Below are 72089 nucleotides of genomic sequence, written 5' to 3'. Positions count from 1 at the left end.
CTGAGTGAAGAAATTTCTCCTCATCTCGGTTCTAAATGGCATACCCGTATCCTGAGACCGTGACCCCTGATTCTGGACTCCCCAGCCATCAGGAACATCCTCCCTGCATCTAGCCTGCCTAGTCCTGTTAGAATTTTATAGGTTTCTATGAGATTCCCTCTCATTATTCTAAACTCTAGTGAATATAGGCCTAGTCAACCCAATCTCTCCTCAATGTCAATCCTGCCATCCCAGGAATCAGCCTGGTAAATCTTATTTGCACTCCCTCCATGGCAAGAACATCCTTCCTCAGATAAGGAGACCAAAACTGCACACAATACTCCAGATGTGCTCTCACCAAAGCCCTGTATAACTGTAGGAAGACTTCCTTGCTCCTGTACTCAAATCCACTTGCAATGAAGGCCAACATACCATTTGCCTTCCTAACTGCTTGCTGCACCTGAATATTTGCTTTCAGCGACTGGTGTACAAGGACACCCAGGTCTCTTTGTACCTCCCCCTTTCCCAATCTGTCACCATTCATATAATAATCTGCCTTTCTGTTTTTACAACCGAAGTGAATAACCTCACATTAATCCACGTTATACTGCATCTGCCATGCATTTGCCCACTCACCCAACTTGTCCAAATCACATTGGAGCCTCTTTGCATACTCCTCACAACTCAGCTTCCTCCCCAGCTTTGTGTCGTCTGCAAACCTGGAAATGTTCCCTCACCCAAGTCATCAATATATATTGTGAATAGCTGGGGCCCAGGCATTGATCCCTGTAGTACGCCACTTGTCACTGCCTGCCACCTGGCAAAAGGCCCGTTTATTCCTCCTCTCTGTTTCCTGTTTGTCAACCAATTATCAATCAATGCCAGTATATTACCCCCAATTCCATCTGCTTTAATTTTGCACACGAACCTCTTATGTGGGACCTTATCAAAAGCCTTCTTAAAATCCAGCAACAACACATCCCCTGGTTCTCCTTTATCTATTCTACTAGTTCCATCCTCAAAAACGCCAGTAGATTTGTTAAGCAAGATTTCCCTTTCGTTAACCCATGCTGTCTTTGTCCAAACCCGTTTATGCTTTCCAGGTGTTCTGCTACCACATCCTTTATAATAGACTCTCGCACTTTCCCCACTACTGATGTAAGGCTAACTGGTCCGTAATTCCCTGTTTTTTCTCTCTCTCCTTTTTTAAATAGTGAGGTTACATTTGCCACCCTCCAAGCTGTGGAACATTTAGAAAATTATAATACAATCATGCAGAGTCAACATGGATTTATGAAAAGGAAATCAAGTTTGCCAACATTATTAGCGTTCTTTGAGGATGTAAGAAGCACGGTAACTGAAGGGGAACCAGTAGATGTAATGTATTTGCATTTTGAAAAGGCATTCGCTAAAGTGCCATGCAAAATGTTGTTACACAAGCTAAGCGCTTGTGGTGTTAACGAGTACTATATTATTTATTTTATTTATTTAGAGATACAGTACTGAAACAGGCCCTTCAGCCACCGAGTCTGTGCTGACCATCAACCACCCATTTGTACTAATCCTACATTAATCCCATTACCCTCTCACATCCCCAACTTCCCTCAATTTCCCTACCACCTACCTATACTAGGGGCAATTTATAATGGCCAATTTACCTATCAACCTGCAAGTCTTTGGCTGTGGGAGGAAACCGGAGCACCCAGCGAAAACCCACGCGGTCACAGGGAGAACTTGCAAACTCTGCACAGGTAGTACCCAGAATCGAACCCAGGTCGCTGGTACATGCTAACTAACAAGAAACAGAGAATTAGGATAAATGTGTCATTTTCAGGTTTGCAAACTGGAACTCGTGGAGTGCCACAGGGATCAGTGCTGGGGCCTCAACTACTTACAGCCTAGATTAATGATTTGGATGAAAGGATCGAGTGTATTGTAACTAAATTTGCTGTTGATACAAAGAAAGGTGTGAAAGCAAGTTGTGCGGAGGACACAATGAGTCTGCAAAGAGATAAAGACAGGTTAAGTGTGTGGGAAAAATTTGGCATATTAAGTATAATGTGGGAAAATGTGAGGTTATCCACTTTGGTATGATGTAGAGAAAAGAAGAATATTAAATAGGGAGAGACTGCAGAATGCTGTGGTATAGAGGGATCTGGGTGTCCTCTTATATGAATCACAAAAAGTTAGCATGGAAGTACAGCAAGTAATTAGGAAGGCTATTGGAATTTTGGCCTTTATTGCAATGGGGTTGGAGTAGAAAAGTAGGGAAGTCTTGCTACCACTGTACAGCGTGTTGGTGAGACCACAGCTTGAGTGTGTATACAGTTTTGGTCTCCCTATTTAAGGAGGAAAATAGTTGCATTGGAGGTAGTTCAGGCAAACATCACTAGGTTGATTCCAGGGATGAAGATGTTGTCTTATGAGGAACGTTTGACCTGGTTGTGCTACACTCATTGGAGTTTAGAAGAATGAGAGGTGATCTTATGAAACATATAAGATACTGAAGGGGCTTGACAGGGTATTTACTGAGATGATGTTTCCCCTCATGAGGGAATCAAGAACTAGGGGGGACAGTTTCAACATAAGGGGGCTCCCATTTTCGATGGAATTGAAGAGGAATTTCTTCTCTCAAAGGGTTGTTGTTCTTTAGAATTCTCTACCCAAGAGGATGGTGGAGGCTGGTCATTGAATATATTCAAGGCTGAGTTAGACTGACTTTTGATTTACAAGGGAGTGAAGTGTTATTGGGACACGCAGGACAGTGGAGTTGAGACTTTGATCAGATCTGCCATGATCTTATTGAATGGTGGAACAGACTGAGTGGCGGAATGGCCTAATCCTGCTCCTAGTTATTATGTTCTTGCATTATAATGCCAGGTGGAATTAAAAACTTGACTTGTGCAAATATCCCTGCTCCAGCAGGTATTCTCATTCATGGAGCAGTGCAGATGTTGGGTTGTTCCTGGATGTCACTAAATTGTTATAAAACTACCAAAGAAAACCTGATCAGCAGAAGCTGAGTGCTGCAGTGGAATCAGACACTGACACTCTTTGTATTACTGATCATCCTGTGTGGTTGGTCATAATGATTATTAATTGAAATATTACATTCATGTCTTTTCTAGTTTCTACCTCAATTGATCTTGAGTTACAAGAGATATTTTTCTTTCTTTCTGTCAGGAAATACTTGAAGGAACCAGAAGGATTGTGATGATTCCCCAGCACAAGGATATGTACAGTCCACTCCTTCTAACACAGAGTAGGTACATTATCACTCCCAGAGCTCAGAGACACAGACAGGCCATGAGTTCCACAGTCACAGAGAGCAGAAGCAGTCAGACTCACACTGATCCCAAGTTCCAGAGACACATTTTCAATCCAGCAGACAATCAAACAAAGCAGGAGAGGCAGAAGTTGTTTCCAATTCACCCCAACTCAGTACTGCTGAAAGGTAGGTCCATCAATCTCAGTTCAAAATCACACCCACTATCAGATTGAAAGGCACCGGATCAATCCCACAAGAGTGCACCCTAAGCTACAAATTAAATATGAGGTAGAGCAGCTGATGGAAACGTGCAGAATGAATCCTAATAATGTAGCCCAGACTGCAGACTGAGTGACAGATTACAATGTAGTACAAACATCTGATACAGTATCAAAAGGAAAGTTACAGTATTATGTCAATTAGTGCACACTGCACTGCACATTACATACCAATCCAATAATCTCTGTAAGAGCTGTACTGAATGATATCGTATCAAATGAATGATTCTGATTATACTGAGCATGCCATGTGTGAGTTTGAAATATATGTTGTCATTCACAAATGTGTTCATACAGTTGCAGACTAAATACTAGTCCAAAAAGCACAGACCACAACTGAGTAAAACACACAGTTAAAATGTGCAGTGGTTTATATTTTAAAATACCAGTGAGACAAGAAAATAGTGATACATTATGGTGTCCAACAAATAGTTCTCAATAGCATCCCGTAGATACATATTAAGTACAGGTACAGAAGAATTCCACACTCATACAGCACCAGCGTCACATAGATACAGAATGTATCACGTTTGCAGACAATACCAGTAGCTGAGAGATACAAAATGAATCCTACTGTAATGGACTGTGCTAGAGATAGACACATAAAAAATAAATTGTAACACACATTCAGTACCAGAGACTGCCAAATGCAAAATGAGCACTGGATATGCACACACAGACTGTACCAGAAACTGACTGATACAGAATGAGACCCACACTCATACGTAGTACCAGAGGCGAACATGTAAAGAATAAATACAATATTCACTTCCAGTACCAGAAAATAATATATGCATAACAGATATCACTCACATACACGAGCAGAGATTGACAGACAACAGAATGAATCCCACAATCTCATTCAGTACCAGATACTGACAGGTACAGAATGAATCCCATACACACTGTACTAGGCACTGAAAGACATAGGAAGAATTGCACAGTCACATACAATAGAAAACACTGACAGATACTGTAGGAGTCACATGCTCACAATCATTACCAGATACTGTTGAAAAGAGAGTTAATCCCACACTTGCATTCATTGCGAGAGACTGAGATACATAAAAGATATCCACACTCACATAGAGTAACAGAGACTGACATGCAGAACTTGAACCACACATATGCATAGTAGCAAAGTCTGAAAGGTATTGAGTCAATCCCACAATCAGATACAGTGTCAAAGACTGATAGGCATATTTGAGTTCACTTCCATAGAATAACAGAGATTTTCATGTACAGAATGAACCTTATTTCACATTCAGTCTGGATACTGATAGATACACAATGAATCCTACAATCATGTTCAATACCAAGTTCAGACAGACACCATATATACCCCCCACTTATTCACAGTATCATAGACTGACAGACACAGAGTGAATCACAGAAAGAACCAGAGATTGACATATATACATTGATACCCAAGCTCACATAAAATGTCAGACACATAATTAAAACCATGGCATATATAGTACTTTAGACTGACACATAGAGAATGAATCACACAGTCACATTCTGACTGTGAAGAGTGGTGCATACAGAATGAATCTCACACTCACATTTAGTTCCAGACACTGACAGATACAGAATGATATCCACATTCAGCCACAGTAGCAGATAGATACAGAAGCTGCCACGCATACAATACTCATGATTGACATACAGAATGAATCACACAATCACATTTAGTTTCATAGACTGATACTCAAATAATCTCACACTCAGACACAGTACCACAGACAGATAGATGTAGAATTAAACTCGCAGTCACATAATGTACCAGAAAGTGTCAAAATTAATCTCATGAAGTACAAAAGATGGATGGAATTTGTCTCGCACTCAATGTAATCACCTGCACTGAGCACGCCAAGCGCAAGACGGTCACTGCCATGGATGTGGTGTACGCTCTGAAACGGCAGGGCCGCACTCTCCGGATTCGGCGGCTGAACAATTTGACCCTTTTCAGCAAACACACAACAAAGGCTCTTCGAAGAGCCACCCACTGCCTCACAGAGCGAGCAGTGACCTAGAAATGGGAGCTGGGATAGGCTGTTTAGAACAGTTCAATCAATCTGAAATATTTCAGATTTCCAGCTTTCGCAGTATTTTGCTTTCACTTCTTTGTTCAATCAATCTGCTGTGTTCGGGATGAAAAAAAATGGAATCCCCGAATTTGACATTTCATTTGCAGCAAGGATGTGCAGTGGATTTGATTTTCTAAACGGGCTGTGTAAACAGTGCCCGAGACTCTACAGTTAGTTATTTCCCCAGTCGACACATGCCCTCAGTGAAAAGCCACATCACTCCTCCAGAATCACTCATTGTTTTCATAGAATTTCAAAATGATTTCGCTGCAATGAGGGAATCCGGGAGTTTAGCAGCAGCCGTTGAATCGGTCACTGGAACCAAACCCACTTGTGATGTTATTTCCCCCGAGACGGTGTTTCCTGCACTGAAACTGACAGGGTTTGTGAAACTGATCAGTTTCAGCTCAATCATTCAGGGACCTGGAATTCCCGCAGTTTGAGCCCGCGCTATCCCGAGCCCACTTCTGATTGGTCACCCTCTTCTCATTCACATGTCTTAACCAATCGCAGAGCTTCGAATTAGGAAATACAACAATCACTGGCTTAAATTGGCAGACAGTTTGAATTCGAAAAAGCCGCCAATTTCAGTGTCGGAAAGAAGCGAATTGATGGAAAATCTGGCGTTAGTTTTCAGCTGTTCGTAAAATCGCGCCAGGACTTTGTGCTGATAAAAGCGGAATTAAAAAAGTTTTTGATGGGTTATATATATTACGTAGTTCTAATCTAATTTTTTGTCTTCTTATCTGTATCTGGCGGGAAAAGACTCTATTCAGCAATCTGTAACGGGACAAATAACTCAAACTTGGTGTCAAAGTAATAAATTAGACAGGCTTTGAGGGGAGTGAGAAATCACTGAAACAGATGCTTAAACATTTGAAATAGTTCTCATTCGGTCCTGTTACTGACATTTTGGAATCAGACAGGAACCAGCCCTTTCACAGAGACTGTGGGTGGCTCTGAAAAGAGCCTTTGGTTTATTAGATGACATTTTGGCCGCTTTACTTTTTCTGGGAGCTCTGAGCGCTGGTTTTCTTGGGCAGCAGCACGGCCTGGATATTAGGCAGCACCCCGCCCTGAGCGATAGTCACCCCTCCCAGCAGCTTGTTGAGCTCCTCGTCATTGCGGACGGCCAGCTGCAGGTGTCTGGGGATGATGCGGGTCTTTTTGTTGTCCCGGGCCTCGTTACCAGCCAGCTCGAGGATTTCAGTGGTCAGATACTCGAGCACAGCAGCCAGATAGACCGGGGCTCCGGCACCCACACGCTCAGCATAGTTACCCTTTCTTAGGTGCCTGTGAACACGGCCCACCGGGAACTGCAGTCCAGCTCGGGAGGAGCGAGACTTGGCCTTGGCCCGAGCTGTGCCGCTGGTCTTTCCTCTTCCAGACATTTCCACAATCTCACAAAGACTTTCACAAAGGATGGATATTTTCTGCAGCATTTACTTTACTTATAGACTGAAAACTCTCCCCATTGGTCGCTACAAAATTCACCTCATTTGCCTATATTCTTCACCAATCAAGTCACTGACAAACAGAAGTGGGCGGGATTTTCCCGCCACAACATCAGAAGCAGAAAATGTGTCAATTTCAAAAAGCCCGCCAATTTCATTGTCAGAAAGGAGCGGATCAAAATAAATGTCATCCTTAGTCAAATATTTAAAATCCCTTCTCTTTATTTTGTTCTATTCAACTCTTTCCGTCACCAATTACAGACGCGGGTTTAAAATGTTGTTTAAATTGTGGATCTTTCTCCAATCGCTTTCAAACTGTCCCGGGACTAAATCCCTGTTCACAGCATTTCCCTGAAGCGAAACGTTCAGTTTATCTTCAATCAGAGCCCAGTGTCCTTCTCTGAAAAGAGGGAGCCGGATCGAGTCCTCAAACTTCCCTTAGTCTGCTGTGTAATAATCCCATTCCGGGCTGTTCCAGTGCGGAGAGTTGCTGTTAATAAAATGATGAATTAGTTCACATTTCAGTAATAGAGTGAAGGGACTGAGGTCTGACCCTTACCGCTGAAAGCAGCTGTTAATGCGGTCATTCAGGGGCTGTGCAAAACCACATTAACAGCTTTATGCAAAAAAGGAAAGGCGGATGAGCGGATTATGGGTTTGAGTTCGGTTTATGGGACAGCAGTCAAAAACACAAGAGTGGGACATTTATTATGTTACACATTGTCTTAAAATGATTTCATAGAGATGTTCGGATGCAGCTATTTCAGAGAGATTGTGGGTGGCTCTTAAAAGAGCCGTTGTGTTTGGGATGTTTTTCAGTCCATTGTGCAGTTTTACTTGGAGCTGGTGTACTTGGTCACCGCCTTTGTCCCTTCCGACACGGCGTGCTTGGCCAGCTCCCCGGGCAGCAGCAGGCGCACGGCGGTCTGGATCTCCCGGGAGCTGATGGTGCTGCGCTTGTTGTAATGGGCCAGGCGGGAAGCCTCACCCGCGATGCGCTCGAAAATATCATTCACAAACGAGTTCATGATGCTCATGGCCTTGGAGGAGATGCCGGTGTTGGGGTGAACCTGCTTCATCACTTTGTAGATGTAGATGGAGTAACTCTCCTTCCTCGACTTTCTCCGCTTCTTGCCACCCTTTGCTGACTGTTTACTCACAGTTTTCTTGGCGCCCTTCTTAGCAGCTGCTTTCTTCTTCTCCTCAACCATCTTCAGATTCAATTTCAGACACAGAAATAAACCAAACCCCTTCCGAGTGCGGATTAAATAGACAATCCCACAGCTCTATGCTAATGAGGGATGGGGGAAAGTAAAGATTGTGATTGGGTGATTGGGAGTGATGTCACAATGGTTTTTTATTGTAATTCTGTCAGTGGTCTCTTTCGCCATCCAATCAGATTAAATATTTGCAACCAATCACAAACACCCTGACTGCAATCAGGAAGTATATTGCACAAAGACTCTCCCCAGCCCCAGTTTATATTGAAAGAGCTGCTCACTGTGTCGCGCTTCCTCGAAATGTCCTGGCTGTTGTTGGGAGGACACTTATTGACTGATTCTGTGTCGTTGTGTCTCTGCTATTGCATGTGAGTGTGCAATTAATTTCCTTTTTAGTCTCGGCTACTGTGTTCGAGTGTTTTATGTAATTTGGTAACTCTCAGTCTCTGGTCCTGTATGGATTCATTCTGTCTCTGTCAGGTACTGTGTTTGAGTGTGAGGAGATGAGGTGGAGTGTTGCAGCAAGGAAGATGGAAAAGAGCATTGGTGCCGATGACAGCCTTACTTGACGTCGTTTGCACTCGGATTGGGTCAGTGATAGATCCGTTGGCAAGGATTACAGCTTGCATGTCGTAGTGCAGTATGTTTGAGGAGGACATTCCATAATCCCTCTCGGCTGGTAGAGTCGAAGGCCTTTGTCAGGTCAGAGAAGGCCATGTATAAATGTTGCTGCTGCTCCCTACATTTTCTTGAAGTTGTCTTGCTGTGAAGATTATGTTCAATGTGCCTGTTGATGGACACAATCCACATTGTGTTTCCAGTAGGAGCTCTTCAGCCACGGGGAGGAGGCAGTTGAGAAGGGCTCTTGTGATGACCTTCCCTGTGGTGGACAGCAGGGATACCCCTCTATAGTTAACACAGTCGGTTGTGTCAACTTTTTTTAAAGATGATCACAATTACCGCATCACGGTGATCCCCTGACATGCTCTCCTCCTTCCAGATGAGGGAAATGAGACATGTATTTGTGTCGAGTGTTTCTCTGCCATATTTTAGAATTTTGATGTGAATTCTATCTATTCTGGCAGCCTTATTGTTTTTTTGGCGATCCATCTCTAGTGTCATGTGTGAATGTGGGATTCATTCTGTACCTGTCACTCACTGGTACTTTGTGAAAGTGTGAGTTACATTCTGTATTTGTCAGTCTTCAGTATTGCATGTGAGTGTGGAATACATTCTGTCAGTGGCACAGTATGTGAGTATTTGATTCATTCTGTTAGTCTCTGGAATGTTATGTAATTTGGGACTTTGTCTGAATCTGTCAGTTGTTCTGTATATGTGGAATTCAAGCTATATCTGTCAGTAGCTCAGTGTGTGTGTGAGTTCATTCTTTATCTGTCAGTCTCTGGTGATTTATGTGAGTTTGGCAGTCACTGAATCTGCCAGCTACTGTAGTAGTATTTGAGAATGATTTTGTATGTGTCAGTCTTTGCTACTACATAGGAGTGTGGGATTAATTCTGTATCTGTCAGCCTTTGGTAGTGTGTGTGATTGTGGGATGAATTAATTAGCAGTCATTGGTGCCCAGTATGAATGTGGAAATCATTCTGTAACTCAGTCTGATATTGTTATGTGAGGGTAGGAATCAGATGTATCTTTCAATCCCGGGTGCTGACTGTGAGCATGGGATTCATTCTGTACCTGTCGGTGGTACCGTATCTATCTGTGGGATTCATTCTGTACCTTTCAGTCACTGGTATTGTGTATGAAAGTGGGATTAATTCTAGATCCGCCACACATTGGTTGTGTGTGTGTGTGTGTGTGTGTGTGCATAAGAACATAAGAAGATACGAAATAGGACAGGAGTAGACCATTTGGCCCATCAAGCCTGCTCCGCCACTCAATAAGATCGTGGCTGTTCTGATTGTGGCCTTAACTTCACTTTCCTGCCTGCCCCCATAACCATTGACTCTGTTGTAGATCAAAAATCTGTCTATTGCTGCGTTGAATATATTCAATGACACAGCCTCCACAGTCCTCTGGAGAGCAGAATTCCAAAGATTAACAACCCTCTCAGAGAAGAAATTCCTCCTCATCTCCTTCTTGAAAGAGAGACTGCTTATCTGAAACTCTGGCCCCTAATTCTACAATCCCGTACAAGGAGAAACGTCCTCTCAGCATCTACCTGTCCAGCCCACTGAGAATCTTGCAGGTTTCAATAAGATCACCTCTCAATCTTCTAAACTCCAGTGAGTATAGACCCAGCCTGCTCATCCTTTTCTCTTAAGACAATCAAACATCCCAGCAATCAGCCGAGTGAACCTTCTTTGAAGTGATTCCAATGCAAGTATATTCCTCCTTATGTAAGGAGACCAAAACTGTATGGGGTTGGGATGTCACTAATGCCCTGTAAAGTTATGGCAAAACTTCCTTACTTTTATACTCCATTCCCCTTGCTAAAAATGCCAATTACTTGCTATACCTTCATGCTAACATTTTTGTAGTTCATGTACCTGGACACCCAGATTCCTTGGTACAGCAGCATTCTGCAGTCTCTCTCCATATAAATAACATTCTGTTTTTCTATTCCACCTGCCAAAGTAGACAATCTCACATTTCCCCATATTATACTCCATCTGCCAAATGTTTTCCCACTGACTTAACCTTTCTATATCTCTTCACAGACACATTGTGTCCTCCTCACAACTTGCTTTCCTACCTATCTTTGTACCATCTACAAATTTGGCAACAATATACTTGGTCCCTTCATGCAAGTTATTAATATAGACCATAAATAGTTGAGGCCCCAGCACTGTACCTGTGGCACTCCATTAGTTACAGTTTGCCAATCTGAATATGCTCCATTTATCCCCACTCTCTTTTCTGTGAGTTAGCCAATCCTATATCCATGTGCGTGTAGTTTTCAGTTTGTATCTGTCAGTGTCTGGTACTCTATGTGAGTTTTGGACTCTTTCTCAATCTCTCAGTGCTACTATTTGTGTGTTAGGTTGCTTTAGATGACTCGGGCTGAGGTACTGTGAGTGAGTGCAATAATCAACCTATACTTTTCAGCATCTGGCACTGAGCATGTGTTTCAGCATCACTTTATCTGTCAGTATCTGGTACTCTGTGTGAGTGGGGGATTCATTATATAACCTTCCGTCCCTGGGACTGTTTGCAAGTCTGGATTCATTCTGCATAAAATGTCAGCACAGCAACAGGCCACAGATGTGGTCGGTTTTAAGCAGACAATATGTTTGAAGTTTTGCCAAGTATTAAATATCTGTCACTGTGAACATAATAGTGAAAGATAATGTATCTTTCAATCTGATACAGGATTGATGTGCAAGTGTAACTCAGGCTGTACTAATCAATTTGATCAATGCCATTCAGTCTGACTCTGAGGGAGAATCTTGGACTTGTGTGTAAAATGAGCTCAGTCTGGAATTGTACAGTATCTTCCATCTGACACTATGAGGTTTTAGGACTGGTATGTAATTTATAGCTCAGACTATACTCATCAAATTTATAATGTATCTTTTAGTTTCACAATCCGGATGAGTTTTAAACTGGAATCTGAGTTTGTATCTCAGGTTATACGATATTTCAGAATCTCTCAATCTGATTATGCATTTTAGTTTGGACTTGTATCTAATAGATATGTCTGGACACATTATGGGAATTAATACTGATAATAAACTGATAACATGTGTAAATCTTGGGCTGGTATTTAACTTGAATCTCAGATTATATTAGTTTAGTTTAGAGATACAGCACTAAAACAGGCCCTTCGGCCCACCGAGTCTGTGCCAACCATCAACCACCCATTTATACTAATCCGACAATAATTCCATATTCCTACCACATCCCCACCTGTCCCTATATTTCCCTACCACCTACCTATACTAGGGGCAATTTATCATGGCCAATTTACCTATCAACCTGTAAATCTTTTGGTCATGTGGGAGGAAACCAGAGCACCAGGAGGAAACCCACGCAGACACAGGGAGACCTTGCAAACTCCACACAGGCAGTACCCAGAATTGAACCCGGGTCGCTGGAGATGTGAGGCTGCGGTGCTAACCACTGCGCCGCCCTTAATTCTGTAACTTTGAAAAGGGAACCATGTGTCAGTTCTTTGTGTATTTAATTTGTAGCTGAGGTTGCACTATTGTGGGATTGACACACTGATAATTTGATAGTGGGTGAGAATTTGGGCTGGGATTTATGTATCTACCTGTCAGTGGTACTGAGTTGGGGTGACATGGAATCAACGTCTGTCTCTCCTGTTCTGTTGGATAGATGGATTGAAAATGTGTCTCTGGAACTATTTCTGCTGTCTGAGACTGTGGAACTGATGACCTGTCTGTGTCTCTGCGCTGTGTGAATGATAATGTCCGGACTGTGTGTGAGAAGGAGCTGGTGACACTCTTCCTTGTAACTTGGGTGGAGGAAACATCACATTTATTCTGGTTCATTCAATTATTTGTCTGTTTGGACAAAAGTATGTTTATAACTAAAATACAGGTGAGATAGAAGATACAGGATTTTAATGAATTTAATCTCTCGAATAATAATGAGCCCCCACAAAGGAAGCCCAGTCATACAAATATTATCATTGTTTGACTGCACTGCAGTAACAGGTTCTTCCCATTCTGTCTCCTTTCCCTGTCGACACACAGCCTGAGAATGGCCTCTCCCTTCCCCCACTCACTCCATGTTCCGGGACCAGTTGATTCTCCATTCCACCTCTTACAAACAGCCCCCGCCTGCCCCTGAACTTGCCCTGGACTCGATAGTGATCTCTGAGTCAGTCTGCGGACACGCTCCCAAAGCGATGTGCTGCTGGAAGGAGGCTGCTGTTTGCTCCCTTCCCCCGGGACCGGGATCTCTCCATTCGCGGCTGTTTTACACCATCTTCTTCCGCTCACAGGCAGTGCTGGGGGAGGGGAGCGCAGGCGCAGATTCCGGCAACAATTCAGCAAACAGAAACATGGAAAATTTCCGGCGCAGAATGAGGCCATTCGGCCCATCATGTCCGTGCCAGCGCAAAGAGAGCGATCCAGCCTGTTCCCACAGTTTCTTGTTATTGGACAGTGAAGTGTGGAAACAGAAGCGGACAGTCAGGATGTGGAGATTTACACAAAGAGAATCTATTATAGGCACCAGGTGAGAAGTGTGAAGGACACATTTTGAACAGCAGCTGTTTGGTTTCGACTAAACGGTTAGACCATGGGAGCGGGAACTGGAAATCTGACCTGTGTAAAAGTCCCTGTTCCGTCGGTCAGTCCCATTCATGGCCCAGCGGATTATGTCTGGATGTCATTTAATTGTTGTAAAACGGCCAAAGCCCCTGGTATGCAGTAGCTGGGGGCTGAAGGACTGCAGTGGAATCAGACACTGACTCTGTTTGTATTGCTGGGTTTCCTTTGTGATTGTTCACAATGATTATTCATTCAAAGATTGTTTTGGTCTCTCTTGTCACTTCCACCACACCTCTTCCTGAATTATAATAAATACTTTTTCTTTCTACAGGCAAATACTTGAAGGAAGTAGAATAAATATAATGATGCCTCAGCACAAGGGGAAGTGCAGCCGGCTCCTCACACACAGTAAGTACAGTATCATTCAGAGAGAAAAGAAACATCAGTTCCACAATCACTGCCAGCAGTACTAGTCAGACTGGCACTGATCCCAAGTTCCAGAGACTAACAGTCAATCCAACAGTCACACAGAGCATGACAGACTGAAGTTGTTTCCATTTCACACCAACTCTGTCCCACTGACAGGTAGATACATCAATCCCAGTCCAAAATCACATCCACTGTCAGATTGCAAGGCACTGTGTCACTCTCACAAGACAGCAGCCTGAACTACAAATTCAATGTCAGATAGAACAGACAAACAGTACCCGATTGTAAAGAACAGAATTAATCTCAATAATGTAACCAGACTGCAGACTGAGCTACATGTTACACACCACTCCACAAATCTCACAAATAGTCAGGCTGGAAGACACAGTATTAATTCCATTACTGCAAACTGAATGCACTGTTATCTACCAGGACATAAAACATATTGTAAAATGAAAGGACACAGACCTGAAATGTTAATTGTGTTTCTCCCTCCACAAATGCTGACTAAACTGCTGAGTATTTCCAGCATTTTTGTTTATTTCAGATTTCCAGCATCTACAGACTTTTGCTTTTATTTTAGAGCTAAAGAAACATTGCATTTTTTTATTTATTTAGAGATACAGCACTGAAACAGGCTCTTCGGCCCACCGTGTCTGTGCCGACCAACAACCACCCATTTATACTAACCCGACAGTAATCCCTTATTCCCTATCACCTACCTGCACTTGGGGCAATTTACAATGGCCAATTTACTTATCACCTGCAAGTCTTTGGCTGTGGGAGGAAACCGGAGCACCCGGGGAAAACCCACACAGACACAGGGAGAACTTGCAAACTCCACACAGGCAGTACCCAGAATCGAATCGGGGTTTCTGGAGCAGTGAGGCTGCGGTGCTAACCACTGCGCCACTGTGTCTTCTCGAGACACCCCTTGAGAAGTGAGACTTTTTGCCCAGAGATGGGGCTCTGTGAGGTGAGAGTGACTGCCCTTGACATCAAGGCAGCCTTTGACGTGCATGGCAACAAGGCAGCCCTAGCAAAACCAGTGTAAATAGAAATCAGGGCAAAATGCTCTGCTGTTTGCAGTCATACCTGGCACTAAGGAAGATGGCTGTGGTTGTTCAGGTTAATCATCTCAGTCTCCGGCCATTACAGCTGGAATTCCTCAGAGAGGTGTTCTAGGCCCAACCATCTTCAGCAGCTTCATCAATGACCTTCCCTCCATCACAAGGCCAGAAGTGTGGATGTTTTCTGATGATTGCACAATGTTCAGCACCATTCATGACTCCTCAGATACTGAAGCAGCCCGTGTCCAGATGCAGCAAGACCTGGACAACGTCCAGGCTTGGGTTGATAAGTGGCAAGTAACATTGGCATCAGATAAGTGCCAGGCAATGACCATCTCAAACAAGAGAGAATCTAATCATCTCCCCTTGATGTTCAATGGCATTACCATCACTGAATCCCCCACCATTAACATTGACCATTGGTTACCATAGACCAGAAACTGAACTGGACCAACCATATAAATGCTGTGACTGCAAGAGCAGGTCAGAGGCTACGAATTCTGCGGCGAGTAACTGACCTCCTGTTTCCCCACATCCGTCCACCATTCACAAGACACAAGTCAGGATTGTGATGGAATACTGTCCACTTGCCTGGATGAAGGCAGCTCCAACAACACTCAAGTAGCCTGTTTGATTGCCCACATCCACCACCTTCAATATTCACTCCATTCACCACTGATGCACAGTGGCAGCAGTGCGTACCAGCTAAAAGATGCACTGCAGCATCACACCAAGGCTTCTTCGACAGTACCTTCCAAACCCAGAACCTCCACCACCAACAAGGACAAGGGCAGCAGATGCATGGGAACACTACCACCTGCAAGTTCCCCTCCAAGCCACACACCATCCTGACTTGGAACTATATCACCATTCCTTCACTGTCGCTGGGTAAAAATCCTGGAACTCCCTTCCAAACAGCACTGCTGGAATTCCTGCGGCTCAAGGACTGCAGCGGCTTAAGAAGGCAGCTCACCACCACTTTGTCAAGGGCAATTTGGAATGGGCAATAAATGCTGGCATAGCCAGTGATGCCTACATCACACTAACAAATGAAAAAAGTGAGGAAATAGTGAAGGGCTTTTATAGAATACACAGAGACACGTTTCCACTTGTGGTGTCTGAAACGAGCCAAAAATATAAAATCGACATTCATAAAACCAATGAGGAATTCATGAAAAATGTATTTACGTAGTGAGTGGTTAGAATCTGGAATTTGCAACCACAGGGAGAGGTCGAGGCAAATAGTATTGATGCATTTAAGGGGAGGTGGAACAACTGTATGGGAAGAAAGGAATTGAGGGATATACAGAATGGGCTTTATTTTTGTTTATTTGTGCATATGAAGCAGGGTGGCTGGAAATATGTGTCGAGCATAGAGAAGTTGGGACGATCCCAGTGCAGTGTTTTGTCTAGATGGATCTGCCCAGAATACTTGTGATGCAGGAGCTGGGAGCTTCAGTACTTCAGTGGAGACAGATACTGACACTGGTTTTCATTTGTGGGTGTTTTTAATGATTATTAATTGCGAAATTAAATTCACCTCTTTGATATTTTGCACCTCCCCTGTTCTTGAGTTAAGACATATTTTTTCTTCATACAGGCACATCCTTGAAGGTATCGTGATGAATGTGATGGTTGCTGCACTCGAGGCACAAGGAACAGTGCAGCCAGCTCCTCTCACACACAGTAGGTACATTATCACTCAGAGTACAGAGGGATAGACAGTTCATCAGTTCCCTAGTTTCAGACTGCAGAAGTAGTCAGGCCCACATTGATCCAGAGTTCCAGAGACACATTTTCAATCCAACAATCAAACAAAGCAGGAGAAAAATAAGTTGTTTCCATTTCACCCCAATTCAGTCCCATTGACAGTCAGATACATCAATCCCAGGTCAAAGTCACCCTCATTAACAGATTGAAATACAATGTGTCAATCTAAATATAATGCAGACTTCGCTATCAATTAAATATCAGATAGAATTGGCACACGGTATTGATTGAATGGCACAGAATCTCTTGTAATGCTGTACCCTGAGATTTAAATTAAATACCATACTCAAAGCTCACATCCATTCATGATAAAGGATGTTTAAACATCCCCATCGTGTCCCCTGAGATACAAGTTACATACAAGTCCAACATTCATTACAGTGAAAGTTTCTAAGGTGCTGAAAGATATTGTAACCTGAGACACAAATTAGATACCAGTTCAGAACTCACTCACACTGTGAAATGGAAAGATACAGAATCAATTCCATTAGTGTAGATTGATCTAAATATTATATACCATTCTAAAAACTCATACAATATCAAACTGAAATACAGTATCAATTCCATGAGTGTAGATTGATCTAAACATTGCCAGTCCAAAAATAAAACAGTATTAGATTAAGTAATGCTGATAGAAAGTGCAAACTGTGATGTAAATTAGATGCCTGAACTCACCCAGACTGCGGAATTTAAAAATACAGTCGACTGAGATACACATTATTTACCAGCCAAAAACATCTCAAACATTATCAGAGTGAAATAGATTATCAATTCCATTTGTGTAGACTGAAATCCACAGAACAAACCAGTAAAAAATCTCATACAGCGGTATGGTGGTTTTGTGGTGACATTACAGGACGAGTAATCCTGAAGCCTCCACTAATGGTCCAGAGAAACAAGTTCAATTTCCATTACAACAGCTGGGTAATTATAGTATCATAGAATCAAAGAAAGTTTAAGGCTCAGAAAGAGGCCACTTGGCCCATCGTGTCTGTGCCAGATGAAAAACTTTCCACCCATTCTAATTCCACCTTCTAGCATTTGGTCTGTAGCCCTGCAGATTACAGCACTTGAATGTATATCCAAACTTCTTTTGAATGAATTGAGGCAGTGAGTTCCAGACCCCCACCACCCTCTGGCTGAAAAAAACTTTTCCTCATCTCCCCCGTAATCTTTCTACCAATCACTTTAAATCTATTTCCCCTAGGCACTGACCTCTCTGCTAAGGTAAATAGGCCCTTCACTTCAACTCTATCCAGGCACCTCAAAATTTTGTATGTTTCAATGAGATTTCTCCTCAGCCTTCTCTGTGCCAAGGAGAACAGCCTCAGCCTATCCAGTCTTTCCTCATAGCTGCATTTTTCCAATCCCGGCAACATTCTCGTGAATCTCCTCTGTACCCTCTCTAGTGCAATTACATCCTTTCTGTAATAAGGTGATCAGAACTGCATACAGTATTGATTGTGGCCTGACTAATGATTTATACAGTTCCAGCATAACTTCCCTGCTCTTAAATCTATACCTCGGCTAATAAAGGAAAGGATTCCATATGCCTTCTTACCACCTTATCGACCTGTCCTGCTACCTTCAGGGATCTGTGGGCATTTACTCCAAGGTCCCTCACTTCCTCTACACCTCTCAGTACTCTCCCATTAATTGTGTATTCCTTTGCCTTGTTTGACCTCCCCAAATGCAGCAACTCACACTTCTGAATTGAATTCTATTTGCCATTTTTCTGCCCATCTGACCAGACCATGAAGATCTTCCTGCAGCCTACAGCTATCCTCCTTGCTATTTACCACACAGCCAATCTTTGTGCCATCCGCAAACTCATACCCCCTACATTTACATCCATGTAGACTACATCAACTGCACTACCCTCATCTATCTTCCTTCTTAATTCTTCAAAATTTCGATCACGTTGGGCAGACAAGATCTTCCCTTAACAAATCCATGCTGACTATCCTTGATTAATCTGTGCCTTTCGAAGTAACATTTTATTCTGTCTCTCAGAATAGATTCCAATAATTTGCCCAATACTGATGTTAGACTGACTGGCCTGTAATTATTTGGTCTCCCTCACTCCCTTTTTAAACAAAGGTACAACGTTAGCAGTCCTCCAATCCTCCATCACCACACCTGTATCCAGTGAGGTCTGGAAAATGATGATCAGCTCTTCTGCTATTTCCTCTCTTGCTTCTTTTTAACAGCCTGAGGTGCATTCCATCCGGCGCTCGTGATTTATCAACTTTCATATACACTAATCCCATTAATATGTCCTCTCGCCCTCTGTATGAATCACATCCATACTTCACACCCCTCTTCCTTATCTACAATATATGCATCTTCCCCCTCTTTTGTGAAGACAGATGCAAAGCATTTATTCAGAACAATGTCAGCATCTTCTGCTCTACACATAGGTTACCTTTTTGGTCTTTTCTGTGCCCTACTCTTTCCTTATTTATCCTTTTACTCTCAATGTATTGATAAAACATCTTTGGGTTCACCATGATTTTGATTGCCAATATTCTTTAATGCTCTCGCTTAACTTTCCTAATTTCAATGTTGATTTCCCCCCTCCACATTCTATACTCCTCTCGGCTTTCTGTAGTATTCAGTTCTCTGTGTTGGGCATAAACTTTCCTTTACTGCCTTATTATACCCGTAAACTCCTTGACATCCATGGGGCTCTAGATTTGGCCTTCCCACCCTTTTTCTTTGTGGGAACATGTTGACTCCGAACCCCTTGAATCTCCCCTTTGAATTCTTCCCACTGCTGTGACACTGATTTACCGTCAAGTACCTGTTTCCAGTCCACTTTCGGTAAATCACTCTCCAGCTTAGTAAAGTTGGTCTTGCCCCAACTGCGAACTCTAACTCCTGTTCTGTCCTTGTCCTTTCCATAATTATATTAAAACTGACTGAATTATGATCACTACCACCAAAATGCTGTCCCACTGCCACTCCTTCCACCTGCCCCTCTTCATTTCCTAAAACTAAGTCTAAAACTTCACCCTCTCTTGTTGGACTTGCTACATATTGGCTAAAAAAGTACTCCTGAATGCACCTCAAGAATTCTGCTCCCTCAATTCCCTCCACACAAAAAGTATCCCAGTTAATGTTTGGGTGGTACAAATCCCCCACTGTTACTGCCCTATTGTTCTTGCACTTCTCAGCGATTTGCCTACATATCTTCTCTTCCATCTCCCTCTGACTGTTTAGGGGTCTATAGTGCACTCCCAGCAGTGTGATTGCTTCTTTTTTGTTCCTCAGCTCAATCTATACGGTCTCATTTGATAAACCTTCCAACATATCATCCCTCCTCACAGCTGTAATAGTTTCTTTGACCAAAATTGCCACTCCCCCTCCTTTTTTATCCCCTTCCCTCTCACGTCTGAAAACCCTGTAACCAGGAAAATTGAGCTGCCATGCCTGTCCCTCCTTTAGCCATGTTTCTGTAATAGCTATGATATCATACTGCCATGTGTCGAACTGTGCCCTGAGCTCATATGCTTCATTTGCTATACTCCTTGCATTGATTTAGATATCCTTGAGCACTGCCAACATTTTTTGTTTTGAATTTTCTAATCAGTGTTTCCTCTCTCTTCCAGACTCCATTAATTTTCTGCCTGCCATTTTTATTTCTGATTTTGTCCCATCTGACTCTACCTTACAGTCCCCATCTCCCTGCCAAACTAGCTTAAACCCTTCCCAACAGCACTAGCAAAACATCCTGCAAGGTACTCCGTCCTGGCTCGGTTCAGGTGCAACCCGTCCAACCTGTCCCAAAAATCTAAAGTCCTCCCTCCTGCACCATCTTTCCAGCCACACGTTCATCTGTCTTATCCATCTATTCCTGTACATTCATCTGTCTTATCCATCTATTCCTGTACTCACTTGCACGTGGCACTGGGAGTAATCCGGAGATTATTACTTTTGATGGCCTGCTTGCTAATTTCTTACCTCACTCCCTAAGTTCTGACTGCAGCACAACATCCTTATATGTACCTATGTTGTTGGTTCTGATGTGGACTACCACTGCTGGCTGTTCACCCTCCCCCTTCAGGATGCTCTGTAACTGCTCAATGACATCCTTGACCCTGGCACCAGGGAGCCAACACTCCATTCCTGGATTCACGTCTGTGGCCATAGAAACACCTGATTGTTCCCTTGACGATTGAATCACCTATCACTATGGCTTTTCCAGTCTTCCCTGTACTCCCCTTTGCAGCTGAGTCACCCATGGTGTCATGGACTTGGCTCCGGCTGCACTCCCCAGGTGAAGCATCATTGTCCTCTGTATTCAGAACTGAATACCTGCTGGAGAGTGAGACGCACTCGGGGTGTCCTGCACTACCTGCCTGATTCTTTTTGACTGCCTGGTGGTCACCCATTCCCTCTCTCCCTGCATACACTTAAGCTGTGGGGTGACCACATCTATAAACAAAGAACAGTACAGCACAGGAACAGGCCATTCGGCCCTCCAAGCCCGCGCCTATCTTGATGCCTGTCTAAACTGAAACCTTCTGCACTTCAGGGGACCGTATCCCTCTCTTCCCATCCTATTCATGTATTTGTCAAGATGCCTCTTAAACATCGCTATCTTCCCTGCTTCCACCACCTTCCCCGACAGCAAGTTCCAGGCACTCACCACCCTCTGTGTAAAGAACTTGCCTCGCATATCCCCTCTAAACTTTGCCACTCTCGCCTTAAACCTATGTCCCCTCGTAACTGACTCTGCCACCCTGTGAAAAAGCTTCTGACTATCCACTCTGTCTCTGCCACTCATAACTTTGTCAACCTCTATCATGTCGCCCCTCCACCTCCATTCTCAGTTTTGGGAAAAATAGAGTATATGACTGTATCAGTAAGTAGGAAAAGTTAAAATATGTTGTGACCAGTGGAGAAGTGTGATGAGAATAAACAGATCCTCCTCTGATTTCAACGACGCAATCATTTGTGATCTGGCTCTGTAGCTTAGTTGGTTAAAGCACTTGTCTAGTAAATAGAAGAGACTGGGTTCAACTCCCAACAGAGCCTTATTTCACATTTGTGATATGCTTTAGAAGTTTCCTTATCAATCATTTATATCTCTGTTTTGTGAACTTGAACTTGGAATTCAAATTACATGATGAATTTCAGTCACAGGAGAAAACAGCCTTTGTGAAGGATGTGAGTTGGGAATGGCTGTTCCTCCTTGTCCAGAAATTCAGTGCTGATACGCCAAAGGCAACTTCTTTGATACAAATTTGTTCACGGTTACATTCAATCTGGAAAACAGCTCGACATTAATCTCACTGAAGGAAAGTGTGACTGCGTTGTATATTTCAGAGTGTTTGTGTCGTTATGTGTTGCTTTTAACCGAGACTGGGGACATGACGCAAGTGGGAGGGTTGATCCGAGGTTTGGAATATTTGTCAATCAGGAACAAGAAAAATCAAAGGAACCAAATAAGAAAACCTATGTCTCGTGGGTATTGAGAGACGGTGAGAAGATATTAAACTTTGTTCCATTCAATCCGGCTGCGATGAACTTTGAATTTTTCCGCCTTTTATAAACATTATTTGAAGGGTCTCTGTAACAATGTTCAGTGTTGATGAGAGTGGGGTCTGGGTGAGCAGCTGCTGAGTGTGACAGGGTCAGGACTGGATGCAGGAAGTGCTCTGACACTCTCTCTCTCTCTCTCTCTCTCTCTCTCTCTCTCTCTGATGGCTTTGAGTTGATTTTCAAGTGTTTGAATAAATGAAGGAAGTTCCCTCCACCCATTTGTTTGGACAGACAGTGTAGTATAAGGATGTAAAGGGTTAATGCTGAAGACAGTGGGATCAACCCCTCCCACTGTCAGAGTGGTGATGTAACAGTCACATGAGATGAGGTTTGGGAGAAGAGAGAGCAGCACCAAGGATGCTAGCTTAAGAGGTTTGATGAATGTGTATATAGTATTGTGTAAATTAGAAAAGAGTTCTTCGTTCTTTCAGCAGGAAATGTGTCCAGAAAATATTCAGGAGTCGGAATGCAGATATTAACTCCAAGTGACAGTTCTGGGTTCATTTAACAAAAAAAAGGTAGAGAATAATATTGCTCACTGATTGAAATCCCCCAGTGAGGAGACAGTTAAACAGGTGATCTGTTGGGGCATCCTTCGATCCAAGGTTTCGGCAGCATTTAATCTCCCTTTTTGGTGAAATTCTCTGTTATTTGCATCTTTTTTTAATCAGCTTTCATGGGTGAGTGAAAAACTCAAACAAACTGAACAGTTCCATTCTTCCTTCTTCCCATCAGTTTCTCTTTTCTGTTTCAGATCAATATAATGATGAGAATCCCAATTTCATCTGCTGTTTCTGGTGTTTTATCCATTCCAATCAAAATTCAACATTCCAATCAAATCTATTTGTTATTCCACAATGTCTCTCCATGTGTTTTATTCTGTTGTATTCTCTCACAGTTTGTTTGATGATCAATGTTACATCTCACTCTCTGTTCTGGTGAAGATCAGAAGCAGTGTTATCTGTTTGCAACACCCGACAAGTCGGCCTGAGGCTGTGTCTCGCCGATCATGTGGAATTAGGAACATCGAAACATAGGAGCAGGAGTCGGCCATTCAGCCCATCGAGCCTACCCCACCATTCAATATGATCATGGCTGATCATCCACTTCAATGCCCTTTTCCCCCACACTTTCCTCATATTCCCTTATGTCATTTGTATTTAGAAATCTATCAATCTCTGCTTTAAACATACTCAATGACTGAGCTTCCACAGCCCTCTGGTGTACAGAATTCCAAAGATTCACAACCCTCCGAGTAAAGAAATTTCTCCTCATCTCTGTCCTAAGGAGCTTCCCCCTTATTTTGAAATTGCGTCCCCTGGTTCTCGACCAATTTGTTTCCCAGGGGAAACATCTTAGCTGCATCTACCCTCACTGTCCTTTCAATATTTTGTGGGTTTCAATGAGATCACCTCTCATTCTTCAAAACTCTAGAGAATACAGCCCCAGTTTCCCCAATCTCTCTTCATAGGACAATCCCACCATCCCAGGAACAAGTTTGATGAACCTTCATTGAACTCCCTCCATGGCAATAATATCCTGCGTAAGGTAAGGAGACCAAAACTGTACACAGTACTCCAAGTGCAGTCTAACCAAGGTTCTATACAATTGAAGCAAGAATTCACTACTCCTGTACTCAAATCCTCTTGTGATAAAGGCTAACATACTATTAGCCTTCCTAATTGCTTGCTGCACCTGCATGTTAACTGTCAGTGACTTATTGACATGGACACCCAGGTCACCCTTACATTCCATACCTCAGTTAATAAAGGAAAGGATTCCATATACCTGCTGAACCACCTTATTGACCTGTACTGCTACTTCAGGGATCTGTGGACATTCACTCCAACGTCCCTCACTTCCTCTGCACCATTCAGTGTTCTCCCATTAATTGTGGATTCCTTTGCCTTTTTTGACGCCTGCTCTCACTGTTCCCTGCTCTCCGAGTGAACTCATGCTCCCTCTCCTGGGCTCTTTATGCTCCACTCTGCTCTCACTGTTTCCAGCTCTCTTAATGTATCAATATTTATTTGCCTTGTGTTTAATTCAAAATATGGATTAACTGTATTTTACAGTTGTAGGTTTTATTTGGTAGTCCTGTACAAGTTGTGGATTGGTATTCAATATTTAGCTCTGTGAAAACGATTGTGAATGAAAATATAACTTTCAATCTTATACATGGGCTGGTCTGCAAGCTCCAAGTCCTTCATTTTGTAGTAATGGAATTGATACTGTATCTTTCAGTCTTAATCTCTGTGGGATTTTTGAACTGGTATGTAATGCATAACTTGGTCTAACGTTCTGATGTACATTATTGGGATTCAAAGGATGATAGGAAATTGGGGCATTAGACCATTCAGCCCATCAAGCCTGCTCCAATATTCAAACAGATCGTGACTGATCATCTATCTCTACGCCATTTTTCCCTGCTATCTCCATATCCCTTGATCCCGTTAGTATTTAGAAATCTATCGATTTCTGTCTTGAATATGTTCAATGATTGATCTTCCACAGCCCACTGGGATAAAGAATTCCACAGATTTCTCACCCTCTGAGTAAAGAAATTCCTGCTCATCTCAGTCTCAAATGGCCTGCCCTTATTCTGAGACTGTGTCCCCTTGTTCTGGACTCACTAGACAGAGGAAACATCCTATCCATATCTACCCTGTCACACCCCATAAGAATTTTGTAAGTTTCAATGAGATCACCTTTCATTCTTCGAAACTCCAGAGAATTTCGGCCCAGTTTCTGCAGTCTCTCATCATAAGACAATCCCACCATCCCAGGGGATTAGTCTGGTGAATCTCTGTTGCACTCCCTCTGTGACAAGTCTATCCTTCCTTCAATAAGGAAACCAAAATAGTACAGAATACTCCAGGTGCAGTCTCAGCTAGACTTTATACAATTGAAGCAATACATGTTTAACCATGTACTCAAATACGCTTTCAATGAAGCCAACATACCATTTGCCTTCCTAATTGCTTGCTGCACCTGCACACCAGCTTTTAGTGTCTCATGAACAAGGACACCCAGGTCCCTTTGGACATCGACACTTCTCAACCTCTCACCATTTAAGAAATACTCTGTCTTTCTGTTTATTCTACCAAAGTGGAGAACTTCACACTTATTTACATTATATTCCATCTGCCATGTTCTTGCCCATTCACTTACCCTGTCCAAATCCCCTTGAAGCCTCCTTGCATTCATTCTGTACCTTTCAATGAGGTAAATTGTGTCTGTTCTGTTTCAAGTTTTATATTTAAAATGTAACCATGGTGACAGACTTTATTTAGATCTGATAGTGAGTTTGTTTTTATACTGTGATTGATGTATCAACCTGTCAGCTGTACTGAATTGGAGTGAAATGGAAACAACTTCTGTCTGTCCTGCTGTTGTTTGACTGTTGGATTGAAAATGTGTCTCTCGATTTTGGGATCAGTGTCTGTCTGACTACTTTTATTTGTTCCAGTGGAACTGATGAGCTGGCAGTATCTCTGTGCTTTGGGAGTGATCCTGTACCGACTGTGTGTTGGAACGAGCTCGCTGCACTTTTCTTTGTGTCCAAGAATCACCACATCCAGTCAGGTTCCTTCATGTATTTTCCTGCAGGAATGAAAGAATTGATGAGGTAGAAGATACAAAAACGATCAATGTAATCGTCCCAATTATAATCATTATGAACAATCGCGAAATGAAGACCAGGAACACAAACAGTGTCAGTGTCTGACTCCACTGCAGCAATGCAGTATTCAGCTTCTGTTTACCAGGTGTTTGCAGTGGTTTTACAAGAAGTTTGTGACATTCAGAAACAACACAAGCCCTGAACTGCTCAATGACTGGGACTGCCCGATAGAGCAGTGACCTTCACACAGTCACATTTCTATTTCAACGAAAAAACCAGCAGCCACTATTTAAAATGTGCCTTTCACACTTCTCACCTGTTATCTGCAATAAATGCTCTTTGTCTAACTGTCCACATCGTTATTTTGCAGCTATTTTCCCCCCACTGTTCACAGTCCAACAAACAGTGAGAGACTGGAACTAAAGCAGGAAAATTCCCTCTCCTTTGGGTGGTGAAATTGTCAGTGATTTTCAATAGTGATTTCTTCCCATTGTGTCTCCCTGAGCCTGTACAGACACTGTCCGAGAATGAACTCTCCCTTCCCCGTGTCCCCGGCTCACTCCATGTTCCAGGAGCAGCTCCTGCTCCACAGTGTCTGTTACAAACACTCCCCGACTCCCCCTCAACTTCCCACCACTCAATGCTAATCTCTGAGCACATCTGCGGACACGCTCCCAAAGCAGTGGCTGCTGGAAGCAGATGCTGTTTGTTCCCTTCCCCCGGGCCCGGGAAGTCTCCATTCGCAGCTAATTTAAAGCATCTTCCCCTGATTGAGTGAATGGCCTCACAGACTGGGTTGGGGAAGGATGCGCATGCGCTCCACTCCTCATTGTGACGTCCCACTGGGGGGCGGGGTTATGTCGCGCGTGCGCAGATCTTTGCAGCAATTCAGCATTCAAACATCAATGGGAACTTTCCCCATTTCACCCTCATCAAAGTCCCAAAGAAAGTGAAGAGGGGCCTGGACTGGAGGGAGGGAGGGGCGGTGTAGGGGGAACCGAGAACCCAGAAAGCTGCCCACTTGCCCCATTTGGATGCTCAATTTGCGGTCATTCCCTGCAGGGGGTTTGTTATTATTGAGCCCCTCCTGGTAAAACAATCCGATAGAAAGAGGGGAGAAAGGAGGGAGCCGGTGTGTTTGCTGGGACCTTGCAGAATTCATTTCAGCAGCAAAAGTCCCGGGTTATATTAACCCGAGTGAAACACGCTGTCAGTGAGAGGAAAACCGAACGGCCCTTTTCATCTTTTCATTGGAAACAAAGTAGAGCCGGAAGTGCGGCGAGCAGAGCAGACACACAAGCTCAATGACAGGAGAGCTCGGCCGTCCCTGAGTTTCAGCTCCCAGCTCTGACATTTCCTCATCCACACTGTCTTTACTGTGGATGTTCAGGGGTTCCTTGTCGGATCTGAGGACTGTATCCATGAAACATTCTGAGTCAGGAGATCCACACACTCTCTGTTATCAAGATTTATGGGCAGGAATGTTTCAAAACTTTGTCTATTAAATCATTGTATTATTCACAGAACGAATGATGCAATCGGTTCATTATTCAGGCCTTGAACCTGGTTTGGGTAGACCGAAAACTGAGAGGTTCAGCACCTTTTTACTTCTTCGTTATTGGCCTTGTGGCCTAATGGATAAGGCGTCTAACTTCGGTGCATTTAACAAGGTTATCAGAAGATTGTCGGTTCGAGTCCTGCCACGGTCATTTTGGGCGATCAGTGTTGAGCACCGCAGCCTCACAGCTCCAGCGACCCGTGTTCAGTCCCTGTGCGCAGTTCGAGTTCTCCCTGTGACTGCGTGGGTTTCTTCGCACAGCCAAAGACTTGCAGATTGATAGGGAAATTGGCCATTGTAAATTGCCCCCAGTGCAGAGAGGTGGGAGAAGAATGGTGGGGCTGTGATAGGGAATATGGGATTAATGTCAGATTAGTATAAATGGGTGGTTGTTGGTCGGCACAGACTTGATGGGCCGAAGGGCCTGTTTCAGTACTGCATCTATTAATAAATAACTGATTTTTTTGATGAAGTAACAGAATGGTTGATGAAGGGAAAGCAATGGATGTTGTCTAAATGGATTTTAAGAAAGCGTTTGACAAACTACCACATAAAAGGCTGGGTAACAAAACTCAGGCTCCTGGAATAGGAGGGTCAGTATCTGCTTAGATTAAAAAATGTATGAAATATCAAGAAAAGCGAGTTGTGGTATTTAGTTGTTTTTCAGAATGGAAGATGGTGAACAGTGATGTCCACAAGTGTCAGTGTCAGGACCACCATATATATAAATGACTTGAATATTGGAATCACAGAATCACAGAATTGTTACTACAAATTCACAATGCTTCCAATTTTCGTATCATCCATAAACTTTGAAATTCTGCCCTGTACACCAAGGTTTAGGTCATTAATATATATCAGGAAAGGCAAGGGTCCCAACACTGACTCCTGGGGAACTTCACAACAAACCTTCCTCTAGTCCGAAGAACATCCATTGATCACTACTCTTTGTTTCCTGTCACTCAGCCAATTCCATGTCCATGTTACTACTGTCCCTTTTATTCCATGAGTTATAACTTTGTTCACAAGTCTGTTGTGTTCCATTGTATCAAACTCCTTTTGAAAGTCAATAAAAGCAAAATACTGCAGATGCTAGAAATCCGAAATGAAAACAAAAAGTGCTGGAAATACTCAGCAGGTCTGGCAACATCTGTGGAGAGAGAAACAGAGTTAATGTTTCAGGTCAGTGACCATTCAGATGCGGCCAGACCTTTTGAAAGTCCATGTAGACCACATCAACAGCATTGCCCTCATCATCCCTCGCTGTTACCTCATCAAAAAACTCCAGCAGGACAGTTAAACATGATTTTCCCTGAAGAAATCCATGCTGTCTTTCCTGAATTAACCCACATTTGACCATGGGACTATTAATTTTGTCCCGAATTATTCTTTCGAGAAGTTTTCCCACCACCGACATTGAACTGACTGGGGAGTGAGACGAGGTGAGTTGCTTTAGCAGAGAGCCAACATGGGTTCGTCAGGCCGAATGGCCTCCTTCTGTGCTTTAGCCATTCTATGATTGTATGATTCTAGCAGCAACTGTTGGTGGAGAGGCAGTGATGCAGGAATGGGTTGACAGAAAGGGGAAAGTCTGGGCTGGTGTGTGTTTGCAGCATTTGCAGCTTGTGTTCGGGTTTGTGAATAAAGGTGATTTTGAAGCTGTGTTCCAAATTGAAGTGTTTATTGGAAGCAAGAAGTTGATGTCAATGAAGAATAAAACGTGTTAAGATGAAGGGTGGTGTGATTGAGGATCGCAGTAAATATATTGTTGGTGAATTATTTGTGTTAATAAACTTCCACTGCACCCTCTGCTGCAGGCTGCTGTTTATATCCAGCTGTGTATTAGTGCTGTGTGTTAACTAGATAAATGTTTGTTTCAACGCTGTTTATAAAGCAATAGCATTGCACTCAAACAGTCCCAGACATAGCAACACACGTACAAAAGCAAAATACTGCAGATGCTGGAAATCTGAAACATAAACAGAAAATGCTTGAAATAGTCAGCAGGTCTGGCAGCATCTGTGGAGAAAGAAACAAAGTTAATGTGAGCGAAGGAAACAGACCTGAACTGTTAACTGTTTCTCTCTGCACAGATGCTGCCAGACCTACTGAGCATTTCCAGCATTTTCTGTTTTTATTACAGCAGCACCTTTGATCAGCAGTAGCGGTGATAGTGCGAGCCAGGGGGCAGCCGGGAAGGTACGTTTCACTATAAAGTACTTACCTGACGATTCGGCGGACGCGGACACGGGGACTGCTGGGTAAGTGAACTTCTATATTCGGGCAGTGGCTAAACCCGAAACACTACACGTGTCGTGTCTCCCACCCATCCTCCTCCTCCAACCAAAAAAAAGGACTCTTGTGTGGAGGGTTTGGTAAGGTAAGGTTTTCCTTTATATTTTTTTATTCTCTGTCGTCAATTTGGAGCAGAGGGGATGGAAGCTAGGGCAGTTGCATACTCCTCTTGCAGGATGTGGGAGGTAAGGGTCACCACTTGTGTCCCTGCTGACTTCACCTGTGAGAAGTGCACCCAACTCCAGCTCCTCACAGACCGCGTTGGGGAACGGGAGCTGGAGCTGGATGAACTTCGGATCATGCGGGAGGCAGAGGGGATGATAGAGAGCAGTTATAGGGAAGTCCTGACACCTAAGTCACAGGATAAAGGTTGCTGGGTGACCGTCAGGGGAGGGAAAGTGAATAGGCACACAGTGCAGGGATCCCCTGTGGCCGTTCCCCTCAAGAATAAGTATACCGTTTTGTATACGGTTGTGGGGGGGGGACCTACCAGGGGAAAGCCACAGCGGCCAGGTCTCTGGCACTGAGCCTGGCTCTGCGGCTCAGAAGGGAAGGGTGGAGAATAGGAGAGCGATAGTGATAGGAGATTCAATGGTTAGAGGAACAGACAGGAGATTCTGTGGTCACGAACGAGACTCCCGGATGGTATGTTGCCTCCTGGGTGCCAGGGTCAGGGATGTCTCAGATCGAGTCTTTCGGATTCTTAAAGGGGAGGGGGAGCAGCCAGAAGTCGTGGTACATATGACAGAGCTAGGAAAAGGGATGAGGACCTGAAAAGCGAATATAGGAGTTAGGTTGGAAGCTAAAAGGCAAGACGAGCAGAGTAGTAATCTCAGCATTGATACCGGTGCCACGTGCTAGTGAGGCTAGAAACAGAGAGCGAGTGCAGCTGAACACGTGGCTACAGAGCTGGTGTAGCAGGGAGGGCTTCAGTTATGTGGATCATTGGGATACCTTCTGGGGAAGGTGGGACCTGGACAAGAAGGACGGGTTGCATCTGAACTGGAGGGACACCAATATCCTGGGCGGGAGGTTTGCTAGAGCTCTTCGGGAGGGTTTAAACTAGTTTGGCAGAGGTATGGGAACCGGAACTACGGATCAGTGGATGGGGTAGCTGTTGAACAGGCAGATACAGAGTGCAGAGAGTCTGTGAGGAAGGTTAGACAGTTGACAGGGCAAAGTTTCAGCCAGTATGATGGGTTGAAGTGTGTCTATTTTAATGCAAGAAGTGTCAGGAATAAGGGTGATGAACTTAGAGCATGGATCAGTACTTCGAGCTACGATGTTGTGGCCATTACGGACACTTGGAGATCACAGGGGCAGGAATGGATGTTGGATGTTCCCGGGTTTGGATGTTTCAAAAGGAATAGGGAGGGAGGTAAAAGAAGTGGGGGAGTTGCATTGTTAATCAGGGATAGTATCACAGCTGCAGAAAGGGAGGTCATCGAGGAGGGTTTGTCTACTGAGTCATTATGGGTGGAAGTCAGAAACAGGAAAGGAGCAGTCACTTTATTGGGAGTTTTCTATAGACCCCCCAATAGCAACAGAGACACGGAGGAACAGATTGGGAGGCAGATTTTGGAAAGGAGCAGAAGTAACAGGGTTGTTGCCATGGGTGACTTCAACTTCCCTAATATTGATTGGAACCTCCTTCGTGCAAATAGTTTGGATGGAGCAGTTTTTGTCAGGTGTGTCCAGGAAGGTTTCCTGACTCAATATGTAGATAAGCCGACTAGAGGGGAGGCTATGTTGGATTTGGTGCTTGGCAACGAACCAGGCCAGGTGGCAGATCTCTCGGTGGGAGAACATGTCTGTGATAGTGATAACAACTCCCGGACCTTTACTGTAGTCATGGAGAGGGACAGGAGCGGACGGGATGGGAAAATATTTAATTGGGGGAGGGGGAATTACAATGCTATTAGGCAGGAACTGGGGTGCATAAATTGGGAACAGATGTTCTCAGGGAAATGCACGACAGAAATGTGGAGGTTGTTTAGGGAGCACTTGCTGCGACTGCTGGATAGGTTTGTCCCGATGAGGCAAGGAAGGGATGGTAGGGTGAAGGAACCTTGGATGACAAGAAATGTGGAACAGCTAGTCAAGAGGAAGAAGGAAGCTTACTTAAGGTTGAGGAAGCAAGGATCAGACAGGGCTCCAGAGGGTTACAAGGTAGCCAGGAAGGAACTGAAGAATGGACTTAGGAGAGCTAGAAGGGGACATGAAAAAGTCTTGGCGGGTAGGATTAAGGAAAATCCCAATGCGTTCTACACTTATGTGAGGAACAAGAGGATGGCCAGACTGAGGGTAGGGCCGATCAGGGATAGTGGAGGGAACTTGTGCCTGGAGTCGGAGGAGGTAGGGGAGGTCCTAAATGAATACTTTGCTTCAGTATTCACTAGTGAGAGGGACCTGGACGTTTGTGAGGACAGCGTGGAACAGGCTGATATGCTCGAACAGGTTGATGTTAAGAGGGAGGATGTGCTGGAAATTTTGAAAGACATGAGGACAGATAAGTCCCTGGGGCCAGCCGGGATATACCCAAGGATATTACGGGAAGCGAGGGAAGAGATTGCCGCGCCTTTGGCGATGATCTTTGCGTCCTCACTGTCCACTGGAGTAGTACCACATGATTGGAGGGTGGCAAATGTTATTCCCTTGTTCAAGAAAGGGAATAGGGATAACCCTGGGAATTATAGACCAGTCAGTCTTATGTCGGTAGTGGGCAAATTATTGGAGAGGATTCTGAGAGACAGGATTTATGATTAGTTGGAAAAGCATAGTTTGATTAGAGCCAGTCAGCATGGCTTTGTGAGGGGCAGGTCATGCCTCACAAGACTTATTGAATTCTTTGAAGATGTGACAAAACACATCGATGAAGGAAGAGCAGTGGATGTGGTGTATATGGATTTTAGCAAGGAGTTTGATAAGGTTCCCCATGGTAGGCTCATTCAGAAAGTAAGGAGGCATGGGATGCAGGGAAAGTTGGCTGTCTGGATACAGAATTGGCTGGCCCATAGAAGACAGAGGGTGGTAGTAGATGGAAAGTATTCAGCCTGGAGCTCGGTGACCAGTGGTGTTCCGCAGGGATCTGTTCTGGGACCTCTGCGCTTTGTGATTTTTATAAATGACTTGGATGAGGAAGTGGAAGTCTGGGTTAGCAAGTTTGCCGATGACACGAAGGTTGCTGGAGTTGTGGATAGTGTGGAAGGCTGTTGTAGGTTGCAACGGGACATTGACAGGGTGCAGAGCTGGGCTGAGCAGTGGCAGATGGAGTTCAACCTGGAAAAGTGTGAAGTGATTCATTTTGGAAGGTCGAATTTGAATGCAGAATACAGGCTAAAAGACAGGATTCTTGGTAGTGTGGAGGAACAGAGGGATCTTGGGGCCCATGTCCATAGATCGCTCAAAGTTGCCACCCAAGTTTGGTAGGGTTGTTAAGAAGGCGTATGGTGTGTTGGCTTTCATTAACAGGGGGATTGAGTTTAAGAGCCGCGAGGTTATGCTGCAGCTCTATAAAGCCCTGGTTAGACCACACTTGGAATATTGTGTTCAGTTCTGGTCGTCTCATTATAGGAAGGATGTGGAAGCTTTAGAGAGGGTGCAGAGGAGATTTATCAGGATGCTGTCTGGACTGGAGGGCATGTCTTACGAAGAAAGGTTGAGGGTGCTGGGGCTTTTCCCATTGGAACGAAGAAGGATGAGAGGTGACTTGATAGAGGGGTACAAGATGATGATAGGCATAGATAGAGTGGATAGCCAGAGACTTTTTCCCAGGGTGGAAAGGGCTATCACCAGGGGGCATAATTTTAAGGTGATGGAGGAAGGTTTCGGGGAGATGTCAGAGGTAGTTTCTTTACACAGAGAGTGGTGGGTGCGTGGAATGCACTGCCAGCGGTGGTAGTCGAAGCAGATACATTAGGGACATTTAAGCGTCTCTTGGATAGGTACATGGATGATAGTAGAATGAAAGGTATGTAGGTAGTTTTGATCTTAGAGTAGGTTAAAGTTTCCGCACAACATCGTGGGCCGAAGGGCATGTACTGTGCTGTACTGTTCTATGTTCTATGTTCTCTAACACAGGTGTTGGGAGGCTCAGCCTGGCTACGCAATGTTACAAGGACGCTGAGTGACACCATCGACAACGGGACAGAGAGAAAAACACACAGAAAACTAATAGACTGTGAGGAAATAAAAGTGAGGAACGGAGAGAGAGAGACAGACAACGAAACTGAGATGGAGAAACAAGGCATTTGTATGATTGTGTTCCCCCTGTTGTGTAACGGTATTTCCTGTTGTGTAAATATGTTTTCTGTTGTGTAAAGATGTCTCCTGTTGTTGTGCAAAGGTTTTCCCTGTTATTGTTTTATTTTCTGTTGCTGACCGTCTCCTCACTGTGACCATTTGTCCTGGTTTTATTGTGGCCAACATCACCATCTGGTGGTGGAGAGGAGGCTCTGCAGGAAGGGGGTTGACAAAGTGGGAGAGACTCGGCTGGTCCGTGTTTGCAGCTTGTGTTCGTGTGAGCAAAAGTGAGTTGTTACTGATTGATGTGTTCACGAGAAGGAAAAAGCTGATCGCAATCGAGCGCATCTTGTTATTATGGGGAAACACTTGATGTTTTGAAAGTGAACTGTTTGTCTTCCGACCAAACATAAATAGCAGAGAATGGTTTCGATCCATCGACCCAGCACGCTTCCGCTGCGCCACTCTGCAAACTGCTGGTTTAAATTTTAGCTGCCTGTTCGTGAAATATGTTCATTTCCCCAATGTTTTTATAAAAATAGGATTGGAGTCGGATTTCTCAAGAATCCCGGACTCAGCAACACACGTGCTGACGGACTCACCCTCACTGCCCAATGACACAAGGACACAGAGTAACAGCACCGACAATGAGGCAGGCAGAGAAAGACACACAGAAAACCGGGTAGAGATCATTCGGACCCAGAAGGGAACAGACAGAGAAAGACACACAGATAACCAGGAAGAGATTATCAGGACGCAGAAAGGAACAGACAGAGAAAGACACACAGAAAACCAGGAAGATATTATCAGGACTCAGAAAGGAACAGACAGAGAAAGGTACTGAGCAAACCAGCAAGAGACAGCGAAAGACTGATGACTTATGTAATTGTGTTCTCTGTTGTGTAAAGATGTTCCCTGTGTTCTTTTAAAGATATTTCCTGCTGTGTAATATGTTCTCTGTTGTGTAACTATATTCGCTGTTGTGTAAAGATGTTCTCTGTTATTGTGTAAAATGGTTCCCTGTTGGGTAAATATCTTCTCAGTTGTGTAAATATGATCCGTCTTGTGTAAAAGTGTTCCCGGTTGTTTAAATATGTTCCCTGCTCTGTAATGTAGAGCTGAGTCTGCACTAATGGAATTGCTACAGTATCTTCCAGTCTGATACTGTATGAGGGCTGGAATATGATCCAAAGCACAGTCTATACAAATTGAATTGCTATTGTATCTTTTAGTTTCACAATCCAGGGGAGTTTTAAACTGAAATCTCAGTTTGTATCTCAGGTTATGCTATCTTTCAGAATCTCTCAATCTGATGACGCACTTGAGATTTAGACTTAAGAAAGGATGTACTGGCATTGGAGGAGTTCAAAAGCGATTCACTCAGCTGATTCCTGGGATGAAGGGGTTGACTTATGAAGAACGGCTAAACAGGTTATTCATTCGTGTTTAGAAGAATGAGGGGTGATCTTTTTGAAACGTGCAAGATTCTGAGGGTGCTTAACAGGGTGAAGAAGGGTCTCTGACCTGAAACATTAACTCTGCTTCTCTCTTCACAGATGCTGCCAGACCTGCTGAGTATTTCCAGCATTTCTTGTTTTTATTAACAGGGTCGATGTTGAGAAGATGTTTCCACTAGTGCGGGAATCTCAAACTAGGCGACATAGTTACAGATTAAGGGGACACTCATTTAAACTGAGATGCAAAGGAATTTCTTCTCTCAGAGGGTAGTGAATGTCTGGAATTCTCTACCCCAGTCAGTATTGGAGGCTAAATCACTGAAAGTATTTAAAGAGGATGTAAATAGATTTTTGAAATATTGGAGAGTTGAGGTCTATGAAGAGCTGGCATGAAAGAGGAGTTGAGGTCTGGGGCAGATCAGCCATGATCTTACTGAATGGCAGGGCAGGCTTGAGGGGCCGAATGGCCTACTCCTGCTCCTATTTCTTCTGTTCTTATGTTATGTTATATCTAATGTATATGTCAGGATGCACTATGGGAATTAATACTGAAACTTATAAACTCATAATGTGTGTAAATATTGGGCTGATATTTAACTTGAATCTCAGAGTACACTATTGTGGTTAATTCTGTAAGTTTGAAAAGGGAACTCTGTGCCATAATGAAAACAAGAAATGCTGGAAATACTCAGCAGGTCAGGCAGCATCTGTACAGAGAGAAGCAAAGTTAACGTTTCAGGTCAGTGACCTTTCAGATGCTGCCAGACCTTTTGAAAGTCCATGTAGACCACATCAACAGCATTGCCCTCATCAACCCTCTCTGTTACCTCATCAAAATCTCCAGCAGGACAGTTAAACATGATTTTCCCTTAAGAAATCCATGCTGGCTTTCTTGAATTAACCCACATTTGTCCATGGGACTATTAATTTTGTCCCGAATTATTCTTTCGAGAAGTTTTCCCACCTCCAAAATTGAACTGACTGGGGAGTGAAATGAGGTGAGTTGCTCTAACAGAGACAAAAACAAGAAATGCTGGATTCACTCAGCAGGTCTGGCAGCATCTGTGGAAAGAGAAGCAGAGTTAACGTTTCGGGTCAGTGACCCTTCCACAGATGCTGCCAGACCTGCTGAGTGAATCCAGCATTTCTTGTTTTTGTTTCAGATTTCCAGCATCCGCAGTATTTTGCTTTTATTTTAGTGCTCTAACAGAGAGCCAGCACGGGTTCGACAGGCTGAATGGCCTCCTTCTGTGCTGTCGCCATTCTATGATTGTATGATTCTAGCAACAACTGTTGGTGGACAGGCACTGATGCAGGAATGGGTTGACAGGAAGGGGGAAGTCTGGGCTGGTGTGTGTTCGGGTTTGTGAATAAAGGTGATTTGGAAGCTGTGTTCCAAATTGAAGTGTTTACTGGAAGGAAGATGTGGATGCAAATAAAGAGTAAAACGTGTTAAGACGAAGCGTGGTGTGATTGGGGATAGCAGTAAATATAGTGTTGGTGAATTATTTGTGTTAATAAACTTCCACTGCGCCCTCTGCTGCAGGCTGCTGTTTATATCCAGCTGTGTATTAGTGCTGTGTGTTAGCGAGATAAATGTTTGTTTCAACGCTGTTTATAAAGCAATAGCATTGCACTCAAACAGTCCCAGACATAGCAACACACGTACAAAAGCAAAATACTGCGGATGCTGGAAATCTGAAACATAAACAGAAAATGCTTGAAATAGTCAGCAGGTCTGGCGGCATCTGTGGAGAGAGAACAAAGTTAATGTGAGCTAAGGAAACAGATCTGAACTGTTAACTGTTTCTTTCTCCACAGATGCTGCCAGACCAACTGAGCATTTCCAGCATTTTCTGTTTTTATTACAGCAATACAGGTGTTGGGAGGCTCAGCCTGGCTACACAATGTTACAAGGACGCTGAGTAACACCATCGACAACGGGACAGAGAGAAAAACACACAGAAAACCAATAGACAGTGAGGAAGCAAAACTGAGGGACAGAGAGAGAGACAACGAGACTGAGATGGAGAAACAAGGCATTTGTATGATTGTGTTCTCCCTGTTGTCTAAAGGTATTTCCTGGTGTGTAAATATGTTTTCTGTTGTGTAAAGATGTCCCCTGTTGTTGTGTAAAGGTTTTCCCTGTTATTGTTTTATTTTCTGTGACTGACCGTCTCCTCACTGTGACCATTTGTCCTGGTTTTATTGTGGCCAACATCACCATCTGGTGGTGGAGAGGAGGCTCTGCAGGAAGGGGTTGACAAAGTGGGAGAGACTCGGCTGGTACGTGTTTGCAGCTTGTGTTCGTGTGAGCAAATGTGATTTGTTACTGATTGATGTGTTCACTGGAAGGAAGAAGCTGATTGCAATAGAGTGCCTTTGGAAGCATCTTGTTATTTTGGGGAAATACTTGATGTTTTGAAAGTGAACAGTTTGCATTATTACGAAGCATAAATAGCAGAAAATGGTTTCGATCCATTGACCTCTGGGTTATGGGCCCAGCACGCTTCCACTGCGCCACTCTGCTCACCGCTGTTTTAAATTTTGGCTGCCCGTTAGTGAAATATGTTCATTTCCCCAATGTTTTGATAAAAATAGGATTGTAGTCGGATTTCTCAAGAATCCCGGACTCAGCAACACACATGCTGACGGACTCACCCTCACTGCGCAATGACACAAGGACACGGAGTAACAGCACCGACAATGAGGCAGACAGAGAAAGACGCACAGAAAACCAGGAAGATATTACCAGGACTCAGAAAGGAACAGACAGAGAACGGTACTGAGCAAACCAGCAAGAGACAGCGAAAGACTGATGAACACCACTTGGAGGGAGCACTGAGGGTGCAAGGGTCCAGAATGTAGTCTGGCTGGGGGATTTCAATGTCTATCACCATGAGTGGCTCGGTAGCACCACTACTGCCCATGCTGGCCGAGTCCTAACGGACATAGCTGCTCGATTGGGTCTGCGGTAGGTGGTGAGGGAACGAACAAGAGGGAAAAACATACTTGAACTCATCCTCACCAATCTGCCTGCCGCAGATGCATCAGTCCATGACAGTATTGGTAAGAGTGACCACTGCACAGTCCTTGTGGAGATGAAGTCCCGTCTTCACATTGAGGATACCCTCTATCGTGTTGTGTGCCACTACCACTGTGCTAAATGGGATAGATTTTGAACAGAACCAGCAATGTATAACTGGGCATCCATGAGGTGCTGTGGACCATTAGCAGCAGCAGAATTGTAGTCAACCACATTCTATAACCTCATGGCCCGGCATATTCCCCCACTCTAACATTACCAACAAGCTGGGGGATCAACCCTAATTCAATGAAGAGTGCAGGAGGGCATGCCAGGAGCAGCACCAGGCATACCTTGAAATGAGGCATCAGCCTGATGAAGCTACAGCCCAGGACTACTTTCATGCCAAACAGCAGAAGCAGCATGTAATAGACAGGGCTAAGTGATCCCACAACCAATGGATCAGATCTACACCCTGCCACATCCAATGATGAATGGTGGTGGACAATTAAACAACCAACAGGAGGAGGTGGCTCCACAAATATCCCCAACCTCAATGATGGGGGAGCCCAGCACATCAATGCAAAAGATAAGGATGAAGAATTTGAAACAATCTGCAGCCAGAAGTGCTGGGTTGATGATCCATCTCGGCCTCCTTCTGAAGTCCCCAGCATCACAGATGCCAGTCTTCAGCCAATTCGATTCACTCAATGTGATATCAAGAAACGACTGAAGGCACTGGATACAGCAAAGGCTACGTGCCCTGACAATATTCCAGCAATAGTACTGAAGACCTGTGCTCCAGAACGTGCCGCGCCACTAGCGAAGCTGTTCCAGTACAGGTACAATACTGGCATCTACCCGGCAATGTGGAAAATTGCCCAGGTATGTCCTGTACACAAATAGCAGGACAATTCCAACCCAGCCAATTGCTGCCAAATCAGTCTACTCTCAATCATCAGTATCGTGATGGAAGATGTCATCGACGGGGCACTTGCTTTGCAATAACCTGTTCAGTGACGCTCGGTTGGGTTCCGCCAGGGCCATTCAGCTCCTGACCTCATTACAGCCTTGGTTCAAACAAGGACAAAAGAGCTGAACTCAAGAGGTGAGGTGAGAGTGTCTGCCCTTGACATCAAGGTAGCATTTGACTGAGTATGGCATCAAGGAGCCCGAGCAAAACTGGAGTCAATGGGAATCAAGAGGAAAACTCTGCACTGGTTGGAATCGTACCTGGCACAAAGGAAAATGGTTGTGATTGTTGGAGGTCAATCATCTCAGCTCCAGGACATTCCTGCTGGAGTTCCTCAGGGTAGTATCCTCGGCCCAACCTTCTTCACTACTTCATCAGTGACCTTCCTTCAATCATAAGGTCAGAAGTGGGGATGTTCACTGATGATTGCAAAATTTAGCACCATTCGCGACTCCTCAGATAGTGAAGCAGTCCATGTAGAAATGCAGCAAGACCTGGACAATATCCAGGCTTGGGCTGATAAGTGGCAAGTGACATTCGCGCCACACAAGTGCCAGGCAATGACCATCTCGAACAAGAGAGAATCTAACGATCTCCCATTGACATTCAACGGCATTACGATCGCTGAATCCCCCACTATCAACTTCCTGGGGGTTCCCATTGACCAGAAACTGAACTGGAGTAGCCTTATAAATAGTGTGACTACATGAGCTGGTCAGAGGGTAGGAATCATGCGGTGAGTAACTCACCTCCTGACTCCCCAAGCCTGTCCACCATTTACAAGGCACAAGTCTGGAGTGTGATGGAATACTATCCACTTGCCCGGATGGGTGCAGCTCCAACAACATTCAAGAAGCTCGACACCATCCAGGACAAAGCAACACGCTTGATTGGCACCCCGTCCACAACATTCACTCCCTTCACCACTGACGTACAGTGGCAGCAGTGTGTACCATCTACAAGATGCACTGCAACAATGCACCAAGGCTAGTCAGGCAGCACCTTCCAAACCTGCATCCTCTACTGCCTAGAAGGACAAGGGCAGCAGATGCATGGGAATACCACCACCTGAAAGTTCTCCTCCAAGCTACACATCATCCTGACTTGGAACTATATCGCCATTCCTTCCTTCACTGTCGCTGGGTAAAAATCCTGGAACTCCCTTCCTAATAGCACTGTGGGTGTACCTACCCCACATGGACTGCAGTGGTTCAAGAAGGAAGCTCATCACCACCTTCTCATGGGCAATTAGGGATGGACAATAAATGCTGGCCTGGCTGGCGACGTCCACATCCCATGAAACAAATAATTAAATACAATAACAGCTCATCTCAATTCCTAGTATTTCTAAATCCCACCAGTCCAACATAAGCTGAACAATTATTGCATGTTGTGATTGACGGTCTGGTCTGTAAACTGCACTGTATCACAGATTGCTGACATTTGCTAAGAGAACTGCAAAATCGGGACAGTAGTTCACATAGTCTGTCAGTGTGAAAGAATCAGGCAATGTGAGGTAATAGAATTTGTCTGTAAATGTTACACTCACATTGCTTTATATTTTTATATTGAAAATAAAAGTAATCATTTCGTGAAAATAGTGACATGTTGTCCAAACTTTGGTAGCCAGTTGTTTTCGTCTTGCACTCAGCAGGGCAATCCACAAGAATACCAATTTAAGGGAAAACAACAACTTTCTTCTGTATGAGAAGAGAGTGCTGATTGGTTGGCAAGTGAACTCTGATTGGTCGAGGCATTGCCATTCAGAATGCATCAGTTTATGGTAACTGACAGATAACTGCCCAGCTTTGTCTGAAATTTAAACCAGGCAGCTTGACTCTGATTGGTCACGGCATTGCCTTGTGGAATGAGCCAGTGAATGGCTGTCACTTATTTTGTTTAGCTGAAACTGGCACAACATGTGTGCATGTTCTTTCTGTCTGCAAAGAACAGGGCCCTGTGTATTAATATATGTAGCTTACAGTACACACCAGTGCACCACACTGCGAGCCCTACTGACAGTCTTAAATCGGTTGTCAGTGTAATTCTTAGCACACTGAGAATTATTTAGCAAATGTTGTCCTATTGTGGAATCACATCTCATGTTGGATACTGTGTTTTGAGTTTTGCAAGCATGGGTTGGTTGGGTTGGGCCCATTGCGAACAGCGGAAGGGACATGTTATTTGATACAGTCCGCCAGTTTTGGGATGTACGGTCTAGAAACCTAGCATCACACTGGTATTGAAATTCATATATCACGTTACTTATTTGTGTGATAGGCAGGATGTCTCTTTTGCTTGACAGCAGCATCCTGTTAGTGGCGAACACCACACTTGTTGCTCCTGCATAGTAACAGCAGGAAACAGCTCGCTTCACCTGTTACTCAAATACTGGGGATATATTACCCTTCCAGGGTAATTTGAGGGAGACTGGGCACTTTTCAGGGCTCAAAATGACGTCCTTCAGCCCATTTATAAGTTTGTGTGATATACAGTGAGAAATGATCTGATCAGTGTAGCCATTGTAATGCAGGATGTCTTTGATTCGCCCTATTTCAGCATCAAGCTTGCATGGTGAGCAAATGGCTCAGCCCTATTTATGACGTTGTCGATAAGACCAATTTTATAGCGCGTGGAACTGTAATAATCCCAACGCGTGTATTGACCAGTGAAGGTAGGTTTGCGGTAGACCGTGGTAGAAAACCCCTTAGCAGATTTCTCAACTAGTACATCAAGGAAAGGGAGCTCATTTGACTGCTCCATTCCAAAGGTGAATTTGAGTGTAGGATGGAGCCCATGAAGACGTGCAAGGAAATTATTTCATGCAGCTGCGGATTCAAATTTAGCAAACGTATCATCTACATATTGGAAATATGCAAGCGGTCGGAGGTTAGGTGTCATTCCCTTAAAAACAGTTTTGTCATGGAATCCAACAAAGATGTTTGTGAGAGCTGGGCCTAGAGGGGATCCCATGGCAACACCAGCAATGCATGGTGTCAATAAAACTGAACTCAACTGTGCAAGTTGCCGAGTTCATAAGTTCAATTAATACAGATTCACACAATGGTGACGGGTATAGATCACCATGATATAGCACTGCAGTGCAAATATCTATGGCTTCCTGAAGGGGTACATTAGTGAATGGGCTAGCAATGTCAAATGACACATGGACACGGCATTGCTATCGATATGCAAGTCCTGTATGGTCTTCGCAAATGTGAAGGAATCCTTCACTGTGCATGTGGAAAACTTGCTCAAAAACTGGTTGGAACAATTTGCCCAACCATTTGGCAAATTCATTTCAGGAAACTATTTACATTACTTCAAATAAAGGCAACACAACGACACAAAGAATTGAGCACAACGCTGAAAGTTTCACAACAAATAGTCAAGTGAGAAAAGGATGAAATACAGAAAGAAAAAGCCTAAAATACTGAAAACACTCAGCCAGTCCGGAAACAACTGTGGAAAAGAGAAGCTCGGGTTAGTGGTCCAGTTCTGTGACCCTTCTATAGACCTGAAACATTGCTCCTACCTTCCTCTCTCCACAGGTACTGCTGGAACTGCTGAGTGTTTCCAGAATCTTCTGTTATTATTCAGATTTCCAGTGTGTGCAGTATTTCTCTTTTTGAAAATAAAATATTCCCTGAGAGGAATGGAACTTTACATAAAAAATAGGAGTGGGCCATTCGGCCCATCGAAATAGCTCTGCCATTCAATAAGATCACAGCTGATTTCCTACATCAACTCCATCTTACCACACTAGCACAGATCCCTTGATTCCCCTTAGTATCCAAAAACCTATCGATCTCTCTCTTGGATATACCCAACGAGCATCCACATCTCTAGAGTCACAGAGAGATACAGCACTGAAAAAGGCCCTTCGGCCCACCGAGTCTGTGCCGACCAACAACCACCCATTTATACTAATCCTACACTAATCCCATATTCCTACCACATCCCCACCGACCCTATATTTCCCTCCCACCTACCTAAACCAGGGACAATTTATCATGGCCAATTTACCTACCAACAAGTCTTTTGGCTTGTAGGAAGAAACCGGAGCACCTGGAGAAAACCCACACAGACACAGGGAGAACTTGCAAACTCCACCTAGGCAGTACCCAGAATTGAACCCGGGTTGCTGGAGCTGTGAGGCTGCGGTGCTAACCACTGCGCCACTGTGCCTCCCATAATATGTGATCTCACCAAGGCTCTGTCTAATTGCAGTCAAACTTCTTTATTCTTATAAAAACTCTTCACAATGTTGAACACAACTATTAACTGCCATTCTGCTCTAAGAAGAAGGACCCCAGCTTCACACACCCCAGACCCCTATTCTTTCCACATTAGCTGAATTCCTGCATTTCTGATACCATTCCAGTAAATCTCCTCTGCACCCTCTCTGAGGCCTTGACATTCCTGCGAAAGTGTGGAGCATGGAATTAGACACAACGCTCTAACTGAGGCCGAGAACCAGTGAGATTTATAAAGGTCCAGCATAAATTCCTTGTCTGTGTCCCGTACTCCCATTTCTGGTTTCTGACTCAATGTCGGCTCTGAGCTGTTGAAACTGCCTGAATAAATATTTTCACCCAACAAAGCGCTCGGAATGTGAGAAGGGACAAAGTGAGTGACCAAGTACATCAACTCCAAGTAAAACTCCACCATGTAGTGAAAACACTCGAAACACAACGGCTCTTTTCAGAGCCACCCACAATCGCTCTGAAAAAACTGCACCAACATCTCTCTAGAATTGGTTTATTTAATTGGTTTTAATGCTCAGTAACTCTCTGGAACTTTCTCACTGTCTTTGTGTTTTCTGTTTCAATCTGGTATGGAGATTCTGGGAAGATGAGTTTCACTGCCTGTGAGGATCTTTGTGGTTTTCCTGCAGAAACACAAAACAAAGTCTCTTTTCAGAGTCACCCACCGCCTCATAGGGACAGCAGTGACATGGGAACGGGAGCTGGGGTGTGTTTTATGCCGGAAATATCAGTTAATGATTTATGTTCTGCTCTCGTTATATTCCAATCTCTGAATTGAGCCTTTCCACCACACCAGGGTTATGGGGAGAGTTTTCATCGTTTCTTTTCTAAACGTACAGACGATGTTATAAAGTTGCTGATTTACCCAGATGGCGGATTCTCCCCTCACAGTGAAAAGTAACATCACACCTTCACATTGTTTTATAATTGAATAATTAGTCAAATGGAATTATTTGTGATGTTATTTCCCCCGAGACGGTGTTTCCTGCAGTGAAACTGAGCAGTTTCAGCTCAGTCATTCAGGGACCTGGAATTCCTGCAGTTTGAACCCGCTGGAACCCCAGCCCACTTCTGATTGGTCACCCTCTTCTCATAAAGTCAGTGACAGCACATGAGGAGGCCATTCGCCCCATTGAGTCCATGTCGGGTTTCCAATCTGTTCAGTCCCCGACTCAATCCCCAAATCCCTGCATAATCCCTTTGGGTCAAAATGAACGTGGCAGGACTCGAACCTGCAATCTTCTGATAACATCATCGAATATATCGAAGTCAGACGCCTTATCCATTAGGCCACACAGCCATTAACTGACATGAATGATTCAATCAGAGAATCTCGAAGCACAAAATACAAAAAATCATTGGTTGAACCTGTCAACCTGGCAGAATATTTGAATTTGTGAAAGCCGCCAATTTCACTGTGGAAAAGAAGTGATCGACTGGAAAAGTACATAAAAATCTATTTTCCCGTAGCGGTTTAAATAAACCTTTAAAACACAATTTTGCTTTTACCGACTCAAATTGCTGGTGCTATTTTATGAACAGCTTTATTTTGCCAATTTTTGTCAACTTCTCATCCGTAACTGACAGTAAAAGACTCCGTTCAGCAATCTTTCACGCGACAAATAACTCAAACTCGGTGTGGAAGTAATAAATTACAGACTATTGGTAATTCCCCTTCACACAGGCTTCAGGGGGACAGTGAGAAGCCACTGAAATAGTTGCTTCATCCTTTTAAAAGGTTCCCATTCTGTCCTGTTACTGACATGTTGGAATCAGATTTGTATTTAACAAGATATTTCTGTGAAAACAAAATCCTCAACAGACCAGCTGGGAATCTGGGAATCACTGTAGTAAAATTTTGATTGAGAAGACGGGACCGTCTCACCAGCAGCCGGGTTACATTCCCCTCACATCCTTATACAGTGAGCAGCTCTTTCCCTCGAGAAATAGACAGCAGCAGTTGGAAGTTCAGTAAAAGGATCGGTTCATTGAGACAAGTTTCTGACTGACAGGTGGTGCTGAATATTAATACAAGAAGGTCCTGGAATGGGAAACAAGTGTCCAGAGTAGGGTCTGAAATCAGGACAGGGAAATGGCCAGCACTGACACAGATCATTTCATTATTACATTGATATCTGACTGTCTATAAGGAGAAGCGAGTTAAACACATGATGGTGAAAGGAATGGAAGATGATGCTGGTTGTTCTAGATGAAGAGGGATAGACAGAGGTGTGGGTACAGCAGACTTCAGACAGTAATCAGCCCTTTCAGATACTGTGGGTGGATCTGAAAAGAGCCTTTGGGATAGGTAAAAAAGCTCTTTGTTTAAAAACCTTCAAATAGCTACCTTGTAATTGGTCAGGTTACTAATGTTTTAGTTAGTGTAATTTATGAATAATTACTAATTAGAAAGTGCTGTTTGGACAGAGTGTAAAGCTGTGAGTTGATGTGTGAGGGACTTCACTGACTGGGGGAAGGAGGTGCTCTTTGGTCTTTTCTGCCTTTTCAGCCTCCATGGTATATGGGAAGAAGCTGATCGGTGAGTAACTGGTAAATTATTCTACTTATTACACTTATTACACGAGCAATAATGAGTTTGTAAAGCTAAGTAATGGCAGGGCAGCTCGAAAAGTAAAAGTTCTAAATTGGGGGAAGGCAAATTTTACAAAACTGAGAGGTGATTTGGTGGATGTGGACTGGATACAACTACTTGAAGGAAACCCAAGGATGTTTTATCAGTCCATTAAGAGCAAGAGGATAACTAAGGAAAGGGTATGGCCTATCAGAGATGTACAAGGGAACTTCTGTGTGGATCCAGAAGATGTGGGCGGGGTTCTTAATGAGTTTTTTGTCTCTGCCTTCACAAAGGAGAGGGATGATGCAGACATTGTAGTAAAAGAAGAGGAGTGTGAAATATTAGATACGATAAGCATAATGCGAGTGGAAGTACTAGAGAGTCTGACATCCTTCAAAATGAATAAATCACCAGGGCCGGATGGTTTGCATCTGAGGTTGTTAAAGGAAGCCAGGGAGTAAATAGTGGATGCGCTGAGGATCATCTTCAAATCCTCACTGGATATGGGGGAGGTGCCGGAGGATTGGAGCTCTGCGAACGTTGTACTATTATTTTAAAAGGATGTGGTAAGTCTGACCTCAGTGGTGGGTAAATTATTCGAATCAATTCTGAGGGACAGGATAAACTACCACTTAGAAAGGCACGGATTAATCAGGGATAGTCAGCATGGATTTTTTAAGGCAAGGTCATGTCTCACTAACTTTATTGGGTTTTTTGAGGAAGTAACAAGGAACATTGATGAGGATAGTGCGGTGGATGTGGTTTACATGGATTTTAGTAAGGCAGTTGATAAGGTCCCACATGGCAGTCTGGTCAATAAAATGAAAGCCCATGGGATACAGGGGAATGTGGCAGGTTGGATCCAAAATTGACTCAGTGACAGCAAACAAAGGATAGTAGTCAACGGATGTTTTTGCAAATGGAAAGCGGTTTTTCGTGGCGTTCCACAGGGCTCAGTGTTGGGTCCCTTGCTGTTTGTGGTGTATATTACCACACGGGCAGCACAGTGGCGCAGCGGTTAGCACCGCAGCCTCACAGCTCCAGCGACCCTGGTTCAATTCTGGGAACTGCCTGTGTGGAGTATGCAAGTTCTACCTGTCTCTGCGTATGTTTCCTCCGGGTGCTCCAGTTTCCTCCCACATGCCAAAGACTTGCTGGTTGATAGGTTAATTGGCCATTATAAATTGTCCCTAGTATCGGTAGGTGGTAGGGAAATATAGGGGCAGGTGGGGATGTGGTAGGAATATGGAATTAGTGTAGGATTAGGATAACATGGATGGTTTGTGGTAGGCACAGACTCGGTGGGCAGAAGGGCCTCTTTCAGTGCTATATCTCTTCAAAAAAAAGTTAATGATTTGGAATTAAATGTGGGAGCTATGATTGGGAAATTTGCTGATGACACAAAAATTGGCCGTGTAATTGATAGTGAGGAGGATGGCTGTGGACTTCAGAATGATATGAATGGATTAATTAAGTGGGCGGAAAAGTGGCAAATGGAATTCAATCTGGAGAAGTGTGAGGTAATGCATTTGGGGAGGGCAAACAAAGCAAGGGAATACACAATAAACGGGAAGATACTGAGATGGGTAGAAGAAGTGAGAGACTTTGGAGCGCATGTCCACAGGTCCCTGAAAGTGACAGGATAGGTAGATAGAGTGGTGAAGAAGGCATATGGAATGCTTTCCTTTCTTGGTCGACAAAAGCAGGGATGTAATGCGAGAACTGTTTAAAACGGTGGTTTGGCCACAGCTGGAGTATTGCGTACAGTTCTGGTCATCACATGACAGAAAGGACATAATTGCTGTGTAGAGAGTACAGAGGAGATTTACAAGAATGATACTGTGGGTGGCTCTGAAAAGAACCTTTGGGTATTTGATAAAATCCTGGCAGATTGCCTTGGTTTTGGTGCCCGGAGCTCTGGTTTTCTTGGGCAGCAGCATGGCCTAGATATTAGGCAGCACCCAGCCCTGAGTGATGGTCACCCTTCCCAGCAGCTTGGTGAGCTCCTCGTCATTCTGGACAGCCAGCTGTAGGTGTCTGAGGATGTTGCAGGTCTTCCTGTTGTCCTGGGCCGCGTTACTGGCCAACTCGAGGATTTCAGCGGTCAGATACTCGAGCACAGCAGCCAGATAGACCGGGGCTCCGACACCCACATGCTCAGCATAGTTGCCCTTTCTCAGGAGCCTGTGAACACGGCCCACCGGGAACTGCAGTCCAGCCCAGGAGGAGCGAGTCTTGGCCTTGGACCGAGCTTTCCCGCCGGTCTTTCCTCTTCCAGACTTTTCTTTTCCAAAAATATACTTGAGGACATTCCGTGCAGACCACTGCCTGATGGATTGGTGGTCAAAGGTGTTTTTCCACACAAACATTTCCACGAACGCGCAGTCCAACTGGATGGAGCGTTCCGTGGCAATGTGACCAGATCCATCCTTCGCAACACCGGGGTCAGATGGAACCTCAGCACATAGTGACAGTTGCTGTTTGCATACTGGGGCTCTCCGCACAGCTTGATGCAGCCACATACTAAGGCGGCCATCAGGTTGAGGGCGATGTTGAGTACATTTTTTCGCCTTTATCCAGAGGTTTGAACATCGTGTCCCTCTGGACCCTGTCCATTTTGCGTCTTCAGATAAAGCGGGAATTGGCTCGGGTGATCGCCACAGCGCAGGAGTGGGGTATGGGCCAGACCTGTGCCACTTACAGCAACAACGTGAGCACCTTGCACCTGATGACCAGGTTCTTACCCATAATAGAGAGAGATCGCTGCTCCCACTTGCTCAGTTTATGTTGTACCCTGGCTACTCGCTCCTCCCAGGTTTTGGTGCGCGTCACGGCCCTTACAAACCATATCCCCAGCACCTTCAGGTAGTCTGACCTGACGGTGAAGGGGACAAAGGATCGGTCAGCCCAGTTTCCAAGGAACATGGCCTCGCTCTTGCCATGGTTAACAGTGGCTCCCGAATCCAGTTCGAACTGGTCGCAGATGCTCATCAGTCTGTGAATGGACAGCGGATCCGATCAGACTACTGCAACATCATCCATGTACAGGGAGGCTTTGACCTGAGTGACTCCGCTGCCTGGGATTGTCACCCCTCTTATGCCCGCATCCTTCCAAATAGACTCAGCAAAGGGTTCGATACAGCAAACACACAAGGCAGGGGAAAGAGGACAGCCCTGTCTGACTCCAGATTTGACTGGAAACTTTCTGATTCCCACCCAATTTTTTTGACTGTACTACTGATGTTTGTGGAGAGCAGTTTGATCCAATTGCAGATTCCCTCCTCAAACCCCATTTTGGAGAGCATATCCATCATGTATGTGTGCGATATCCTGTCAAATGCCTTCTCCTGGTCCAGGCTGATGAGGCAGGTGTCCACCCTCCTGACCCGTACATAGGCGATCGTATCCCTAAGCAGCACGACACTATCAGAGATCTTCCTGCTGGGTACAGTACAGGTCTGGTCAGGGTGAATCACCAACTCCAGAGCAGACTTGACTCGACTGGCGATGACTTTGGACAGAACCTTGTAGTCTACATTAAGCAGTGAGATGGGCCGCCAATTTCTGATTTCTGCCCTCTCCCCCTTCTGCTTGTAGATGAGGGTGATGATGCCTTTCCTCATGGATTCTGACATGCTGCCGGCCAGGAGCATACTCTCGTACACTTCCAGCAGGTCTGGGCTGACCCAGTACCACAGGGCCGAATACAACTCAACTGGTAAGCCGTCGCTTCCGGGAGTTTTCTTCGTCTCAAAAGACTTGATGGCCTTTGTCAGCTTGTCCAGAGTTAGCGGTTTGTCCAGATTCTCCTGCATGCTGTCATCTCAGACCTCTGTGATAGATGACAGGAAGGACTGGGAGGACGTGCTGTCCATAGACTTCACGTCTTACAGCCCAGCATTCAAGGATTTGCTAATCCTTAGTATGTCGGAGTGTGAAGTTGTGACTGAGCCATCCTCTTCCTTCAGGCTGCTGATCACAGAGCTCTCTCTGTGTACCTTTTGGAAGAAGAAACGCGAGCACGTCTCATCCTGCTCAATGGAGCGGACTCTGGACCGGAAGATGATCTTGGAGGCCTCCGTGGCAAAGAGCGAGGCCTGCTGGCTCTACACCTCTTGGAGATCCTCCTTGACCTCGACCCCCATCGACTGCAGCCGTAGCAGATTTTGCATACTTTTCGGGAGTTGGGACATTTCCCTTTGTCTCTCTCTCGCCCTCTGAACACCTTTGGAGATAAAGAACCTCTTGATATTCTCCTTGATCACTTCCCACCAGTGCACCGGATACTCAAGGAGGGTCTCACTGTTCTCCAACTTTTTCAATCTCTTTTGAGTTGCTCAATGTTCTCTGAGGTTAGTAGTGTAGCATTGAGCTTCCATGTCCCCCTGCCAACCCGCTGTCATCCTGTAAGTGACAGTCAGCCAGTAAGAGGCAGTGGCTGGAGAAGAACACCGGCTTGACGTCGGTGGATCTGACCGTGAAAGCAGGGGACACATACAGGAAGTCAATCCTGGAACGGGCAGACCCGTCCGATCTTGACCAGGTGTATCTACGCTGCTCTCTGTCTGCAGGTTTGCTGAAGACATTGTGCAGTTTGGCATTTTTTAAGAATCTGGGCGTAGCGTCCAGTTTTCTGTCGTCAGTGCCAGATTGTCCAGCTGCATCAATGATGCAGTTGAAGTCACCTCCAAGAATGATCGGCCTGGATGTCACCAGCAGCAGTGTGAGTTGCTGGAGGATGGTCAGCCGCTCACTGTATTCGACCGAGGCATTTACGTTGCTTAAATGGAGCGGAGCATTGTTGTACATTGCATCTGCTACGAGAAGGCGACCGCCCACCAGCATCTTAACTTCAGAGATGGTTAAATTGCCTCCCCGCAGCAGAATCCCCAGGCCGGAGGAACAGGAATCATTTCCCCTGGACCAGATCGATGTCCCATGGGATCACCATCGTGACCATTGCCTGTAAGTGCTGCGGTGCAGGATTCCACACTCCTGACAAAACAGTACGCCGGCTTTGACCTTTGCGAAGTCATCCAAGGTTGAAACACATCACGTGGTGGATTTAACACAATGCATGTTAATCGAAGCAATCTTTATATCCACTATAAAGTTGGGTGTTGCTTACCACACCAGGTGTCCTTGCAAGTCCCAGTCCTTGAGTATGTTCCTGCATACCCATAGTGTACGCAAGCTGTTTCACATTCGTTGAGCCCAGAAACCCCTCATGGTTATTCATGAGGGTTTTGTTCCACTGGGGTGACATCGGCGGGTGGGGGGCGGGTCTTGTAGGCAGCAAGGCTTGGGTTGTCCTCTGCTGTTGGTGTCTTTCCCCTCGGTCCCTCCTCAAAGACATCACTGTTCCTGACTTCCCGGAGCTGGAGCTGGAGTGCGCAGGACAGCAGCCTGAACTACAAATTCAATGTCAGATAGAACGGACAAACAGTACCTGATTGTGAAGTACAGAATTAATCTCAATAATGTAACCAGACTGCAGACTGAGCTACATGTTACACACAACTCCACAAATATCACAAGTGGTCAGACTGGAGGATACAGTATTAATTCCATTACTACAAACTGAATGCACTGTTATCTGCCAGGACATAAAGCATATTGTAAAATGAAAGGACACAGACCTGAAATGTTAATTGTGTTTCTCCCTCCACAAATGCTGCCTGAACTGCTGAGTATTTCCAGCATTTTTGTTTATTTCAGATTTCCAGCATCTGCAGACTTTTGCTTTTATTTTAGAGTTAAAGAAACATTGCATTGTGAGGTGGGAGTGACTGCCCTTGACATCAAGGCAGCCTTTGACATGTATGGCAACAAGGCAGCCCTAGCAAAACCAGTGTAAATAGAAATCGGGGCAAAATGCTCTGCTGTTTGCAGTCATACCTAGCACGAAGGAAGATGGCTGTTGTTGTTCAGGTCAATCATCTCAGTCTCCGGACATGACAGCTGGAATTCCTCAGAGTGGTGTTCTCGGCTCAACCATCTGCAGCAGCTTCATCAACGACCTTCCCTCCATCACAAGGCCAGAAGTGTGGATGTTTTCTGATGATTGCGCAATGTTCAGCACCATTCATGACTCCTCAGATATTGAAGCAGCCCATGTCCAGATGCAGCAAGACCTGCACAACATCCAGGCTTGGGTTGATAAGTGGCAAGTAACATTGGCATCAGATAAGTGCCAGGCAATGACCATCTCAAACAAGAGAGAATCTAATCATCTCCCCTTGATGTTCAATGGCATTACCATCACTGAATCCCCTACCATTAACATTGACCATTGGTTACCATTGACCAGAAACTGAACTGGACCAGCCATATAAATGCTGTGACTGCAAGAGCAGGTCAGAGGCTAGGAATTCTGCGGCGAGTAACTTACCTCCTGTTTCCCCACATCCGTCCACCATTCACAAGACACAAGTCAGGAGTGTGATGGAATACTGCCCACTTGCCTGGATGAGTGCAGCTCCAACAACACTCAAGTAGCCTGTTTGATTGCCCACATCCACCACCTTCAATATTCACTCCATTCACCACTGATGCACAGTGGCAGCAGTGCGTACCAGCTAAAAGATGCACTGCAGCATCACACCAAGGCTTCTTCGACAGTACCTTCCAAACCCAGAACCTCGACCACCGGCAAGGGCAGCAGATGCATGGGAAAACTACCACCTGCAAGTTCCCCTCCAAGCCACACACCATCCTGACCTGGAACTATATCACCATTCCTTCACTGTCGCTGGGTAAAAATCCTGGAACTCCTTTCCAAACAGCACTGCTGGAATTCCTGCAGCTCAAGGACTGCAACGGCTTAAGAAGGCAGCTCACCACCACTTTGACAAGGGCAATTTGGAATGGGCAATAAATGCTGGCATAGCCAGTGATGCCGACATCACACTAACAAATGAAAAAAGTGAGGAAATAGTGAAGGGCTTTTATAGAATACACGGAGACATGTTTCCACTTGTGGTGGTGTCTGAAACAAGAGCCAAAAATATAAAATCGACATTCATAAAACCAATGAGGAATTCATGAAAAAGGTATTTATGTAGTGAGTGGTTAGAATCTGGAATTTTCAACCACAGGGAGAGGTCGAGGCGAATAGTATTGATGCATTTAAGGGGAGGTGGAACAACTGTATGGGAAGAAAGGAATTGAGGGATATACATATGGGGCTTTATTTTTCTTTATTTGTGCATATGAAGCAGGGTGGCTGGAAATATGTGTCGAGCATAGAGAAGTTGGGACAATCCAAGTGCAGTGTTTTGTCTCGATGGATCTGCCCAGAATACTTGTGATGCAGGAGCTGGGAGCTTCAGTACTTCAGTGGAGACAGATACTGACACTGGTTTTCATTTGTGGGTGTTTTTAATGATTATTAAATGCGAAATTAAATTCACCTCTTTGATACTTTGCACCTCCCCTGTTCTTGAGTTAAGACATATTTTTTCTTCATGCAGGCAAATACTTGAAGATATTGTGATGAATGTGATGGTTGCTGCACTCGAGGCACAAGGAACAGTGCAGCCAGCTCCTCTCACACACAGTAGGTACATTATCACTCAGAGTACAGAGGTATCGACAGTTAATCAGTTCCCTAGTCTCAGACTGCAGAAGTAGTCAGGCTCACATTGATTCCAAGTTCCAGAGACACATTTTCAATCCAACAATCAAACAAAGCAGGAGAGAAATAAGTTGTTTCCATTTCACCCCAATTCAGTCCCATTGACAGTCAGATACCTCAATCCCAGGTCAAAGTCACCCTCATTAACAGATTGAAATACAATGTGTCAATCTAAATATAATGCAGACTTAGCTATCAATTAAATATCAGATAGAATTGGCACACATTATTGATTGAATGGCACAGAATCTCATGTAATGCTGTACCCTGAGATTTAAATCAAATACCATACTCAAAGCTCACATCCATTCATGATAAAGGATGTTCAAACATCCCCATCGTGTCCCCTGAGATACAAGTTACATACAAGTCCAACATTCATTACAGTGAAAGTTCTAAGGTGCTGAAAGATATTGTAACCCGAGACACAAATTAGATACCAGTTCAGAACTCACCCACACTGTGAAATGGAAAGATACAGAATCAATTCCATTAGTGTAGATTGATCTAAATATTATATACCATTCTAAAAACTCATACAATATCAAACTGAAATACAGTATCAATTCCATGAGTGTAGATTGATCTAAACATTGCCAGTCCAAAAATAAAACAGTATTAGATTAAGTAATGCTGACAGAAAGTGCAAACTGTGTTGTAAATTAGATGCCTGAACTCACCCAGACTGCGGAATTTAAAAATACAGTCGACTGAGATACACATTATTTACCAGCCAAAAACATCTCAAACATTATCAGTGTGAAATAGATTATCAATTCCATTTGTGTAGATTGAAATCCACAGAACAAACCAGTAAAAAATCTTGTACAGCGGTATGGTGGTTTTGTGGTGACATTACAGGACGAGTAATCCTGAAGTCTCCACTAATGGTCCAGAGAAACAAGTTCAATTTCCATTACAACAGCTGGGTAATTATAGTATCATAGAATCAAAGAAAGGTGAAGGCACAGAAAGAGGCCACTTGGCCCATCGTGTCTGTGCCAGATGAAAAACTTTCCACCCATTCTAATTCCACCTTCCAGCATTTGGTCTGTAGCCCTGCAGATTACAGCACTTGAAGTGTATATCCAGACTTCTTTTGAATGAATTGAGGCAGTGAGTTCCAGACCCCCACCACCCTCTGGCTGAAAAAAATGTTTCCTCATCTCCCCCGTAATCTTTCTACCAATCACTTTAAATCTATTTCCCCTAGTCACTGACCTCTCTGCTAAGGTAAATAGGCCCTTCACTTCAACTCTGTCCAGGCACCTCAAAATTTTGTATGTTTCAATGAGATTTCCCCTCAGCCTTCTCTGTGCCAAGGAGAACAGCCCCAGCCTATCCAGTCTTTCCTCATAGCTGCATTTTTCCAATCCCGGCAACATCCTCGTGAATCTCCTCTGTACCCTCTCGAGTGCAATTACATCCTTTCTGTAATGAGGTGATCAGAACTGCATACAGTATTCGTTGTGGCCTGACTAATGATTTATGCAGTTCCAGCATAACCTCCCTGCTCTTAAATCTATACATCGGCTAATAAAGGAAAGGATTCCATATGCCTTCTTACCACCTTATCGACCTGTCCTGCTACCTTCAGGGATCTGTGGACATTTACTCCAAGGTCCCTCACTTCCTCTACACCTCTCAGTATTCTCCCATTAATTGTGTATTCCTTTGCCTTGTTTGACCTCCCCAAATGCATCAACTCACACTTCTGAATTGAATTCTATTTGCCATTTTTCTGTCCATCTGACCAGACCATGAAGATCTTCCTGCAGCCTACAGCTATCCTCCTTGCTATTTACCACACAGCCAATCTTTGTGCCATCTGCAAACTCATACCTCCTACCTTTACATCCATGTAGACTACATCAACTGCACTACCCTCATCTATCGTCCTTCTTGATTCTTCAAAATTTCGATCAAGTTGGTTGGACAAGATCTTCCCTTAACAAATCCATGCTGACTATCCTTGATTAATCTGTGCCTGTCGAAGTAACATTTTATCCTGTCTCTCAGAATAGATTCCAATAATTTGCCCACGACTGATGTTAGACTGACTGGCCTGTAATTATTTGGTCTCCCTCACTCCCTTTTTAAACAAAGGTACAACGTTAGCAGTCCTCCAATCCTCCATCACCACACCTGTATCCAGTGAGGTCTGGAAAATGATGATCAGCTCTTCTGCTATTTCCTCTCTTGCTTCTTTTTAACAGCCTGAGGTGCATTCCATCCGGCGCTCGTGATTTATCAACTTTCATATACACTAATCCCATTAATATGTCCTCTCTCCCTCTGTTGATCACATCCATACTTCACACCCCTCTTCCGTATCTACAATATATGCATCTTCCCCCTCTTTTGTGAAGACAGATGCAAAGCATTTATTCAGAACAATGCCAGCTTCTTCTGCTCGACACATAGGTTACCTTTTTGGTCTTTTCTGTGCCCTACTCTTTCCTTATTTATCCTTTTACTCTCAATGAATTGATAAAACATCTTTGGGTTCACCATAATTTTGATTGCCAATATTCTTTAATGCTGTCGCTTAACTTTCCTAATTTCAATGTTGATTTCCCCCCTCCACATTCTGTCCTCCTCTTGGCTTTCTGTAGTATTCAGTTCTCTGTGTTGGGCATAAACTTTCCTTTACTACCTTATTATACCCGTAAACTCCTTGACATCCATGGGGCTCTAGATTTGGCCTTCCCACCCTTTTTCTTTGTGGGAACATGTTGACTCTGAACCCCTTGAATCTCCCCTTTGAATTCTTCCCACTGCTCTGACACTGATTTACCTTCAAGTACCTGTTTCCAGTCCACTTTCGGTAAATCACTCCTCAGCTTAGTAAAGTTGGCCTTGCCCCAATTGAGAACTCTAACTCCTGTTCTGTCCTTGTCCTTTCCATAATTATATTAAAACTGACTGAATTATGATCACGACCACCAAAATGCTCTCCCACTGCCACTCCTTCCACCTGCCCTCTTCATTTCCTAAAACGGAGTCTAAAACTTCACCCTCTCTTGTTGGACTTGCTACATATTGGCTAAAAAAGTTCTCCTGAATGCACCTCAAGAATTCTGCTCCCTCAATTCCCTCTGCACGAAAAGTATCCCAGTTAATGTTTGGGTGGTTCAAATCCCCTACTGTTACTGCCCTATTGTTCTTGCACTTCTCAGATATTTGCCGACATATCTGCTCTTCCATCTCCCTCTGACTGTTTAGGGGTCTATAGTACACTCCCAGCAGTATGATTGCCTCTTTTTTGTTCCTCAGCTCAATCTATCCGGTCTCATTTGATAAACCTTCCAACATATCATCTCTCCTCACAGCTTTAATAGTTTCTTTGACCAAAATTGCCACTCCTCCTCCTTTTTTATCCCCTTCTCTCTCACGTCTGAAAACACTGTAACCAGGAAAATTGAGCTGCCATGCCTGTCCCTCCTTTAGCCATGTTTCTGTAATAGCTATGATATCATACTGCCATGTGTCTAACTGTGCCCTGAGCTCATCTGCTTCATTTGCTATACTCCTTGCATTGATTTAGATATCCTTGAGCAGTGCCAACATTTTTTGTTTTGAATTTCCGAATCAGTGTTTCCTCTCTCTTCCAAACTGCATTAATTTTCTGCCTTCCATTTTCATTTCCGATTTTGTCCCATCTGACTCTACCTTCCGGTCCCCATCTCCCTGCCAAACTAGTTTAAACCCTCCCCAACAGCACTCGCAAAACATCCTGCAAGAAACTCCGTCCCGGCTCTGTTCAGGTGCAACCCATCCAACCTGTCCCAAGAATCTAAAGTCCTCCCTCCTGCACCATTTTTCCAGCCACACGTTCATCTGTCTTATCCATCTATTCCTGTACATTCATCTGTCTTATCCATCTATTCCTGTACTCACTTGCACGTGGCACTGGGAGTAATCCGGAGATTATTACTTTTGATGTCCTGCTTGCTAATTTCTTACCTTGCTCCCTATTTTCTGACTGCAGCACAACATCCTTATATCTACCTATGTTGTTGGTTCTGATGTGGACTACCCCTGCTGGCTGTTCACCCTCCCCCTTCAGAATGCTCTGTAGCTGCTCAATGACATCCTTGACCCTGGCACCAGGGAGCCTACACTCCATTCCTGGATTCACGTCTGTGGCCACCGAAACACCTGATTGTTCCCTTGACGATTGAATCACCTATCACTATGGCTTTTCCAGTCTTCCCTGTAATCCCCTTTGCAGCTGAGTCACCCATGGTGCCATGGACTTGGCTCTGGCTGCACTCCCCAGGTGAAGCATCATTGTCCTCTGTATTCAGAACTGAATACCTGCTGGAGATTGAGACGCACTCGGGGTGTCCTGCACGACCTGCCTGATTCCTTTTGACTGCCTGGTGGTCACCCATTCCCTCTCTCCCTGCATACTCTTAAGCTGTGGGGTGACCACATCTATAAACGTGTTATCTATGTAGAAAGAACAAAGAACAGTGCAGCACAGGAACAGGCCATTCGGCCCTCCAAGCCTGCGCCCATCTTGATGCCTGTCTAAACTAAAACCTTCTGCACTTCCAGGGACCATATCCCTCTATTCCCATCCTGTTCACGTATTTGTCAAGATGCCTCTGAAACGTTGCTATCGTACCTGCTTCCACCACCTCCCCAGGCAGCAAGTTCCAGGCACTCACAACCCTCTGTGTAAAGAACTTGCCTTGCACATCCCCTCTAAACTTTGCCCTTGCACCTTAAACCTATGTCCCCTCGTAACTGACTCTGCCACCGTGTGAAAAAGCTTCTGACTCTTCATTCTGTCCATGCCACTCATAACTTTGTAAGCCTCTACCATGTCGCCCCTCCACCTCCGTCGTTCCAGTGAAAACAATCCGAGTTTATCCAACCTCTGCTCATAGCTAATGCCCTCCAGACCAGGCAACATCCTGGTAAACCTCTTCTGTACCCTCTCCAAAGCCTCCATGACCCTCTGGTAGTGTGGCGACCAGAATTGCACGCAATATTCTAAGTGCGGCCTAACTAAAGTTCTGTACAGCTGCAGCATGACTTGCCAATTTTTCTACTCTATGCCCCGACCGATGAAGGCAAGCATGCCATATGCCTTCTTGACTACCTTATCCACCTGCGTTGCCTCTTTCTGTGACCTGTGGATCTGTACGCCCAGATCTCTCTGCCTGTCAATACTCCTAAGGGTTTTGCCATTTATTATATCCTTCCCACCAGTATTAGATCTTCCAAAATGCATTACCTCACATTTGTCCGGATTAAGCTCCATCTGCCATTTCTTCGCCCAAGTCTCCAACCAATCTGTATCCTGCTGTATCCTCTGACAATCCTCATCACTATCCGCAACTCCACCAACCTTTGTGTCATCCGCAAACTTATTAATCAGACCAGCTACATTTTCCTCAAAATCATTTATCTATACTACAAACAGCAATGGTCCCAGCACTGATCCCTGCGGAACACCGCTAGTCACAGCCCTCCATTCAGAAAAGCACCCCTCCACTGCTACCCTCTGTCTTCTATGACCGAGCCAGTTCTGTATCAATCTTGCCAGCTCACCTCTGATCCCGTGTGACTTCACTTTTTGTACTAGTCTGCCATGAGGGACCTCGTCAAAGGCTTTACTGAAGTCCATATAGACAACATCTACTGCCCTTCCTTCATCAATCATCTTCATCACTTCCTCAAAAAACTCGATCAAGTTAGGGAACACTATGCTGCCTCTCGCTAAGAAATCCATTTGTTTCCAAATGGGAGTAAATCCTATCCCGAAGAATCCTCTCCAATAATTTCCCTACCACTGAATTAAGGCTCACCGGCCTATAATTTCCTGGATTATCCTTGCTACCCTTTTTAAACAAAGGAACACCATTGGCTATTCTCCAGTCTTCTGGGACCTCACCTGTATCCAATGAGGATACAAAGATTTCTGTCAAGGCCCCAGCTATTTCTTCCCTTGCCTCCCTCAGTATTCTGGGGGAGATCCCATCAGGCCCAGGGGACTTATCTACCTTAATGCTTTGCAAGATGCCCAACACCTCCTCCTTTTTGATAACGACATGACCCAGACTATCTACACTCCCTTCCCTATACTCATCATCCACCAAGTCCTTCTCTTTGGTGAATACTGATGCAAAGTACTCATTTAGTACCTCGCCATTTCCTCTGGCTCCACACATAGATGTAGCTCTCATCCTCACCAATGCAGCACAGTGTCGCCAGTTACCGCTCAAGTTCCAAAACCCAGAGCTCAAGCTGCCAAAGTTGACATCACTTCCTGGCACAAATGGTTCTCCAGGATACGGGAAGCATCTGGGAGCTCCCACATAGCACAGGAGGTGCACGCTCGAGATTGAAGCACCCCTGCCATTCCTTTATGTATTAGTTGACCCTTTGCTGCTGCTAAAAAAGCCTGACAAATTCTACAACACCTTAGAATTATGAATAAAACCTTACTAGTACTGATAAATCCTAATAAAAATCAAGACAGTTCACTAGTTAAAATAAACCTTACTGAAAAAAACATACTCACCGGCTACTCACTTGTTCCTTATTGTAGATACTTTTTTTTTTAAGTCTGCCAGTTGTTGAGATGTGAGAACCCAGCTATTTACACATCCACCCCAACAGTGGTGTACTAACGATTTACTGATTCTCCGAAACAGCATTTGCTCACAACCAATCACCTTGCAGCTTTCCTGTGATGTCACTATTCACTTTGTTTTCACACTTCGGCGGCCTGGACTCTTGTCCGCTCCACTCTCGCTGTTTCCCGCTCTTTGAGCGAACTTGAACCCGAACTCGATCTGTCTCTCGCTGTCACTCTCTGGGGTCTTTATGCTCCATTCCACTCTCGCTGCTCCCTACTCTCAATGTATCAATCTATGTTTGTCTTGTGTTTAATTTAAAATATGAATTAACTGTATTTTACAACTGTAGGTTTTATTTGGTAGTCCTGTGCAAGTTGTGGATTGGTATTCAATATTTAGCTCTGTGAAAACGATCGTGAATGAAAATGTAACTTCGATGGGCTGGTATGCAAGCTCCAAGTCCTTCAGTTTGTCATAATCGATTTGATACTGTATCATTCAGTCTTAAACTTTGTGGGATTTTTGGACTGTTATGTAATGTGTAGCTCGGTCTAACGTCTGATGTATATTATTGGGATTTATAGCATCATAGGAAATAGGGGCAGTAGGCCATTCGGCCCATCGGCCTGCTCTACCATTCAAATAGCTCGTGGCTGATCATCTACCTCTACGCCATTTTTCGCCACTATCTCCATATCCCTTGATCTCATTAGTATTCGGAAATCTATCAATTTCTGTCTTGAATATGTTCAATGATTGAGCCTCCACAGCCCTCTGGGGTAGAGAATTCCACGGATTTGCCACACCAAGTAAAGACATTCCTGCTCATCTAAGTCTCAAATGCCCGGCCCTTATTTTGAGACTGTGTCCTCTTGTTCTAAACTCACTAGCCAGAAGAAACCTTCTATCCATATCGACCCTGTCAGACCCTGGAAGAATTTTGTACGTTTCAATTAGATCATCTGTCATTCTTTGAAACTCTAGAGAATACAGGGCCTGTTTCTGCAGTCTCTCATCATCTTCCATCCCAGGGGATTAGTCTGGTGAACATCTGTTGCACTCCCTCTATGACAAGTGTCAGACAAACCCCCACCTGCCAAGACTGAGGGACACATTATTTCACCGCATGAACATTAAAACTTAAAAATTGCAAGCCCCAGACTGGAAAGACATTTGCATAGTAACAGACAGTGTTGAAACAATGGGGACCCAGTTGTTGCTTCCCCAATGCACAGAAGAAATGGTCAGACCAGTTTTAGTCACATGACTAACTGGCTATTGCAGAGGTTTGAACTGAGAGTTTTTAAATTGGAGAAAACAGTACTTGAAATCAGAAAGCACTTTTCTCCTGGACTGATAAGACCTCCCTCCTGCCTGCCTCCATCTCTTCCCCACGGAACTGAATCTTGTGAAAACAGATGAAGCTCAAAGAGAGAAAAGTCTCCTACGTGAACAAGGTTTAAGAAGAACACTAGGCCCCAACGAACAGCAAGACTAACTACAATCAAGTGAGCATGCAGCAGAGTAAAATAAAACGTCAGAGACTGCCTCAAACCTTTCACCTAACAATTTCTTCTCTTTTCTGTCCTTATTTGCATGTGTGTATCGCGTATGCATGCTAGCGTGGGCACGTCGTATATCCGTATGGGTGAACCGTATTAGAGTTTAAGTAAGTTTAATAAATATCGGTTTTCTTCTTTAAACCAAAGAAAGCCTGTTTTTGCTCATTACTTTGCCTTATAATTGGAAAGCTGTGAACAAGGATTCACAAAGGGGGAGCTCAAAACACAATGTGTTTAAAAATTAAGCCCTGTTACAATAAGACCAGGTGAAGAAATTAACAGACCCCGAGACACCTTTCTCACCTGGTCGTAACACAAGTATATACTTCCCGAGATAAAGAAACCACAATTGTACAGAATATTCTCGGTGTGGTCTCACCAAGTCATTATACAATTGAAGCAATACATCTTTACTCAGGTACTCAAATCCCCTTTCAATGAAGCCAACATACAATTTGCCTTCTTAATTGCTTGCTGCACCTGCATACTAGCTTCTAGTAGCTCATGAACAAGGACATCCATCTCCAACAAGAGAGAATCTAACCATCTCCCCATGAGATTCAATGGTAGTACTATCACTGAATCCCCCACTATCAACAGACTAGGGGCTACCACTGGCCAGAAATTGAACTGGAGTAGCCATATAAATACCGTGGCTAAAAGAGCAGGTCAGAGGCTAGGAGTCCTGTGGCGAGTAACTCATCTCCTGACTCCCAAAAGCCTGTCCACCATCTCTTAGGCACAAGTCAGGAGTGTGATGGAATATTCTCCATTTGCCTGGATGGGTGCAGCTCCAACAACACTCAAGAAGCTCGACACCATCCAGGACAAAGCAGCCCACTTGATTGGCACCCCATTCACAAACATTCACTCCCTCCACCACTGATGCACAGCAGCACCAGTGTGTACCATCTACAAGATGCATGGCAGAAACACAGCAAGGCTCCTTCGACAAAACCTTCCAAACCCGCAACCTCTACCACCTAGAACGACAAGGGCAGCAAATGCATGGGAACACCGCCAGCTGCAAGTTCTCCCCCAAGCCACACTCCATCCTGACTTGGAAGTATATTGCCATTCCTTCACAGTTGCTGGGTCAAAATTCTGGAACTCCCTAACAGCACTGTGGGTGTACCTACCCCACATGGACTGCAGCGGTTCAAGAAGGCAGCTCACCACCAACTTCTCAAGGGCAATTAGGGATGGGCAATACATGCTGGTCTCGCCGGTGACACCCACAACCCATGAATGAATAAAAAAGAAATCCAGGTCCCTTTGAACATCGACACTTCCCAACCTCTCACCATTTAACAAATACTCTGTCTTTCTGCTTTTTCTACCAAAGTGGATAACTTCACACTTACTCACATTATATTCCATCTGCCATGTTCTTGCCCATTCCCTTACCTTGTCCAAATCCCCTTGAAGCCTCCTTGCATTCATTCTGTACCTTTTAATCATGTAGATTTTGTCTGTTCTGTTTCAGATTTTATATTTAAAATGTGACCATGGTGACAGAGTTTATATAGATCTGATAGTGAGTTTGTTTTTGGACTGTGATTGATGTATCAACCTGTCAGCTGAACTGAATTGGAGTGAAATGGAAACAACTTCTGTACCTCCTGCTGTTGTTTGACAGTTGGATTGAAAATGTGTCTCTCGACTTTGGGATCAGTGTCTGTCTGACTACTTCTTTTGCTTGTTCCAGTGGAACTGATGAGCTGGCAGTATCTCTGTGCTTTGGGAGTGATCCTGTACCGACTGTGTGTTGGAACGAGCACGCTGCACTTTTTCTTGTGGCCAGGAATCACCACATCGCCACATCCATTCAGGTTCCTTCATGTATTTGCCTGCAGGAATGAAAAGTAACTCTTAAACCTTAAGAACTGGTGAGATAGAAGATACAAAAGCGATCAATGTAATCGTCCCAATAATAATCATTATGAACAATCACAAAATGAAAACCAGGAACACAAACAGTGTCAGTGTCTGACCCCACTGCAGTACTGCAGTATTCAGCTTCTGTCTACCAGGTGTTTGCAGTGGTTTTACAACAAGTTTGTGACATTCAGAAACAACACAAGCCCTGCACTGCTCAATGACTGGGACTGTCCGATAGAGCAGTGACCTTTACACAGTCACATTTCTATTTCAACGGAAAACAAGCAGCCACTATTTAAAATGTGCCTTTCACACTTCTCACCTGGTGTCTGCAATAAATGCTCTTTGTCTAACTGTCCACATCGTTATTTTGCGGCTATTTCCCCCCACTGTTCACAATCCAACGAACAGTGAGAGACTGGAACTAAAGCAGGAAAATTCCCTCTCCTTTGGGTGGTGAAATTGTCACTGATTTTCAATAGTGATTTCTTCCCATTGTGTCTCCCTGAGCCTGTACAGACACTGTCCGAGAATGAACTCTCCCTTCCCCGTGTTCCCGGCTCACTCCATGTTCCGGGAGCAGCTCCTGCTCCACAGTGTCTGTTCCAAACACTCCCCCTCAACTTCCCACCACTCAATGCTAATCTCTGAGCACATCTGCGGACACGCTCCCAAAGCAGTGGCTGCTGGAAGCAGATGCTGTTTGTTCCCTTCCCCCGCATCCGGGAAGTCTCCATTAGCAGCTGATTTAAAGCATCTTCCCCTCATTGAGTGAACGGCCTCACAGACTGGGTTGGGGAAAGGCTGCGCATGCGCTCCAATCCTGATTGTGACGTCACATTGGGGGCGGGGTTATGTCGCGCTTGCGCAGATCTTTGCAGCAATTCCGCATTCAGACATGAATGGGAACTTTCCCCATTTCACCCTCATCAAAGTCCCAAAGAAAGAAAGTGAAGAGGGGCTTGGACTGGAGGGAGGGAGGGGCGGAGTAGGGGGAACCTAGAACCCAGAAAGCTGCCCACTTGCCCCATTTAGATGCTCAATTGGCGGTCATTCCCTGCAGGGGGTTTGTTATTATTGAGCCCCTCCTGGTAAAACAATCCGATAGAAAGAGGGGAGAAAGGAGGGAGCCGGTGTGTTTGCTGGGACCTTGCAGAATTCATTTCAGCAGCAAAAGTCCCGGGTTATATTAACCCGAGTGAAACACGCTGTCAGTGAGAGGAAAACCGAACGGCCCTTTTCATCTTTTCATTGGAAACAAAGTGGAGCCGGAAGTGCGGCGAGCAGAGCAGACACACAAGCTCAATGACAGGAGAGCTCGGCCGTCCCTGAGTTTCAGCTCCCGGCTCTTACATTTCCTCATCCACACTGTCTTTACTGTGGATGCTCAGGGGTTCCTTGTCGGATCTGAGGACTGTATCCATTAAACATTCTGAGTCAGGAGATCCACACACTCTCTGTTATCAAGATTTATGGGCAGGAATGTTTCAAAACTTTGTCTATGAAATCATTGTATTATTCACAGAACTAATGAGGCAATCGGTTCATTATTCAGGCCTTGAACTTGGTTTGGGAAGACCGAAAACTGAGAGGTTCAGCACCTTTCCACTTCTTCACTAATCTAACTGATTTTTTTGATGAAGAAACAGAAAAGGTTGATGAAGGGAAAGCAATGGATGTTTTCTATATGGATTTTAAGAAAGCGTTTGAGAAACTACCACATAAAAGGCTGGGTAACAAAACTGAGGCTCCTGGAATAGGAGGGTCAGTATCTGCTTGGATTAAAAAATGGCTGAAATAACAAAAAAAGTGAGTATTTGGTTGTTTTTCAGAATGGAAGATGGTGGACAGTGATGTCCACAAGGGTCAGTGCCAGGACCACCATATATACAAATGACTTGAATATTGGAATCACAGAATCACAGAATTGTTACTGCACAGAAGGAGGCCATTTGGCCCATCGTGTCTGCACTGACTCTCCAAATGAGCAATTCACCTCATTTCACTTCCCCGTCCTCTCCCCATAATCCTGCACGTTCTTCCTTTTCAGAAAGCAGTCTAATTCCCCTTTGAATGCTTCAATTGAACCTGCCTCCATCACATTCTCAGGCAGTTCATACTTTAACCACTCGCTGCATGAAAAAGTTTTTCCTCATCTCGCTTTTGCTTCTTTTAGCTTTAAATCTGTGCCCTCTTATTCTCGATCCTTTCACAAGTGGGAATAGTTTCTCCCTATCCACTCTGTCCATTTTGAATACCACTATGAAATCTCCTCTTAGTCTTCGTTTCTCCAAGTAAATCAGTCCTAACTTCTCCAATCTATCTTCATAACTGAAGTTCCTCATCCCTGGAACCATTCTCATGAATCTTTTCCATAATCTCTCCAATGCCTTCACATCTTTCCTAAAGTGTGGCACCCAGAACTGGACGCAGTACTTCAGCTGAGTCTAGTGTCTTGTACAAGTTCAACATGACCTCCTTGTTCTTGTACTCTATGCCTCTATTACTAAAGCTGAGGCAACTGTATGCTTTATTAACAACTCTCTCAACCTATCCTGCCACCTTCAATGACTTATACCCTCAGGTCCTTCTGCTCCTGCACCCCATTTAGAATTGTACCCTTTATTTTATATTGTCTCTCCATGTTCTTCTGACCAAAATTTATCAATTGACATTTCTCGACATTGAACTTCACCTGCCATCTGTCTGCCCTTTCCACCAACTTGTCCATGTCCTTTTGAAGTTCTACACTATCCTCCTCAGAGTTCACAATGCTTCCAATTTTCATAACATCCACAAACTTTGAAATTCTGCCCTGTATACCAAGGTCGAGGTAATTAATATATATCAGGAAAAGCAGGAGTCCCAACACTGACCCTTGGTGACCTCCACTCCAAACCTTCCCCTAGCCCGAGAACATCCATTGATCACTACACTTTGTTTCCCGTCACTCAGCCAATTCCATTTTTTTTTAGAGATACAGCACTGAAACAAGCCCTTCGACCCACCGAGTCTGTGCCAACCATCAACCACCCATATATACTAATCCTACACTAATCCCATATTCCTACCACATCCCCACCTGTCCCTCTATTTCCCTACCACCTACCTATACTAGTGGCAATTTATAATGGCCAATTTACTTACCAACCTGCAAGTCTTTTGGCTTGTGGGAGGAAACTGGAACACCCGGCGAAAACCCACGCAGAGACAGGGAGAACTTGCAAACTGCACACTGGCAGTACACAGAATTGAACCCGGGTCGCTGGAGCTGTGAGGTTGCAGTGCTGCACTGTGCCACTGTGCCATCCATATCCCTGTTACTACTGTCCCTTATACTCCATGAGTTATAAATTTGCTCACAAGTCTGTTGTGTTGCATTGTATCAAACACCTTTTGAAAGGCAATAAAAGCAAAATACTGCAGATGCTGGAAATCTGAAATAAGTTCACGTTTCAGGTCAGTGACCTTTCAGATGCTGCCAGACCTTTTGACAGTCCATGTCGACCACATCAACAGCATTGCCCTCATCAACCCTCTCTGTTACCTCATCAAAAAAACTCCAGCAGCACAGTTAAACGTGATTTTCCCTTAAGGAATCTATGCTGGCTTTCTTGAATTAACCCACATTTGTCCAAGAGACTATTAATGTTGTCTCGAGTTATTCTTTCGATAAGTTTCCCCACCTTCGAAATTAAACTGACTGGGGAGTGGGACGAGGTGAGTTGCTCTGGCAGAGAGCCAGCACGGGTTCGACAGGCTGAATGGCCTGCTTCTATGCTGTAGCCATTCTATGATTTTATGATTCTAGTAGCAACTGTTGGTGGAGAGGCAATGATGCAAGAATGTGTTGACAGAAAAGGGAAAATCTCGGCTGGTGTGTGTTTGCAGCATTTGCAGCTTGTGTTCGGGTTTGTGAATAAAGGTGATTTGGAAGCTGTGTTCCAGATTGAAGTGTTGACTGGAAGCAAGAAGTTGATGTAAATAAAGAGTAAAATGTGTTAACACAAAGCGTGTTGTGAATGTGGGTAGCAGTAAATAATGTGTTGGTGAATTATTTGTGTTAATAAATTCCACTGCGCCCTCTGCTGCAGGCTGCTGTTTCTATCCAGCTGTGTATTGGTGTTGTGTGTTTGCGAGATAAATGCTTGTTTCAACGCTGTTTATGAAGCAATAGCATTGCACTCAAACAGTCCCAGACATAGCAACACACGTACAAAAGCAAAATACTGCGGATACTGCAAATCTGAAACATAAACAGAAAATGCTTGAAATGCTCAGTAGGTCTGGCAGCATCTGTGCAGAGAGAACAGTTAACATTTCAGGTCTGTTTCGTTAACTCAAGTTAACTTTGTTTCTCTCTCCACAGATGCCGCCAGACCTAATGAGCATTTCCAACATTTTCTGTTTTTATTACAGCAACACAGGTGTTGGGAGGCTCAGCCTGGCTACACAATGTTACAAGGACGCTGAGCAACACCATCGACAATGGGACACAGAGAGAAAAACACAGAAAACCAAGAATAGACTATTAGGAAGCAGAAAGTGAGGGACAGACAGAGCGAGAGAGAGACAATGAGACTGAGATAGAGAAACAGGGCACTTGTCTGAAATAAACACAAGAAATGCTGGAAATACCCAGCAGCTGTGGCAGCATCTGTGGAGAGAGAAACATAGTTAACGTTTCAGGGAGTGACCCTTCTTCAGAACTGACAAATATTAGAAATGTAAAAGATTTGAAGCAAGTAAAGCAGGTGGGGGGTGGGGGGAGAGATAACAAAAGAGAAGGTGTTGATAGGACAAGGTCACAGAGAATAACTGACCAGAAGGTCATGGAACAAAGGCCAACCGTATGTTAATGGTAAAATAAAAGCAAAATACTGCGGATGCTGGAAATCTGAAACAAAAACAAGAAATGCTGGAATCACTCAGCAGAGTATGTTAATGGTGTGCTGAAAGACAAAGCATTACTGCAGAGAGGGTGTAAATAGACTGTAAAGCACAGAGCACTCCAAGCACAAGCATTAAAAAAATTAAAAAGCAGAAACAGTGGGTAGGCACAGTAGAAACAAACTAAACACACGAAAAAACCTAAAATAAAATAAGCAAATTAAAAAGAAAAAAAGGAAAAATAACTACACATAAAAAGGAGAGGGTGGGGGGAGTGTGTGGTGGGTGCTGTCATGCTCGGAAATTATTGAATTCAATGTTCAGTAAAGGTTTTCCGTCTTATTGTTTTACTTTCTGTTACTCACCATCTCCTGACTGTGACCATTTGCCGTCGTTTTACATCTGCTGGTGGAGAGGAGGCGCTGCAGGAATGGTTTAACAAAGAGGAGAGACTGGGGTGAAACGTGTTTGCAGCTGGTGCAGCTTGTGTTCCTGTGCGCAACAAATTGGTTTGTGAGACTTGTTGCTGATTGATGTATTGAGTGGAAGAAAAAAGCTGATTGCAATAAAGCGTTTGAAGAAGCATGATGTGATTGTGGATAAACACTTGATGTTTTGAAAGTAAACAATTCGTGTTACTACAAAACATGAATAGCAGAGAATGGTTTCGATCCATCGACCTCTGGGTTATGGGCCCAGCACGCTTCCGCTGCGCCACTCTGCTACCGGGTGTCTTTGATTTCAACTGCCTATTAGTGAAATATGATCATTTCCCCAATTTTTTTTTAACAAAATAGGATTGTTGTCAGATTGCTCAAGAACCCAGACTCAGCAACACAGTCGCTGACAGACTCACCCTCACTGCACAATGGCACAAGGACACTGAGTAACAGCACCGACAATCAGGCAGGCAGAGAAAGACACACAGAAAACCAGGAAGAGATTTCAGGACCCAGAAAGGAACAGACAGAGAAAGTTACTGAGCAAACCAGCAAGAGACAGCGAAAGACGGATGATTTATGGAAACGTGTCCTCTGTCAAGATGTCCCCTGTGTTCTTTTAAAGATATTTCCTGCTGTGTAACAGAATATTTTCAGTGTTTTCTGTTTTAAGCTCTCCCTCTTGTCCTGGCCAGTATTTATCCCTCAACATCACTAAAACAAGTGATTATCTGCTCATTATCAGATTGATCTTAGTGGCAAATTGGATGCAGCATTTCCTACAACAGTGACTATGTTTTAAACGTCCTTCACTGGCTGTCTGGGTCTTTCGCACAGCATGAGGCTGTGTGTGAGATCCCAGTCCAACCCACATTCCCTGTGTGAGAGCCCAGTCCACCCACATTCCCTGTGTGAGATCCCAGTCCATCCCACATTCCCTGTCTGAGATCACAATGCACCCCACATTCCCTGTGCACGATAATAATTTGCTTCTTTTCTTTCTTACTGTATTCGCTGTTGTGTAAAGATGCTCTCTGGTATTATGTAAAATGGTTCCCTGTTGGGTAAGGATCTTCTCAGTTGTGTAAATATGATCCGTCTTGTGTAAAAGTGTTCCCGGTTGTTTCAATATGTTCCCTGCTCTGTAATGTAGAGCTGAGTCTGCACTAATGGAATTGCGACAGTATCTTCCAGTCTGATACTGTATGAGGGCTGGAATATGATCCAAAGCTCAGTCTATACAAATTGAATTGCTATTGTATCTTTCAGTTTCACAATCTGGGTGCGTTTTAAACTGAAATCTCAGTTTGTTTCTCAGGTTATACTATCTTTCAGATTCTCTGAATCTGATAACGCACTTTAGACTTAGACTTATATAGAGTCATAGAGTTATACAGTACAGAAACAGGCCCTTCGGCCCATCGTGTCTGTGCTGGCCATCAAGCACCAAAGTATTCTAATCCCATTTTCCGGCACTTGGTCCGCAGCCTTGTATGCTATGACGTTTCAAGTGCTCATCTAAATGCTTCTTAAATGTTGTGAGGGTTCCTACCTCTACCACCCCTTCAGGCAGTGTGTTCAGATTCCAACCACCCTCTGGGTGGAAAACAATTTCCTCAAATTCCCCTCTAAACCTCTTTCCCTTTACCTTAAATCTTTGCCCCCTGGTTATTGACCCCTCCGCGAAGGGAAGAAGTCTCTTCCTATATAACCTATCAATACCCCTCATAATTTTGTATACTTCAATGATGTCCCCCCTCAGCCTTCTCTGCTCTAAGGAAAACAACCCTAGCCTTTTCAGTTTCTCTTCATAGCAGAAATGCTCCAGCCCAGGCAACATCCTGGTGAATCTCCTCTGCACCCTCTCCAGTACAATCACATCCTTCCTATGGTATGGTGTCCAGAACTGTACACAGTACTCCAGCTGTGGCCTAACTAGCGTTTTATACAGCTCCATCATAACCTCCCTGCTCTTATATTCTATGCCTCCACTAATAAAGGCAAGTACCCCATATGCTTTCCTAACCACCTTATGTACCTGTGCTGCTGCCTTCAGTGATCTATGGACAAGTACACCAAGGCCCCTCTGACCTTCTGTACTTCCTAGGGTGCTACCATCCATTGTCTATTCCCTTGCCTTGTTAGTCCTCCCAAAGTGCATCTCCTCACACTTCTCAGGATGAAATTCCATTTGCCACTGCTCCGTCCATCTTATCAGCCCATCTATATTGTCCTGTAACCTAAGGCTTTCCTCCTCACTATTACAACATCACCAATTTTTGTGTCATCTGCGAACTTACTTATCATACCTGCTATATTCACGTCTAAATCATTAATAATTATGTATCTAATGTATATGTCACGATGCACTATGGGAATTAATACTAAAACTTATAAAATCATAACGTGAGTAAATATTGGGCTGGTATTTAATTTGAATCTCAGATTATGTTATTGAGGTTAATTCTGTAACTTTGAAACAGGAACCATGTGTCAGTTCTATGTGTATTTAATTTGTAGCTGAGGTTGCACTATTGTGGGATTGACACACTGATAATTTGATAGTGGGTGAGAATTTGGGCTGGGATTTATGTATCTACCTGTCAGTGGTACTGAGTTATGGTAACAGGGAAACAACGTCTGTCTCTCCTGCTCTGTTGGATAGATGGATTGAAAATGTGTCTCTGGAACTATTTCTGCTGTCTGAGACTGTGGAACTGATGACCTGTCTGTGTTTCTGCGCTCTGTGAGTGATAATGTACG

At 44.2% G+C, this 72089-nt stretch overlaps 1 protein-coding gene and 3 non-coding genes across 4 annotated transcripts; all 4 read right to left on the bottom strand.

The window, feature by feature from the left end:
* Window positions 1–7890: 7890 nt before the first annotated feature.
* LOC137365007 (histone H2B 1/2-like) lies at window positions 7891–8280 on the bottom strand. Its single transcript, XM_068027879.1, has one exon. The coding sequence runs from the start codon at window positions 8278–8280 to the stop codon at window positions 7903–7905; it is 378 nt and encodes a 125-aa protein (XP_067883980.1). The 3' UTR covers window positions 7891–7902.
* Window positions 8281–37938: 29658 nt separating this feature from the next.
* On the bottom strand, window positions 37939–38010 carry trnam-cau (transfer RNA methionine (anticodon CAU)). The gene has a single exon. It is a non-coding gene; the product is annotated as a tRNA-Met (tRNA).
* Window positions 38011–44957: 6947 nt separating this feature from the next.
* Window positions 44958–45046, bottom strand: trnar-ucg (transfer RNA arginine (anticodon UCG)). The gene is given in 2 exon segments: window positions 44958–44993; window positions 45010–45046. It is a non-coding gene; the product is annotated as a tRNA-Arg (tRNA).
* Window positions 45047–69538: 24492 nt separating this feature from the next.
* trnam-cau (transfer RNA methionine (anticodon CAU)) lies at window positions 69539–69610 on the bottom strand. The gene has a single exon. It is a non-coding gene; the product is annotated as a tRNA-Met (tRNA).
* Window positions 69611–72089: the final 2479 nt, after the last annotated feature.

This window comes from Heterodontus francisci, unplaced genomic scaffold (genome assembly GCF_036365525.1).
Source record: "Heterodontus francisci isolate sHetFra1 unplaced genomic scaffold, sHetFra1.hap1 HAP1_SCAFFOLD_43, whole genome shotgun sequence".
Lineage (NCBI taxonomy): Eukaryota > Metazoa > Chordata > Chondrichthyes > Heterodontiformes > Heterodontidae > Heterodontus > Heterodontus francisci.
Note: the sequence above shows the minus strand (reverse complement) of the source record. Positions and strands in the feature narration are given on the sequence as shown.

What these genes read in the sequence shown, in the direction of transcription:
- LOC137365007 (XM_068027879.1), bottom strand. Translation starts at nt 8,280, where the DNA reads ATGGTTGAGGAGAAGAAGAAAGCAGCTGCTAAGAAGGGCGCCAAGAAA.